Source organism: Megalobrama amblycephala, linkage group LG3 (assembly GCF_018812025.1).
Source record: "Megalobrama amblycephala isolate DHTTF-2021 linkage group LG3, ASM1881202v1, whole genome shotgun sequence".
Lineage (NCBI taxonomy): Eukaryota > Metazoa > Chordata > Actinopteri > Cypriniformes > Xenocyprididae > Megalobrama > Megalobrama amblycephala.
This window is the reverse complement of record NC_063046.1, coordinates 45,619,828-45,691,916: the sequence shown is the minus strand read 5'-3', so window position 1 is coordinate 45,691,916 and position 72,089 is coordinate 45,619,828. Positions and strand designations below refer to the sequence as shown.

The 72,089-nt window shown below is 38.0% G+C and overlaps 2 protein-coding genes and 1 pseudogene across 2 annotated transcripts; 2 read left to right on the top strand and 1 right to left on the bottom strand.

Moving 5' to 3' along the window:
- Window positions 1–19,429: 19,429 nt before the first annotated feature.
- Window positions 19,430–21,918, top strand: LOC125265429 (annotated as a pseudogene).
- A 19,531-nt stretch (window positions 21,919–41,449) lies between these two features.
- On the top strand, window positions 41,450–47,811 carry LOC125265425 (tryptase-like). Its single transcript, XM_048185643.1, has 6 exons — window positions 41,450–41,597; window positions 43,668–43,688; window positions 43,780–43,945; window positions 44,024–44,292; window positions 45,490–45,638; window positions 47,098–47,811. Exons 1-6 carry the CDS (start codon window positions 41,528–41,530, stop codon window positions 47,395–47,397), a joined length of 975 nt encoding a protein of 324 aa, XP_048041600.1. The 5' UTR covers window positions 41,450–41,527; the 3' UTR covers window positions 47,398–47,811.
- Window positions 47,812–65,304: 17,493 nt separating this feature from the next.
- On the bottom strand, window positions 65,305–71,054 carry LOC125265423. The gene is made up of 2 exons (XM_048185641.1): window positions 70,988–71,054; window positions 65,305–66,683 (listed from the first exon to the last, which is right to left on the bottom strand). Exon 2 carries the CDS (start codon window positions 66,676–66,678, stop codon window positions 65,359–65,361), a length of 1,320 nt encoding a protein of 439 aa, XP_048041598.1. The 5' UTR covers window positions 66,679–66,683; window positions 70,988–71,054; the 3' UTR covers window positions 65,305–65,358.
- Window positions 71,055–72,089: the final 1,035 nt, after the last annotated feature.

Here is a 72,089-nt window from a genome sequence, read left to right as displayed (position 1 = left end):
TAAATAAAATGCATGGTCAAATGGAGAACATAAATAACATGGGAGTCTAATTTTGCATAAAGGTTAGCATTCATAGTAAACTACAGTTTTAAATGGTTTGTGTGTTATTAAATTGTTACAAGATCTCCAAGTCTAGGGTTGGGAGACTGTAACGCGATTAAATTAAACCAAAAGGGAGAAACGTAAATTGAAAAACTTAGAGGATTCCCTTTAGTCCTCTGCACCAGGTGATTTGTTATTTGGTGGAGTGCTTTTGTGATTTCTTGGATGGATAAAGTTTTTTGTAATTGATGATTGTGTGGGTGATACCTGAGGCAACGAGACACCCCTCAGAAAAGATTCTATTTCTTTAAATGATGCATTTTTGTCCATAGAGTAGTGATTTGAGTAATATAACCTAAATAAATTATTTGTTAAATTATTTGTTTCAGATGGATTTTGAGTTATAATGCTGGAGTGATCATTTATAGATTTTTCAGTTTGCTGCTTTAGTTATTTGTTTTGGTTATATGTTTGAATGGGTAGGTCTCTATAGCTCAGCATTCATTTTCACTTTAGCAATGGGCAGAATCTCAGATTTTGAGCAGTTAATGGAACATCCTGATCCTTTACCAAAATAGTATTGTCTTTCAATAGAGCAGTTTTATAGTCTTTTCTTATATATCCTGACTCAAACAATCAGTTTCTAACAGCAAACACTCAGAATAAAGTGAGATGATCTGAATGTCTTGTTGAATGAGTGTTGATAGTCTGAGGATCATCAATATTAACAGAGAAACTGCTGAAAACACTCTTTATTTCATATCAATAGTTCCTGTTTTCACCTCATTTATTATGCTGATGTCTTCAGATCTGCTGTAAATTGACACTTAAAGCTCATTTCATTGCTGTCAACAGACTGAGGTGATTTGATGACTACAAATAAGTGTGTTTATTTCTGTTTTTCTTACAGTTATTTACTACTTTTCTAGAGATATGTAATTATTTTAATGAAGAAACTTAATAAAGTTAGATTTAGAAACAAAACAGTTCTGTATTAGCATCAGTTGCTTTACAAAATGATTAATGCAATTAGTTTAAGGGTCAAATATAAAAGGGGTTAATATAGCGAAAGAAAGAAAGAAAGAAACCATCTTGTCAGTATTTAGAACAAGAATCATTTTCTGACATTCAAACACTGTATTTAAGGATCACAGTGAAGCCCAAAATACTCTAATTATCATTTTAAATCTTTATACTTTACCACTTTCCTTCAAACCACTAGATTTCACTCTTTTGTCAGCAAGAATGTTTTAATCTTTTAAAATATAATGAAAGTATGATCTCTTATTATTTTATATACTTTATTAAGTACATTTCAAAATAACATTCATTTTTATATTAAATATATCTGTTACACTGAATGATGATGAACATTAAAACATTTTGTTTTCACTAAAGTAATTTGAAACATTAAAATAGACACTTGGATTTAATGGGTTTTCGATGTAAAATTGCTTTTGTACATTTAAACACAGTAACTGATATATTTTTGATTTTGGCAGATCAGCTCCTCCAACCAATCTTCAGTTCAGTAAATGAAGCCCCGCCCACTGCAATTCACCTGTGAAGCTCCTCCCACAGCAGTTCCCCAATAAATGTTGGAATATTCCCATCAGACGAGCATCAGAGCATCAGGAAGAGCTGAAATCTGCAAAGACTGAGTTTATTAAAGAGGACAGTGAGAACATGAGTGATCCAGAACCCTGCAGAATGAAACACACTGAAGATACTGAAGAACAAAGAGGTTGGTGTTTATTCTTCATTCATTCACGATGCCGAACAACATTCATGATAGAAAGATTCAAGCACTTCTGCACATTTAGAGAAACAGTTAAACTATGAAATGAGACATTGGGCCCTATTTTAACGATCTGAAACGCAAGTGTCAAAGCGCGAAGCGCAAGTAACTTTGTGGGCGGGTCTCGGCGCTGTTGCTATTTTCCCCGCGGGATAAATGGCTCTTGCGCCCGGCGCAAATCTAAAATGGGTTGGTCTGAAGTAGCTTCATTATTCATAGGTGTGGTTTGGGCGTAACGTGAAATAAACCAATCAGAGTGTCATCTCCCATTCCCTTTAAGAGCGAGATGCGCTCGCGCCATGGCGGATTGCTATTTACATGGCGTACACGCGATGAGTCAGTTAATATATATGTGTGTGTATTGGCACGATTGTTCAATTAATTAGCCAATTTCGTTCATCGTTATAAGTAGTAATAGGCTGAATTGAAAATAGGTAGCCTAATTCTAATACACGCAATGACTATTCATCATTACATTTTTATATTTATGTAGCCTACACAATAATATTCTTTTACACTGTAATCCTTTTGTTTTTAATATTTGGCATGTTTGTGTGATGTGCATTAGAGGATGACACGGGAGTGGATTTTCACTCCTGTCCCGTCCCACTCCCATAGAAAGAAATCTTGTCCCGTCCCACTCCCAGACCAAAGTTTAAAAAATAATCCCATCCCATCCCGCTCCTGGTAAATTGACTCCCACTCCCATCCCGCTCCTGTTTAAACTGACTCCCGCTCCTGTACCGCTCCCATATATTTTTTTCTTCAATTAGTGTTTAGTTAATACATAGAATTTGATTTAATCTGCTCTCCATCCTGTTTTAGACCAGCTGCTGAGCCCGTTTCTAGATTTTCTCCAGAAAATGGAAGACAGCAAATAAAAGAAAAACAGTACATAGTTCGTATGTACTAGTTTGTGTTCGTACGTATTAAAAGGAAACTACAAAATGGTGCATTTACTTTTTTCTTTTTTTGTCGTCTTTGCTATTGGTTGATTCCCGCTCCCGTCTGCTCCCGTTAACCATTTATCCTGTACCGTCCAAATCCCGTGATTAATAGCAAAGATGACTCCCATCCTGCAGGAATCCCACGGGAATCCCGTGACCCGTGGGATTCCCGAAAAAATGTCAGCCTCTAATGTGCATCCCTGTGTGTAATAAGCAAATTCAACGCGCACTGTGGACGTGCCCAGAGGCGCAGTTTCTACCAACGCGCTCTAACAAAAAAATATTGCGCCATTGACTTTAGACCAGGTTTGAGTTGGTCTATGGCGCAGTCTATTTTCAGCTCCTTAAAATAGCAATGCGCCTGAACACACCTCCTTTTTTGCGCTGAACCGCCCAGGGAGCGCAAGTTCATTCACTAGTTTAGCGACGTGCTTCTGTGGAGGGAAAAGCGCGCTTTGCGCGGGTGCAAAATAGGAATGACACATGCGTCGGTGTACAAAGTCAATTGCGCTGGGTGCAAGATAGGGCCCATAATGTTCTTTTCTAACAAAAGCTCAGTAAAGGGAAGTTTGAGAAACTTTACATTATTTCAATATCTGCTTCACAGTTTGCAGGAGTGTTTCCAGAATTTCAATATAGTTTACAACATTGTTATTTTTAGAAATAAACTGTGAACACCAAAATGTTTGAAGTAAATTAACTTTCCAGAATGGCTGACAGGGTTGTAAGTGTAACTTGAGGAAAATCTCTTCTTACAGTAACTTTGGTAACAGGGTTGATGAATGCAGTCATTTATTTGTGTAAAAACTGAGACAATGGATTGAGATTATTTTCTTGTCCTCCCATCATGCTGTAGAGAGAGTCTAGATGATGTCACTTCCTGGGTGTTTTTGAAAGCAGGAAAATCATGTCAGAAGTAACAGGGTTGAGTGAATCATGAAGGACACTGATAATAACACATTTAAAGATGTAGTCAGTCTAGACTTTGAGCATGTGAACTTTCTACAGACGCTGAAACGATCATGATATGATGTCACACTCTGTGAATCTCTTTTAAAATATAAATAACAAATAATAATCATTCCAAAATATTAAAATATACAATCTACTCCACTTTACTGCAAGCTTCACTTGATCTTGTGTTTCTGGTGTCCCACATTCACATGTGTATGAATGGAAGTCAGTGGAAGGAGAAGTCTAGTGTGACCGGCCCTTAATTGTCACAGATCCCTTGTCTCTAGAACTCCATTTCCCATGATCCTCCTGTTCTCCACACCTGCACTCACTTCCCTCGTCATCTCCCCATCATCACTCATCATCATCACCTGGACTTCCTCGTTTGCACTCCCTATATATATGGACTCACTCCCGGTCTGTTCTCAATGTTATATTAAATGTTATACCGTGTGTCTGATGTTGTTTCTCTCTGCTTTATCATTAAATACCCATTTGCTGTGGAAATCCGTGAATGCTTCATCCTTACAACACCAACCTGTAACATTAATAATTACAGTTTTAGGAAAATAAATTAAATATCAGTCTAAAAGTTGATGTCAAAATATGGCTGTTAATATCACATCAGATATTTTTGTCATTGATCAAATATATTTAATAGTTCTCACTACTATTGATACTATTGTTTTTGTTTTATTTTTTCCTACTTTGTCATTTCCTTATATCATGGTCATATTTGTCTATAAGCATATTTTGTAAAGTTTCTCTTAACACAAATAGTTTTTAAAACATTCTTAGAGGTTAAGTTCATTACAACAATGGTTTATAGATTTCAGTCTATATGCAGCCATTGAAGACTACAGCCATAGAGTGGATATTGATATTTTTATAACATCATATGTCACCAAAGTCACCACATTTTTAGGTTTTGGCTATCTGGTCTTACTGGAATCTATTGAAGATAGTGATATTTAAATTTAATAACCATTTGAAATTGGAGTCAGATTAAGCGTAGAGTTAAAGTAAAATTGAAACTAAATTAAAAAAACAAGTGAACTTCACAGGAGCGCTGAAAAGACATACACATATTACATCTTCACCCAGACCTCTGGATTGTGTTGTTGAGATGACCGGTGAGTCTGTACAATTGGAAGATTAATGTTAAAGTTAATCAGGGACATATGCAATTAATTTATGAAAAAACGATCAAAATGATCGGGATATTTTATAGCAAGTTTTATTTTATTTTAATGTACTGAAAATTAAATGACACTTTTTTTCTTTAATTTCAGACCTGATGGAAGAGAGCGAGGAGAGTGAAGAACTGAGTGAAGTGGAGGAGAAACATCATGACAAACCTGGAGAAAAACCTTTGAGTCGCTCAAAGACTAAAAAGACATTTTTAAAGAAAAGAAGAGCCAAGAAATCTACAACCTGCACTCAGTGTGGAAAGAGTTTCTCAACCAAACAACATCTTGATGTTCACATGAGAGTTCATACTGGAGAGAAGCCGTTCACATGTGATCAGTGCGGCAAAACATTTATTGGGTCATCAAATCTGAAGAGACACCTGTCTCTGTAGTGGTTAAACATGAGATATAATTCATCTTTTGTATATAACAGGCGATCTTTGGTCTCATGAATCTATAATTTGTTGAATTGAAAGTAAAGTTTCATAACTTTATATATTTAGGCTATTTAACTTACCGTTAAAAAGTAGCCTACTAGAGTGCTGACTTTGTATGTTTGACTGAATTGTTTGATTTATTTCTTATTGTAGTTTCTTATACCTTTTGCTTATACTTTTCTAATGGTTATTATTGATCATTAAAACTAACAAAATAAACAGTGTTGTGTTTTATGTTTGCAGACTATATGCACATATTACCTGAACCACATATGTTTAATATTTTTAAAAATGTAAACAAAAAGAGGAAGAGCTGTGTTTTATAGTTTGTTTGGTTATAAATATACATGCAGTGAAGATAATCGATGAACGTGTTGTCTAAACTACATGCATGGCTATTAATATGTTTAAAGGTGCCCTGGATTCAAAAATTGAATTTATCTTGGCATAGTTAAATAACAAGAGTTCAGTACATGGAGAAGACACACAGTGAGTCTCAAACCCCATTGTTTCCTCCTTCTTATATAAATCTCATTTGTTTAAACGACCTCCGAAGAACAGGCGAATCTCAACATAACACCGACTGTTACGTAACAGTCGGGGTGTACACCCCCAATATTTGCATAATGCCAGCCCATGTTCAAGGCATTACACGAGCCAGTATTAACATCTGGATCTGTGCACAGATGAAGCATCAGACTAGGTAAGCAAGCAAGAACAACAGCGAAAAATGGCAGATGGAGCAATAATAACTGACATAATCCATGATAGCATGATATTTTTACTGATATTTGTAAATTGTCTTTCTAAATGTTTCGCTAGCATGTTGCTAATGTACTGTTAAATGTGGTTAAAGTTACCATTGTTTCTTACTGTATTCACGGAGACAAGAGCCGTCGCTATTTTCATTTTTAAACACTTGCAGTCTGTATAATGCATAAACAACTTCATTCTTTATAAATCTCTCCAACAGTGTAGCATTAGCCGTTAGCCACGGAGCACAGCCTCAAATTGACTCAGAATAAAACATTAACATCCAAATAAATACTTTACTCACATAATTCGAAGCATGCATGCATCTTGTAAAGATCCATTTGAGGGTTATATTAGCTGTGTGAACTTTGTAAATGCGCTGTAATATAGTCAAGCGCTCGTGTGGCAGGGAGCACGCAATTTAAAGGGGCGGCGCCGAGTGTAAATCAGTGCATTGTTAATGATGCCCCAAAATAGGCAGTTAAAAAAATGTATTTTAAAAAAATCTATGGGGTATTTTGAGCTGAAACTTCACAGACACATTCAGGAGACACCTTAGACTTATATTACATCTTGTGAAAAAGCATTCTTGGGCACCTTTAAGATTTTTTAAATGAAAATGAAAAAGAAAAAGAGTGGTGTTTTATAGCATATTTCATATTATGGTTGCCTAAAATATACATACAGAGATAACTGGAGTAGCCAGAGTGAGCTGAGTGAGACATAATGTTACATAAAGCACCATCACTTCGAAGGAATTATATTTGAAAGACTTTTGACTAATACTGTAAATATTACTATAAATTACAGCAACACCTCCCCCTTTGCCTTTCTGACGAGGATTGTGTCAGTAATCGTAACCTTGAGGGCTAGACTCATTTGAAGTAATGTAATCGTCCGGTTTTAGCCAAGTTTCTGTCAAACACAGCACATCTATTGTCTATGATAATATCATTTACAATAAGTGCTTTTGCAGAAAGGGATCTAATATTCAACAACCCAAGCTTTATAATTTCTTAATCATTATTATCTCTATTTTTTATTTGTTGAACATCAAGGGTACAGACACAGTCTCTATGTGATAATATCTAGGTGTGAGAGTTTCTATGTGTTGGGAATTATCTGATTTCTGTAACGTGAGGCAGCTAGCAGACAGTCGGTACTTGAGTAAAAAAATACAAAAGTACTTGATCTTTAATGTACTTGAATAAAAAGTACTGATTGATAAATGTTTATCATGCAATTTTATATGGGCCACTTATATAATTTTATTTTATATATTTCATATAATCCCTTTGCTCAAAATAATTATGAATGATTATGAATTGTCAGATAGCCAGCACTAGTCATTATGGATGGAAGATTAGTAGATGCATACACATAATATGTAATGTGTGTTGACAAACAATATAAAAACTGATGAAACATACAGGGCTAAAAACATTTTAAGAAATTGCTGCAGCAGCAGGGAAGATGAACATGCATTTTTTAAAAAACATTTGTGTTATAGTTGCACGAATCTGGATAAAATGAGAATCAAGATTTTTTTTTTGTTTTTTTCTTACTTTCAAATAAAAATGATTCTCCCATGATTCTGAATAGACGATTAAACAAAATTACATCTGATTATTTACTAGAGAACAAAATATGAATTTCTGCAGTTAAAAATATTAAAGTAATTAATTGAATGAAATGGGTTTGAATGAATGATTTAATGACTCACTCATAACGACTTCACTTGTTTCATTACTGGATGAATCAATGTTTTTGAACAGATCTTTTGAATGAATCATGTCCAATACATTTTACGTCACTTTGGCACCTCCTAATAATGTAATCTTTCCAACCATTATTTGGAGCAGCAAGTTTTAAAATGTAATTTGATCTGATTGAATCAAGATCAGTAAAAGTATTTCAGTGGTGGGCTTAAACAGTTTGCTCTTTACAGCAGATTTAGTTAAAAAACAATGGACAGTTGTGACCTAAATATGATTTTTTACAATAATTAATACATTCAGAGGATCCCCCAGTTCTTGGCTAATTTTTTTTTTAATTCACTGGAGAGTCGGTCTGAACAGATAATTGAATCGCTGATTTGTTGACTCGAGAACAGATGCAATAAGATCAGTCCAATTCGCAAATTAATTGTTGATGTGATTTGTGAACTGATTTAACAGGATGATTGAAAAGAATCAGTTCGTGCATGATTCAGACAGATACCGCTTTTGCGTCTCTGAGCATGTGACCACTTCTTCATTTTAAAATAAGAAGTATCGATATTTTTTATTTAATTTAAGTAATAATGAACATTTTTTACAATGGAAATGATTCGATCAAAGACCAACTTTAGCTCGATAAGAAAATATGAAAAGAGCTGTTTAACCCTTAAATACCTAGAGCATTTTTGGGGCTCCTGACTCGCCTGCATTTTTCTCTGGTTTTCTAACCTATTCTAGCAGTCAGCATCAAGTACCATATATCATTTCAAACAGGACAACTTGAAGCCAATTTTACATTTATTTTGTCTGAGAATTGATAAAATCTCCAGAATAATAAAAAAAAAAAAACGCCAGCAAAAATCTAATGTTTTTCACTGTAAACTGACCCAAAACCTCCTGAAGTTTGATTTTTTTTTTCTGTTAAAAAGTTGTATGTGGATGTTTTAAACTTTCAGATGAAATTTTGTCTAAATGTAACAATCTCTAAGCAAGTTATAGCCATTTGTTACAATATTACTTTAGATAAAACTACAATATTACTCTTTAGGGATAGACAGGATTGATAATGTGTGTCCAAAAAAGACCAGGGGGTAAAATAAATACAAAAAAAATAAATAAATAAAATAAATAAATAAAAAAAATGTTATACAACAGAACACTAAAGCAAAAGTGACTTATTAGAGAAATATATATTCAATCTGAACATGAATAAAAACAATTATTGTTGCAAGTAATGAAAACAATAATGAAAATTGTCTTGTGCAACAAAGGTTTTTTTTCACAAAATACAAAAGTAGAGAGAAAAATAAGTAGTTCAACTGAACTACTAATGTTAATGATCTTCACAAACTATAAAACAAGTATTTAGATAATATAACAACCAAACAGAGCAGTCCTGTGGCTGTGCTCCTCACTGAACGCATCACATTTGATTGCAGCAGTTCACTGTGTAGAGATGTGTTTGAAAACATAAATTGCAATAACTTATCTGATGTGAAACTGTTTTATCCTCATTTTTGGTTCAGCCGTGAATCTCCTCTTTACAGTACATTTTAAAGCATACAGATTGGATTAGCGGTTCAAAATTTATTAAAAATTTTAGAACGATAATTATTTTTGGCCACCGGTGGCCGTCTAGGTTTTTGAGGGTTAACTGAAGATGACTTGACTTGAGATGACTTTTAAATCATATCATCAGCTGGATTAAAATACTCTATAATACACCAACAGCATTGGTCATAACTAATGGTATTATACCAAATCATTTTTACTTAAAAAGTGGTACCAGACAAGGTTGCCCATTATAAGCGCTACTCTTTGCTGTCAAGGTATGTCACAGCATTCTAACAGAGGAAGAGGATGGTAAAACAGGTGAGATCAGACCCAGGCAAAGCTAGGCTTGAGAACCAAGGAGATGGATGGGGTTGCAGCAGACAATGACAACAGGCAGTAGCTTGAGGCACCAGAGGCTTGAAACTTTGAGCTGCAACTGAAGCTGTATCAGTCTCACTGCACGGCCTTGAGGACAGCAGCTGGGGTGGGTCGGGATGCAGGACAGGAACGGGCACAAGCAGACACAACACAAGACAACAAGAGAGAACAACAAGTAAAGACAAAACAGAAATAAAAACAGACTTGGCACAGCGACTAAAGAAAAAAAAAAAAGGAACTAACTTAATATGAAATGCCTCACTGCTGGTAACTGCCTGTCTGTCTTTCAGTAACACACGATTCCTGCCAAAAACTGCCAAAAATATCTCACGAGCCACAAAAAAGGCGATTTTATAAGTTGAGTGCAACATAATAAAAGAACAACAAAGAAATAATCTTAGCTTAAACAGTTTCCTTCTTTAGATGCAGATAATTGGATCTTTAGATGCAGAAAAGGCCTTTGATAGGGTAGAATGGTCATTTCTCTTCACTGCACCCAGTCACTTTGGTTTTAAATCATATATCATCAGCTGCATTAAAACCCTCTATAATACACTAACAGCATTGGTCATAACTAATGGTATTATATAAAATCAATTTTACTTAAAAAGAGGTACCAGACGGCTGCCCTCTATCATCGCATCTCTATCTCTTTGCACTTTTTGTTCAATTCTTTGAAGCTGCAATACGACAATCACATAACATATATGGAATCCAATCAAAACATCACCATCATAATATACGTTTATATGTGGACAACATTCTTTTATATATCACAAACTCATCTTCATCACTTCTGTCAGTTCATAATTTATTAAGCATTTTTGGTAAAGGATCAGGATATTCAATTTACTGCTCAAAATATGAGATTCTGCCCATTACTGAATTGAACAGGAATGCTGAGCTAGAGGAAGGGCAATAGTAAGTAATCAATAGTAAGTTTGTTGTTTTGGCTAGTCCGTCTCCTGAAGATTGTTTGCTTCCATTTCCCTTTCAAGGGAACTTCCGCTCCGTCAAACGCTTTGGGAATGCCTCTGCATGATTGCATCGTGAAGCATGTATGAAATCAGTCCAATAGGGTGATGGAAAATCATAGGCGGTTGACGTCACTGACCAGGAACTATAAAGCCTACCCGAAAAACACTCATTCAGCTTCTGTGTCTTTATCAAGTGCTACATGTGAAATCGTTTGGCCCATTTACTGTTGTCTGTCTACCATCTATTTATTATGGTGAGCGAACAGCATTTCAGAAAGTGTGTTCATCCCTGAATAGCTACAGAGCTTCCTGTGGCCTTCAGATTATCTCAAGAACAGTGTGTATAGAGCTTCATGGAATGGGTTTCCATGGCCGAGCAGCTGATCCAAGCCTTACATCACCAAGTGCAATGCAAAGCGTTGGATGCAGTGGTGTAAAGCTCACCACCACTGGACTCTAGAGCAGTGGAGACATGTTCTCTGGAGTGACCAATCACACTTCTCTGTCTGGCAATCCGATGGACGAGTCTGGGTTTGGCGGTTGGCTGGAGAACGGTACTTGCCTGACTGCATTGTGCCAAGTGTAAAGTTTGGTGGAGGGGGATTATGGTGTGGGGTTGTTTTTCAGGGGTTGGTCTTGACCCTTAGTTCCAGTGAAAGGAATTCTTAATGCTTCAGCATACCAAGACATTTTGGACAATTTCATGATCCCAAATTTGTGGGAACAGTTTGGGGATGACCCTTCCTGTTCCAACATGACTGTGCTCCAGTGCACAAAGCACGGTCCATAAAGACATGGATGAGAGAGTTTGGTGTGGAGGAACTTGACTGGCCTGCACAGAGTCCTGACCTCAACCCGACAGAACACCTTTGGGATGAATTAGAGCGGAGACTGTGAGCCAGGACCTCTCGCCAACATCACTGCCTGACCTCACAAATGTGCTTCTAGAAGAATGGTCAAAAATTCCCATAAACACACTCCTAAACCTTGTGGAAAGCCTTCCCAGAAGAGTTGAAGCTGTTATAGCTGCAAAGGGTGGGCCAACTCCACATTACGGATTAAGAATGATGCCATTAAAGTTCATGTACACGTAAAGGCAGGCATCCCAAAACTTCTGGCAACATTGTGTATCTCATTATTATGAGAAAGTATCCAATTATCATGATAAAGTAACATTACGAGAAAGCATATCATCTCATTATTATGAAAATATCATTATTACAAGTGTCTCAATATTACAAAATATGTTATTATGACAAGAAAGTATCTCATGATGAGATATAATTTCTGAATATTATGACTATTATGATAAATTATCATTATTATGTGAAAATAAGTCATAATTATGAGAATGTTTCTCATTACTAATGACTTGAAAAACTGAAAAACTGACTGAATTTCCATGCCAAACATGTATGTGTGAAAATGTGCTGTTGCTCGTGGCTGTTAGGAAACTAACTCAGTACAAACAGATGAGCTTCTTACTGTGATTTCACACTGTGGTGATGTGGTTTCTCCTCTGCATAATTCTTCTTGTGTATCTTCAGGTGACTTTTAAAACAGAAACTCTTTCCACACTGATCACATGTGTGCGGCTCCTTCGTATGAACTCTCAGGTGTGACTTCAGGTATGATAACACATGAAATGTTTTGCCGCACTGATCACATGCGTACGGCTTCTCTCCAGTATGAACTCTCATGTGAACATCAAGACTTTGTTTATATGTGAATCTCTTTTCACACTGATCACACTTGAACGGCTTCTCTCCGGTGTGGATCCTCATGTGAAGCTGAACATTTTTTTTGTTTGGGAAACTCTTCCCGCATTGATGACATGTGAACGGCTTCTCTCCGGTGTGGATCCTCATGTGAATTTTAAGAGAGTTTCTGTTTGTGAATCTCTTTTCACACTGTTCACACATGTACTGCTTTTCTCCCGTGTGAACTCTCATGTGTTCTTTAAGGTGTGCTAATTGTGTAAAGCTCTTCTCACACTGATAACAAGTGAACGGCTTCTCTCCAGTGTGAAGTCTCATGTGAAGCCTAAGACTTTGTTTATATGTGAATCTCTTCCCACACTGATCACACTTGGACGGCTTTTCTCCGGTGTGGATCCTCATGTGAAGCTGAACATATTGTTTGTTTGGGAAACTTGTCCCACACTGATCACATGTGAACGGCTTCTCTCCAGTATGAACTCTCATGTGAATGTCCAGACTTTGTTTGATTGAGAATCTCTTTTCACACTGATCACACATATACGGCTTCTCTCCGGTGTGGATCTTCATGTGGTGATTAAGACTTGTTTTATGTGTAAATATCTTCCCACATTGATCACATGTGAACGGCTTCTCTCTAGTATATCTAGATTTTTCTCTCTGTGTCTCTTCTCAGCTGTGGTGATGTGGTTTCTCCACTGCATGGATCTTCATGTGTATCTTCAGGTGACTTTTAATAGAGAATCTCTTTCCACACTGATCACACGTGTGCGGCTTCTCTCCAGTATGAATCCTCTCATGTGTTTTCAGATATGATGACGTATTGAATCTCTTGTCACAGTGTGAACACTTGTATGGTTTTTCTCCAGTGTGAATTCTCTGGTGCTGTTTTAAACAGTGTGCTGTAGTAAACATTTTCTCACAATTAAAGCACATGTACTCTCTCACACCAGTGTGTTTTCTGATGTTCCTTTAAACTACACAGCAGTGAAAAACTCTTTCCACACACAGAACATGAATGTGGCTTCTCCTTCGTATGAACTCTCAGGTGTCTCTTCAGGTCTGATGACCGAATAAATGTTTTGTCGCACTGATCACATGTGAACGGCTTCTCTCCAGTGTGAACTATCATGTGACGAACAAGACTTTGTTTGCTTGAGAATCTCTTTTCACACTGATCACATGTGAACAGCTTCTCGCCAGTGTGAACTCTCATGTGACGCTCAAGATGTTGTTTGTTTGAGAAACTCTTTCCACACTAAGTGCAGGTTGTAGATTTCTCGGCTCTTCTTTTCTTTAAAAATGTATTTTCAGTCTTTGAGCGACTCAAAGGTTTTTCTTCAGATTTGACATGATGTTTCTCCTCCACTTCACTCAGTTCTTCACTCTCCTCCTTCACTTCCATCAGCTCTGAAAAAAAAAAGTTTAATTTTATTTTCAGCAAATCTTCCAATTATTATTTTTTAAACATTATAGGCACAAGTCCCATGTTTGTGTAGTGAGAAATGATGATTTGCTGCTCAAGAAACAATTTTGATCAGTATTGAAAACAAGTTGTTTTTAACACTTTGATGAACAGTAAATTCAAAAGAACAACATTTATCTCTAATGGAAAGCATTTGTAACATTATGTCTTTATGTAACACAATATAAGGCATCTTGCGTATCAAATCATCTTAGGTCCAGTGTGACTGGCCCTTAATAATTAAAAGCTTTTCAGTAAAATAAATTAAATACATTTTTTAAAGTTAATATTATGCTAGATAATGACATTGTTCATCAAATACATTTTTAGATTAGAATGATTTCTGAAGGATCATGTGACTCTGAAGACTGGAGTAATGATGCTGAAAATTCAGCTTTGATCACACAAATAAATTAAATTTTACTATATATTCAAACAGAATATGTATAGTTAGATTACTTGGTAACGCTTTAGATTACAGCCCGGAAAGTTCTGCGTAATTACAATGAATTTACAGCATAACTTTCAATAATTATAGTGTAACTATACAGTAAGTATGTGTAAGTATAGGGGAACAATATGTAAAGTATTGGGAATAAAGGGGTAACAACCAGGAAAATAAAAAATTATTTATACTGTAAATATTTTATATCTAAGGGGTACTTATGACATGTAACTAAGGGGTAAATATGACATTACGGGCCGTAAATTAAAGTGGTGCTTGTTACCCTCTTATTTCATGTAGTTACAGGGTAAGTAATTAATAAAATGCAAACAATCTGATATCACTGACTCTGAAACCTTTATTTGAAAAACAACTTTATTAAAAACAGGTCTACAACACTTATTATTCATTTTTTAAAATCAACTTTTAAGTTACTTTCTGTCAAGTCCTGACAGAAAGTAACAGGTTTTGTCCATTTTTTGGTTGTTGTTGTTTCTCGCTTGGCTTCCTCCTGCTCTTGTTTCTCAGCTGATGAATCTTAAGAAGGAATCCCGTTGCTATTCTGTATTATAAGAAAATACAGTACACCCAGAAATTCACTATGGAAATTCATGGTTTAGTCTATTCATCTTTTCGCTTCCGACCAGCTGTCACCAGCGCCTGCATGAGAGTCGACTTTGCGTTCGATGAAGCACATTGAAATGAGCAACGTGAAGCTTTCATGACGTTCTCGCGGGAGATTCATGTGAAACTCGCGCGAGAACTGCCGTCTCTGTTATTCTGTCTTGTTTGTTTCTCATTCTCATTATCTGTTATCCTGTGTATTTTGTTGTGAGCATTACTAAAAAAATAATAAAAAAAAAAAAAAACTGACAGCATCCAACATCTGCGTGAGTTTCTCGGCACGCCTACGTCACGCTTCAAGTTACATCAAGCATGAACTCTCAACCCTCGCATGCACGCGCAGAAGACAGCTGGTCGAAAGTTTTAAAAATATTAAAATATATGGTATTTTTCTTACAAATACGTATCGTTTCACTTCAGAAGACATCGATTCATCCATTGGGGTCGTATGGATTACTGTAGTTATTGCTGTTTGTGCTGTTTGATGCTTCGACTTTTAGGAACATGTGAGCTTGCATTATAAAGCGTTCCCAGATGATTTTTTTTTTTTTCCTAAAATCCTTTTTTTTGTTCATCTTAAGAAGGAAAGTCGTATACATCTCAGATGGCATGAGGGTAAATGATGAGTAAATGATGAGCACATTTCCGGGTGTACTGTATTTTTTAAATACAGAATAGCAAATGGGATTCCCTCTTAAGATTCATCAGTGGAATGAAAGAAAAGAGGAACAAGAGGAGGAGGAAGCCAAGCAAGAGAAACGAATAAGAAGTGTTGTAACTTTAAATCTGTTTTGAAATAAGTTGTTTTTCAGATAAAGTTTTCCAAGTGATATGACTGTTTGCGTATTTATTTATTTATTTATTTATTATTAATTACTTACCCTGTAACTACATGAAACAAGAGTGTAACAAGCTCCACTTTAATTTACGGCCCGTAATGTCATACTTACCCTGTAACTACATGAAATAAGAGGGTAACAAGCTCCACTTTAAATTTACGGCCCGTAATGTCATATTTACCCCTTAGTTACATGTCATAAGTACCCCTTAGTTATAAAATATTTACAGTATAAAATAATTTGTTATTTTCCTGGTTGTTACCCCTTTATTTCCAATACTTCACATATTGTTCCCCTATACTTACACATACTTACTGTATAGTTAGTTACACTATAATTATTGAAAATTACGCTGTAAATTTGTTGTAATTACGCAGTACTTTCCGGGCTGTAATCTAAAGTGTTACCGATTACTTCTTTTAAAGTAAACTTGATTTTGTGAATAATCTACAAACAACACATTAAATCATCAAGTCTCCTCACATTCATTCTCTAGTTCTTCACATTCGTCATTGACAGGCCCAGCGGAGGGTCTTTGTCTCCTCAGGTGTGAATCACAGCATTATTCATGATGCTTCACGCCCTCGACACATACAGCCATTCTGATACTAAGAGTGTCTTACAAAAGATAAATCACTATATTGTTTCGTATAGGGCTGACCCCTAATAGTCGACTAACCGTTAGTGAGTTAGAAGAGGCTTGATCGACCAAGATTTGATTAGTCGGTTAGTCACAAAAAACTTATCAGGAAACCCAAACATTCGCCCATCATTCATCGATCTCAAATATGGCTTATCACTTGAAACATGTAAGCAGTAGTGACTTTACAATCCTCTCGCTCTAATGTTAGTCTAGTTCACTCAATGTGTGCTGTTATGTGGCTCATGTCCATGTGTTTGTGTGTAGAGCGTGTTTACTGCATGACACGGAGGCGCCGGTGCGATCATCTATCATGTCTATCATTGTGCTGAATACAGTGAAATCAGACTTCAGCCATGAAAATGTTTTTAAGAAACTGATAAAAGCACAAATATCAGGGCATGTCAAAACTTCTGCCCCAAAACCCCCTCAGACCCCAGAGGATTCAGTTATATTGAGCTTTGTTGGTAAAATGTCTGCTGGGATGTTGAAAAATGTTCAGTGTTAAATAATATTTTTAAAATGTAGTATGTTAATTGATTTCTTCTTTGAAAAGCAAGACAAAATAATTAAAAGCAAATTTAATTTATACAAAAGTGAAAACATTTGCAAAATAAATCAGAAAAAAAATGTTAAAAACATGTTCGGTATTTAGCCAAGTGTTTCATTATATTTGGTTTCGGTGCATCTCTGACCATTATTATGATTTTTATACAAGCACATGGCATGGCTTAGGGTTGAGCTCTGAGTATGAATAACTTCTATAATTTATGATAATAAATAATATTGATGATCCTCAGACTATCAACACTCATTTAACAAGACATTCAAATCATCTCACTTTATTCTGAGTGTTTGCTGTTAGAAACTGATTATCAGAGTCAGGATATATGAGAAAAGACTATAAAACTGCTCTATTGAAAGATGTTTTGTCGTTTTGAACAGTATTTGGCGCGTCTACCGTTGGCGGCAGATGACATCACCGCTCGCGCGCGCCTTCCTCTCATTCAGTTTCAGCGTTGTTATTTGTAATGGTACCATTAGTGTTTGTTTTGTATTATTGGAGTTTTATCCATGTCATATTGTGAGAAATACAGCAAACACTCAGAATAAAGTGAGATGATCTGAATGTCTTGTTGAATGAGTGTTGATAGTCTGAGGATCATCAATATTAACAGAGAAACTGCTGAAAACACTCTTTATTTCATGACAATAGTTCCTGTTTTCACCTCATTTATTATGCTGATGTCTTCAGATCTGCTGTAAATTGACACTTAAAGCTCATTTCATTGCTGTCAACAGACTGAGAGGATTTGTTGACTACAAATATCTACATTTATTTCTGTCTTTATGCTGCATCTGTTTTTCTTATCATTATTTATATTTGGGAGAATTTACATTATTTATATTCTCTTATCAAGACATCAATATAAAACACACTTAGTAACTAGGGCTGGGCGATATGTAAAAAATATTTTATCGATAATCGCCTTAAAAAATGTCGCGATATCCGATAATACTTTAATAATATTTTTTTTTTCTCATGTTTTAGAGCTCCGATGTGTCCTTACAGGCCTCTTATAACGAAATAATAATAATAAAAAATCATTAATTATTTGGAAAATAAGTATTACAAATGTTGTTTGTAAATTTTATGTTTCATTTATTTTCATAATGAACAGGCTGCGATATCAAGCAGTGCCTTTGACGTGTGCGCGCGAGGCACTGGCGTTATCACTTGAACTGCTTCCTTACACCAGTGAAAACAACTTAAAATACTCATTTTTGGTCAAACATAAACTGTAAAGAGTTTAATCATATCTGTGTACACTCACAACAAAAACAAAACATTTTGTTTTTTGTAAAATAAAGAAAACAGGTACCACTTTCTTCCGTCTTAGTTTCCTTTTGAACTTGTTTGTGTGGAGAGCGTCGCAAAAAAAAAAAAAATCAATTAAAACAGCATAAGGCTTCAGTTTTTTTTCTTTCGTTTTGTTAATCTGTTAATTGTTTAAGTGAATATATTTTGTGTATTTGTTTTATTTAGGCTATATGAGTTTATTTTGCACTGCAGATGTGAATCCTCCTTTTTGTTGTTTGCGTGTGTAAAACGAAACCACTGGAAAACAAATGTGGTTATTTTTAACGAGTCATAGACCTTTAGGCTATCCATTCTAATTTAATTTAGCCTTTTAATTATAATTTAACAATCTAGTCCGTTTAAACAGAAATGTACATTATTAGCGCCGTGGGTAGGCTGTAGGGCTAGGCTGATGTCAATAAATCCAATATAGTCTGTTACACACACTGCGTGACAAAACTGTGTTTACGTGAATGCTTGAATGTTTTAAAAATAAAAATACATTGGTAATAAGCAAAATCAAAATGGTAATTTTATAAAGAGTAGCCTAGGCCTATTCGATTCCTGGCTTTAAGTAAATGTGATTCCAGAATAGATAATTCCTAACCCTATTAATTAACTACTAAGCTACAAAATATTTCATTTATGCTATGTGAATAAATATGTAAATGGTAACTACAGGACTATGCTAATTTTTAATCAATTTTTATTTTTTTTTAAAACTATGTTTTGTTTTTTTTCTCGATGTTGGCGATTATGGTCTGTAACAGACTTTTAATATCGACATCGTGATACTTGCAAGACATCGTCGATATACAATAATATCATCATATCGCCCAGCCCTATTAGTAACTGATGTTTTATTTTGGCAGATCAGCTTCTCCTAGTGCAGTTCATCATCCGTGAAGCTCCTCCCACATCACGCACATCATCAGTGAAGCTCCTCCCACATTATGCACATCATCAGTGGAGCTCCTCCCACAGCAGTTCATCAATAAATGTTGGAATATTCCCATCAGACGAGCATCAGAGCATCAGGAAGAGCTGAAATCTGCAAAGACTGAGTTTATTAAAGAGGACAGTGAGAACATGAGTGATCCAGAACCCTGCAGAATGAAACACACTGAAGATACTGAAGAACAAAGAGGTTGGTGTTTATTCTTCATTCATTCATGATGCTGAACAACATTCATGAAACAGAGGTTCAAACACTTCTGCACATTTAGAGAAACAGTTGAACTATGAAATGAGACATAATGTTCTTTTCTAATAAAAGCTCAATAAAGGGAAGTTTGAGAAACTTTTATATTGATTGTCAACATCAGATCAAACTAAATATTTATTTCACATTTATTTTATATCTGCTTCACAATTTACCAGAGTGTTTCCAGAATTTAGGCATTTTAATATAGTTTACAACATTGTTATTTTTAGGAATAAACTGTAAACACCAAAATGTTTGAAGTAAATGAACTTTCCAGAATGGCTGACAGGGTTGTAAGTGTAACTTGAGCAAAATCTCTTCTTAGAGTAACTTTGGTAACAGGGTTGATGAATGCAGTCATTCATTTGTGTAAAAACTGAGACAATGGATTGAGATTATTTTCTTGTCCTCCCATCATGCTGTAGAGAGAGCCCAGATGATGTCACTTCCTGGGTGTTTTTGAAAGCAGGAAAATCATGTCAGAAGTAACAGGGTTGAGTGAATCATGAAGGACACTGATAATAACACATTTAAAGATGCAGTCAGTCTAGACTTTGAGCATGTGAACTTTCTACAGACGCTGAAACTGTCATGATATGATGTCACACTCTGTGAATCTCTTTTAAAACATAAATAACAAACAATAATCATTTCAAAATGTAAAAATATACAATCTACTCCACTTTACTGCAAACTTCACTTGATCTTGTGTTTCTGGTGTCCCACATTCACATGTGTATGAATGGAAGTCAGTGGAAGGAGAAGTCTAGTGTGACCGGCCCTTTATAATTACACAGTTACAGGAAAATAAATGAAATATCAGTCTAAAAGTTGATGTCAAAATAATGCTGTTAATATCACATTAGATATTTTTGAGTAGTTCTCACTACTATTGATATTTTTTTTAGAAATAAATAATTTCTCGGTTTCCTACTTTGTCTTTTACTGGCTATTGATATTTTTAATATTTTTATACCATCATATGTCACCAAAGTCACCAGAGTTTAGGTTTTGGCTGTCTGGTCTTACTGGAATGATTTTTTTTTGTAATGTAAAATAAATATTAAATATAACATAAATAAGCTTATTTTACATAAAAATATTGTACTTTTAGAGACAAATGAATAAAAAAACAAATCATAAAAAAAGTACATAAATTGATCATTTTTATTTTATCGAAGATAGTGATATTTAATTTTAATAACCATTTGGAATTGGAGTCAGATTAAGCGTTGAGCTAAAGTAAAACTGAAACTAAATTTAAAAATAATTAAGTGAACTTCTCAGGAGCGCTGAAAAGACATACACACATTATATCTTCACCCAGACCTCTGGATTGTGTTGTTGAGATGACCGGTGTGTCTGTACAGCTGGAAGATTAATGTTAAAGTTAATCAGGGACATATGCAATTAATTTATGAAAATGTAAATGCATCAAAATGATTGGGATATTTTATAGCAGTTGTCTATCACAGCAAGTCTCAGTTTTATTACCTTTTTATTTTGATTTTTATTAAATTAAATTACACTTTTTTTTTCTTTGATTTCAGAGCTGATGGAAGTGAAGGAGGAGAGTGAAGAACTGAGTGAAGTGGAGGAGGAACATCATGACAAACCTGGAGAAAAACCTTTGAGTCGCTCAAAGACTAAAAAGACATTTTTAAAGAAAAGAAGAGCCAAGAAATCTACAACCTGCACTCAGTGTGGAAAGAGTTTCCCAAAGAAATCTGGTCTAGAGCTTCACATGAGGATCCACACCGGAGAGAAGCCGTTCACATGTGATCAGTGTGGAAAGAGTTTCTCACTAAAACAAAGTCTTGAGCGTCACATGACAGTTCACACAGGAGAGAAGCCGTTCACATGTGACCAGTGTGGGAAGAGTTTCAGTCAATCATCAAGCCTCAAAGATCACATGAGGATCCACACTGGAGAGAAGCCGTTCACATGTGATCAATGTGGGATGAGCTACAGACGATCATCACGCCTTAAAGAACACATGAGGATCCATACTGGAGAGAGACCGTTCACATGCAATCAATGTGGGAAGAGCTTCATTCACTCATCAACCCTTAAAGCACACATGATGATCCACACCAGAGTGAGACTGTTCACATGTCATCAATGCAGCAAAACATTTGTCTTGGAATCAGCTCTGAAGAAACACCTGGGAGTTCATACGAAGGAGAAGCCACATTCATGTTCTGTGTGTGGAAAGAGATTTTCACTGCTGCAATATTTACATGCGCATCAGAAAACACACACTGCTGTGAGAGAGTATGTGTGCTTTGAGTGTGAGAAGATGTTTACTACAGCAAACAGTTTAAAACTGCACCAGAGGATTCACACTGGAGAAAAACCTTACAAGTGTTCACACTGTGACAAGAGATTCAGTCGGTTAGCACATCTGAAAAGACATGAGATGATCCACACTGGAGATAAACCTTACAAGTGTTCACACTGTGACAAGAGATTCAATCAGTCATCATCTCTGAAAACTCATGAGATGATCCACACTGGAGAAAAACCTTACAAGTGTTCACACTGTGACAAGAGATTCAGTTGTTTATCAAATCTGAAAACACATGAGAAGATCCACACTGGAGAGAAGCCGCACACGTGTGATCAGTGTGGAAAGAGTTTCTCTATTAAAAGTCACCTGAAGCAACACAAGAAGATCCATGCAGTGGAGAAACCACATCAACACAGTCTGGGATCATGATAAGTAGTTCATCTTTATGTGCTGAGAAGAGACACAGAAGAGACTCAGCCAAATCTCTCCTCTCCACCTATAGTTGGCGCTGTTGCTCTGTGTCTGCTGTTGAATTATCCAGGTTGTGGATGAGGAGCGACCCCTGATGTGATTGTGTACATACAGTAGTACATAGTTCAGTGTTATATAAATGCTTCATTCATTCATTTATTCATAGTTAGCCGTTTCTCAATATGCGTTCTTGTCTGTTCTTGTGAAATTCATCAGTTGCTGCCCAAGTTCTGATCTAATTCAAAGTTCACATCTAGCCAAAGAAATTTCCATATCCCCGTATGTGTTCTTGATCCACCCCTTTTATCGAGTCTTACAGTCTTACCTCGGCTAGTACTCTGTACTCTCTGTAGTGGTTAAACATGAGATATAATTCATCTTTTGTATATATAACAGGTGATCTTTGGTCATGAATCTATAATTTGTAGGTAAACTTTACCGTTGTAGCCTACTAGAGCACTGACTTTGTACATTTGACTGAATTGTTTGCTTTATTTCTTATTGTAGCTTCTTGTGCCTTACTTATACTTTTCTAATGTTTATTATTGATCATTAAAACTAAGAAAAAGAAACAGTGTTGTGTTTTATGTTTGCAGACTATATGCACATATTACCTGAACCACATGTTTAATCTTTTTTAAAATGTAAACAAAAAGAGGAAGAGCTGTGTTTTATAGTTTGTTTGGTTATAAATATACATGCAGTGAAGATAATCGATGAACGTGTTGCCTAAACTACATGCATGGCTATTAATATGTTTAAGATTTTTTAAATGAAAACTAAATATAGTGGTGTTTTATAGCATATGTGTCCTGTGAAGATGGCACAGATTAGAGGTATTAGACACAACAGTCTTCAATCAGCATAATGACGATTCCCTCGCATCTGATTCAGAGCATTAGCATACTGTAATGATGATGAAGGCCATTGTCCCACATTTAATTCACATGAATACTTTTAAAGTGATAACAGCTGTGCCAGGACAGTCAAGAGCTCAACCCATATTTCATGTCAATAGTTCCTGTTTTCACCTCATTTATTATGCTGATGTCTTCAGATCTGCTGTAAATTGACACTTAAAGCTCATTTCATTGCTGTCAACAGCCTGAGAAGATTTGATGACTACAGATATGTAGGTTTATTTCTGTGTTTATGTTAATGTTTTAAGTGAAGCTCCTCCCACAGCAGTCACATCATCAGTGAAGCTTCTCCCACAACAGTTCCCCCATAAATGGAAAGAGCTGAAATCTGTTTTATTAAAGTTCATTCAAGAGGACAGTGAGAACATGAGTGATCCAGAACCCTGCAGAATGAAACACACTGAAGATACTGAAGAACAAAGAGGTTGGTGTTTATTCTTCATTCATTCATGATAGTACTTCAGGTACTTTAACTTCAGCAATAATATGGAAGAAAAAGTCCAGTGTGACCGGTCCTTAATAATTACTAAGTTTGGTATCAGCACTGTGGCACTGTTGTATATATTTTTTAATGTTTTTACATGAGATAAGTGTGTCGGGCCAGTGTGTGTGAGGGCTTCCAGCGGGCCGAACCTGATAAAAGCAGCTGTTTACCTTTTTTATTGTTTTATTTTAAATATTTAAAACCCAAGCATTGGCCACATTTAACAATAAAAAGTGATAGATTGATCATCATTAATTCATTTGTGTGGATTGCACATTAATCATACAGAAATAAAGTTGTATTTACTGTTATTTCACAAAAGAAAGAATCACGTAGGTCTACTTATTCAGTCGTGTCTGTTTATTTGTAGGCTAATACAGGACAGCACAAAACAACACAGGTTTTATTACGGAAGCATTTAAGGATATATATGTAGCCTATATATAGATTCTCATAAGTTTAAATCACATTTCCTGAGAAAGAATAATCATTGCTATATTTTTCCACCAAATTATCCGATTTGAGGAGCTTTGAGCACTCCAGTCCCAATTAATGTAGTGTTAAAATTTCAGCCAGAGCAACAGGAGCTCCCAAAAACCAGAGCTAGCGTATTTGTGGAGATATGGATATCAAGCCGTATAAAGACACAAGATATATTGGCAGATAAATATGCAAACAAATAAATACATGATGGTTATATATGATTTGACTCTCTCCAAACTCTGATAAAAGCCTTTGTTCATAAACACTTCTTAAGCCCGAGTTGGCCCACTTTGACTCAAGGTATTCTGCGGGCTGAAAAACTCGAATGACGGTCGATCAAACCCTGGAAGTGACAATGGAAACTTGTGCTTCTAGCCCGACAGTGTAAACACTGCTATTTTTAATAGTTCTCTTGACAGAAACATGAGATTTGGGCCTATAATGATTACAAGTAATAATTGGAAGATCAGTGTACCTAAGTTGTGGAGATTTTCAGGGACGTGCATAATTAATTTAGAAATTTAGAAATTTATCAAAATTCTGTGAATAATTTGGGCCTCACTTTGTCCTTTCACTTCATATTTCTCTATTTGAGTTTTGATGTTCTGAAAATGAAATTAAACTTTTTCTCTTTCATTTCAGAGCTGATGGAAGTGAAGGAGGAGAGTGAAGAACTGAGTGAAGTGGAGGAGAAACATTATGACAAACCTGGAGAAAAACCTTTGAGTCGCTCAAAGACTAAAAAGAAATTTTTAAAGAAAATAAGAGCCAAGAAATCTACAACCTGCACTCAGTGTGGAAAGAAATTCTCAACAAAACAAAGTCTTGATGTTCACATGAGAGTTCATACTGGAGAGAAGCCGTTCACATGTGATGAATGTGGAAAGAGCTTCACACACAAACATCATCTTGAGATTCACATAAGAATCCACACTAGGGAGAAGCCATTCACATGTGATCAGTGTGAGAAGAGATTCTCAAACAAACAAAGTCTTGATCGTCACATCAGAGTTCACACTGGAGAGAAGCCGTTCACATGTGATCAGTGCGGCAAAACATTTATTCGGTCATCAGACCTGAAAGTTCATACGAAGGAGAAGCCACATTCATGTTCTGTGTGTGGAAAGAGTTTTTCACTGCTGAAATATTTACATACACATCAGAAAATACACACTGGTGTGAGAGAGTTCATGTGCTTTGAGTGTGAGAAGACTTTTACTACAGCAAACTATTTAAACGTGCACAAGAGGATCCACACTGGAGAAAAACCTTACAAGTGTTCACACTGTGACAAGAGATTCAATACGTCATCATATCTGAAAACACATGAGAGGATCCACACTGGAGAGAAGCCGCACACGTGTGATCAGTGTGGAAAGAGTTTCTCCATTAAAAGTCACCTGAAGATACACATGAAGATCCATGCAGTGGAGAAACCACATCACCACAGGTAAGTAGTTCATCTTTATGTGTTGTAAGTTAGTCACACCCAAGACTGTTTACCATCCTTCTGATCAGATGTTTAGCCAAGATGTTTACTTAACATTGATTATTCGTGTTACATCGTGTTTGTTGTAAATGAAATGTTTTTGTCAGAACGACCAGAAAGCATCTGAAAGGAGAGGGCAGAGAGATCCAGTGATCCAGAACCTGCAGAATGAAACTTCATGATACTGAAGAACAAAGAGGTGTTTATTCATTCATTCATTCATTCATCATGATATTGAAGAACATGTTGATGCTCATGTAACCGGTCCTCTGCTGACCGCCGTTACCGCTATCTGCGTTGTGTGTAAGAAGACTCAGGACACTTCTGATGTCGTTCACCAAGAAGGGATTTAATGTCAGCCAGAGCCAGCATTAACTTCACTCCATCTGTTGATTAATATGAATAAAGTTCATATCTCTCTCTCTTGTGGGTGTTTCATAAGACAAACCTCTCCCCAGCATAACCAATGTGAACTCATTTTGTGTTACAATAGAAAAAATAAACATTAACACTGAAACATTACAGTATTAACACAGTACAAAAGAATAAAAGGACATCAAAAGACAATAAAGAGTGAAATACCTGTTGATTAATATGAATAAAGTTCATATCTCTCTCTCTTGTGGGTGTTTCATAAGACAAACCTGTATAATATAACATTTGTTAGCTGATTGATAACTCTAAACCATGCAAATAGATATTATACGGCCCACACGATATAACTTTATATTCTCAATTCACTCAGGTATAAAACATACAACAGAACGCTGCAAATAGTCTCAGTACTATTTACAATAAGATATTTAGTCGATTTATAAACTTTGTCAACATATTTCACTCGTAAAATGCAGAGCTCAGAAAAACGCTTACCTCTCCCCAGCATAACCAATGTGAACTGGCGAGAGGCGCGGAGTCACTCGAAAATGGCGTCAGCAAAGCGCCAGAAGACAATATCAAAATAAAAGTCTCAAAATAGTGAACAGTAGAATCAACATATTACTCAAAGAAAACGGGAATAAATAAATATAAAATACATTTGAAGGATTTTAGTGAAAAGCAATGTGTAACATTCAAATTGTATTTACTTTAACTCGTTACATACACCCCTTCCGGATTTCACTAAAATCCGTATAGGATCCAAACCAAATAACTGGTACAGGTCTACAATGAAACTTTCATTAGTTCAACTTGTAAGTTACCCACTAATAGGTCAAGAAAAACCTCAGGGTGATCAAGCCTAAGATCATCTTGGAACATTACGATGCCTTGTACACCATAATATGACCTGACCCTTATATATTTCGTATTTGGAATCAAAATGTCTCTTCACATCATACAAAAACAGAATACATAAGAAAACTCTTTAGAACAGAGAAAGAAATGACCCAGTTCTCTTTTTCAGATTACTTCCTACACCTTGGATGTAAAAGGGTTTCTGAACCATCGACTCAATTAATCTGTTCACTTTCTTAACAACTCTACCTGCTCGTGTTCTAACACCCTGAATATCAGGAACTGGAACTTGGGTGTCAGTATGAGTGACTGTATGACTGTCAGTCAGAACTGGTGTATGTGTATCTGTGTCACAGTCAAAGTTTACGTCAAGAGATGTTGGACTGGCTTCAATTTCACTCTGAGGAAGTTCTCTGCTACTGATCTCTTGAGTCTGCAACTCATCACTGGACTCTTTTCCATCTGAACTGAGGTGGTCTGTTCCCAAAGCTTCCTCAACAGCAGAGTCTTGAACTCCAGGGCTTTCAGACTCTTGAGCTACCAAGCTTTCAGTGTCTTCATTAACCCATCTCATGGTTCTTTCCTCCACATCCATCGGATCGAAGTCTTCCTCGCAGAACTCACTCCTGATGCTATGTGTCTCACACTCTGCAGAAGGTAGTATGCTTCTCTCATCCTCAGATGACTCAACAGGTAAGAAACTAATATCCAACAGCAGGTTTCTGTGCACTATCCTCACACTTCCTTTTTCATTTTTCAGCTTGTAAGTGTGCGTCTGCAGGTTTCTGTCCACTACAGTGTACACTACAGGGTCCCACTTATCTGCTAGCTTCCTCTTTCCTCTTTCTCCTTTATTCGCCACCAGCACACGGTCCCCAATATTTAGACATGTACCTCTGGCTTTCTTGTTGTAACCTTTTGCCTGTTTCCTCTGCTCTTTTTCAGAGTGTCGCTGCGCGATCTCAACTGCTTCATGGAGGTATGACATCAACGACTTCAGGTAAGTACCATGATCTACAACTGCGGGGTCATGTAGCACCTGTCTGAACATAACGTCCACCGGCAATCTCGGTACACGTCCAAACATAAGCTGAAATGGCGCATACCCTGTCGTCTCATGGACCGTAGCGTTGTAGGCGAAGGTCAGTGTTTGTATTTGCTCTGGCCATTTGTGCTTTTCTTTCAGAGGCAGGGTTCGGAGCATACTCCCCAAAGTACGATTAAACCTCTCTACGCCTCCATTTCCCATTGGGTGGTAGGCGGTGGTGTGAGACTTGGCGACCCCTGATAGTTTTAACAACTCCGCTAGAAGGGCACTTTCGAAGTTGGCTCCCTGGTCCGTGTGAATGCGACTCGGGAATCCGTACACACAGAATACACGGTCCCAAAGCTTCCTTGCGACTTGTTTTGCGGACTGATTCGCACAAGGGAAGGCATGAGCCAACTTCGTGAAATGGTCTGTCATAACAAGCACATCAACTGAGCGTTTCTTCGCATCCTCCGCAGTCCAGAAATCCAGACATACCAACTCCATAGGCATAGAGGTCTTAATACTTTCAAGCGGGGCTCGTGCAGATGGTTCGGGAGCCTTGGCCAGGATGCATCTTTGACAGCACTTGATGTATTCACAAACATCCTTCCCCATTCCCGGCCAGAAGAAGCGTTGGCGGGCTAGATGAATGGTTCTCGCTTGGCCTTGATGACCCGCCAAATCGTGCACACCCTTCAAAGCTTGGTCTTTGAGGCTAGAGGGTAAGATCAGTTGAGACCGCTTTTGTTTACTGTGTGGATCTTGTGTGACTCGGTAGAGTATTCCATCCTTAATCTTTAATTTGTCCCATTGTCTGAGGAGAGTTATGGCTCTGGAACTCATGTTGGCCTTTTCTCGCCTCGATGGTTGACGCTTTAGGTTCAAAAAGAATGTCACTCTTGAAATGACTGAATCGGCTTCTTGCAATTCACGAATTTTATCTGCAGGGATCGTTGGAAGGGTATCAGCACCAGCTGGAACTAGATCTTGGTAAGACTGAATTAATTGCACTGCTCTAGCTTGAAATGTTTCTTCCCACTGATCATGTAAACTTAAACAGGCTTTGACAGTGGTGCTGTCAGAAGGAAAGGAAAGACAGGACTGAGAGCAAATCTGTAAGTTCTGAGCTCCTTGACGAAAAGCATCTCGAACTCCATCTCCATCAACCTCTTCAGCCTCCACAAGTAAATCACGATATGGCTCCTTCATTAGCCTGCTGCTCACAGTTTTAACAAAAGGGTCCCTACTCAGAGCATCCGCCACTATGTTTTTGGTCCCTGCTATATGCTTCAGCTCAAAGGTGTAAGCTGCCAGTTTGGACACCCAACGTTGTTCACAAGCGCTGAGTTTCGCCTTGGACATAACATACGTGAGCGGACTGTTGTCTGTCCAGACTGTGAATGTTTGACCTTTTAACCAATGGCTAAATTTCTCGCATACGCTCCATTTGAGTGCCAGAAACTCGAGCTTATGAACTGGGTAGTTCCTCTGTGATTTACTCAGAGTCCTGCTAGCGAATGCGATTGGGCGAGCTCGGTCTTCGCCTGCAGGCACTTGGGATAATACGGCTCCCAAACCGTCCAGTGAAGCGTCAATTGCAAGAATTAGAGGTCGAGTGAAGTCGGGGTGTGCTAAAACCACACTCTTAAGCAGGCTCTCCTTGAGGTTACATAGTGCGTGATCACATTCCTCAGTCCAATCTGTGGGCTTGAGCTTCCTGTAAGTTCCTGCTTTAGTTTCTCCCTTGCTTCCTCTCTTCCTTCTCTGACCAGCTGTAAGAGCAAAAAGTGGCTTCGCCAAAGCAGAACATCCAGGAATGAAATGTTGGTAATATAAGATCATACCAAGGACTGATTTAATTCTCTGCACTGACGGAGTACATCTGTCATCTTCCATCAAATCAAACTTGGACAGTTTCGAGATAACTTCAACTTTAGCAGGATCTACAGAAACTCCATCTCTATCAATAATGTGACCCAGAAACTTTACAGAGGTTCTCAGTAGGTGGCATTTCTTAGGGCTCAGCTTAAGATTGTACTGCCTCAAACGACTGAACACGACCTCTAACCTTTCTAAGGCTTCCTGCTCATTTGGAGCGAACACCAACAGATCGTCAAGATAACATAATAAGCTGCTGAAGTTTAAGTCTCCAAAGATGCTTACCATCATCCGCATAAAGGAGGCTGGGCTGTTGCATAGCCCTTGCGGCATCCTATTATACTCGTGCAGCCCTACAGGAGTTGTGAACGCAGTGTATTTCTTGTCCTCTTCGGCCATAGGTATGTTATAGAATCCTGAAGTCAGGTCCATGGTGCTGAAGAGTGTGTTCCCGCCCAGAGCAGCTAAGCAGTCAGACTGGTGTGGAAGTGGGTGTGCATCCTTTATCGTTCGAGCATTTAACCATCTGAAGTCTGTGCATATCCTCAGACTGCCATCCTTTTTCCACACTAGGACTAACGGGGAAGCATACTCGCTTACGGACTTCCTTATTATCCCTTGTTCTTCCATCTGGGACAAAACTTGCCGCAACTTTTGGTAGTGCGCTGGCGGCACTCTACGATAAGGGAGTCTGAATGGACGCTCATCCATTAGTCGAATGCGGTGAACAAACCCTTTTACTTCGCCACAGTCCAACGCATGCTTAGAAAACACATCGTTGTATCTCTCCAGTAACTGCACTAACTTCTCTTTTGACTCATGGCTGATAGAGCAAGACTGGATGTCAAGATCAGCGAGACCAACAGTTTCCAATCTACGTCTGAAATCAGATGATGAATTAGGTGAACGCTGATTCTCCTCTGTAAACACTTCAGCTCGACTCAGCCCTTGGAAAAGTTCGAAATCTTCCACTGCAACACAGGGAAACACATCTGCTATTTTGCGGTTTCTCTTTAGAGTGATTGGCTTGTCAGAGAAGTTGGTGACTTTTACAGGGACCCAGCGATCACCCCATAATGGCGTGACAACCCGCCCGACCATGATGTCTCGTGTCACAGACCTCGAAGTTGTCGGTTCCACCACAACTGTGCTCCCTGGGGACATGGGAACATTTTTCGGCAACTTTCCCCAGACAAGATGTTCCTGCTTTGCTAAGAGGGTGACACTCTGCTGTAGCTTGACGGTTCCCACCTTGTCTGGCAGCTCTGAACCCTTCCACCGACACGTGTTGGCCATAACATCTAGGAACTGCTCACATCCTGCCATTGGTTCCACACTGTGATTAGAAACAAGTCTCCAGTAATCACTGCTACCTTTCATGCGATGAGCAAGGAATTTGATCACATTTGTGCCAATGATCAGATCATCCCGCTGGCCGGGTACAACAAGAATGGGCACTAGGCAGCTCTCTCCATAAACTTTCAACTCAACCTCATACATACATTTTGGTCTTGTAACCTTGCCACCACATCCTACTAAGATGACTTCTTCTCGAAGTGGTGTGGGTGAGGGCAGTACATTCTCACTTAACATCCTCTTCTCTGCTTTATCACTAAAAGTGCAGGCCATGGAACCTGTATCAAGCATTCCCTTCATTGAAAACACATTATTTACACTGACTGGTGCATAGAACAAATCGTCGAATGCCTCAATTGCTTGGACATTTTGCGCTATCACTTTGGTCCCAGTGGGAGCCTGCGCACATGCGTTCTCGTAAAGCTGGTGAAGATCATTATTCTCTAGGGGTTCTTCACTTATGCTCACGCCTCCCCCTTCCAAACGTGAGCCATCTAGTTTAAATTTGGTGGGCCCCGGAATGGTGCTGGGCCAGGCCTGGACCTGTCACTTGTACATTCCCTCTTGCTATGCCCAGGCTGAAGGCATGCAAAACACAGACGTTCTCGACGACAGTGTGCCACAGTAGAGTGATCGTGGGATCTGCATACTCTACAGAACTTGCTTTGAGGCTGGCGAGATGGCATTTGGACATTTTGAGACAGTGCACGATCGAGAAGGCTAATTAAAGTTCTCATGCAATTGTCATCACTACTCTGTGTGGTGTGTGCAGTGCTGATTCTGCTACACTCACCTGGCTCTATTGGAGAGCCAACATCCACTTCATCCTCTTCGTGGGATGTCTGAACATGAGCGGTGACATGTCTTGTAGCAGTATGACGTTTTGGCTTGGTTGACATATGCTCCTTTAACTCTGTCTGGAAACGATCAAGCTGCTCTTGGATCTCCTGTGCGGTCCATTTTTCTGGAGCTTTGAAGCGGAATACTGCAGCAAGAGTGGAGTCGGGACAGTACTTCACGAACATCATGGCCGCTTCTTGACATGGATCCTCCATTCGTCGTCCGAGCCTCTTTAAAGCTTCCTCTGCGAGATCCACTGCCTTATTCAGCCGCACCCAGTATTCAACGGGATCTTCTCCTGCTAATGGAACAGTGCCATAGAAGTCAGCCAAGGGCATACAAGAATAATTAACATCACCAAAATGCTGCTTCAGAATGTCCATGATCACTTTTGGGTTCTCAACTGGATTTAGAGCTGAATTACAACGGAGAGTGACTCTGACGACATCTTTAGCTTTACCCATCAGTCTGCTTAAGATCTCTTGATGCTGTTCTGCTAATGGTATTCCTCTTTTTCTGAGATACGTGTCCATCAGCTCCTCCCATTCACGCACACTAAGTTTGTCTGATGTATCACCGCGATACACTGGGGGCTCTTTTGCTTCACTCTGCATGACCAACCTCACTCCAGTCAAGTTAAGTGATGGTATTTCTGAGAATGTCTTGCTGGTACTTAACCTTGATGTTTGTGCACCTCTATTCTCTTCTTTACTATAACTAGCTTCCTTTTGAGATGCTAACATGGTCTGCCCCACTTGTTCAGCAATGTGTGCTATCAAACCTTGCCACTTTGGATCTGTTATGTCTGGAACAGCTAATGGCACAGTGTCAGCTACTGGATTGGGATCATGATCGATTACACGTGTGGAGCATAATACAGGGGATGTTCTTTTCACTTTACTTTCGCTCACAATGGGAGTAACTGGAGTTTCACCAAAAAACTTTCCCCTCCCAAGACCTAATCCTGTCATTGTCTCATCAAATTCATCTACTTTTAAACTGAATGCCATGTTCAATTTCACAATAAAAATAGTACAATTGAATATAAATTTATAAACAGAATAAACTCTTGAAAAATTTCAGAAAATGTGAGAAAAATAGTCACTTGTATGAATGAATGCAAAAATCAGTACTAGAAATACCAAATGTCCGTTTGTTTTCTCAGTTCTTTGCTAGAAAAACAGTAAACCTCAATGCAGCGTCCCTCGGTGACCCAACTGACGTGGATCTGGAAGCAAATCTTCAAATCCGGGTCACGGCACCAATGTAACCGGTCCTCTGCTGACCGCCGTTACCGCTATCTGCGTTGTGTGTAAGAAGACTCAGGACACTTCTGATGTCGTTCACCAAAAAAAGGGATTTAATGTCAGCCAGAGCCAGCATTAACTTCACTCCATCTGTTGATTAATATGAATAAAGTTCATATCTCTCTCTCTTGTGGGTGTTTCATAAGACAAACCTCTCCCCAGCATAACCAATGTGAACTCATTTTGTGTTACAATAGAAAAAATAAACATTAACACTGAAACATTACAGTATTAACACAGTACAAAAGAATAAAAGGACATCAAAAGACAATAAAGAGTGAAATACCTGTTGATTAATATGAATAAAGTTCATATCTCTCTCTTGTGGGTGTTTCATAAGACAAACCTGTATAATATAACATTTGTTAGCTGATTGATAACTCTAAACCATGCAAATAGATATTATACGGCCCACACGATATAACTTTATATTCTCAATTCACTCACATATAAAACATACATCAGAACACTGCAAATAGTCTCAATACTATTTACAATAAGATATTTGGTGGATTTATAAACTTAGTCAACTTATTTCACTCGTAAAATGCAGAGCTCAGAAAAACGCTTACCTCTCCCCAGCATAACCAATGTGAACTGGCGAGAGGCGCGGAGTCACTCGAAAATGGCGTCAGCAAAGCGCCAGAAGACAATATCAAAATAAAAGTCTCAAAATAGTGAACAGTAGAATCAACATATTACTCAAAGAAAACGGGAATAAATAAATATAAAATACATTAGAAGGATTTTAGTGAAAAGCAATGTGTAACATTCAAATTGTATTTTCTTTAACTCGTTACACTCACTAGAGTTACATTGTCAATCTTGACAGTGAACATACATTAGCCCAACACATATTTGTTTGTCGTTTGGAGTGAAAGGACTGTCTGTCAACAAATTCACACATTTTTGCATAATTTAGAGGCCAATCAGGTTGTGCCATGTAGGAAATGATGAGATTGTTTACAGGTTACATGTCAAGTCTGCTCCATCTATTAGTTTCGTGACCAAACTAGTGATTTCTAACACAAATCATCTTCATGACATTAAAATAAATCATAATCGTGACACAGCAGTTGTCGACCAGATCTGATGGGATTAAAATGACTATTGAACTCATCATGATCTTTGAGCTTCACTTTTCATTTCACATTTGTCTCTGAAATCTCACATGATTTAATGTTTCTCTTAGATCTGATGGACATGAACAAGAAAAGAAAAACAAGTCAAAAAAACGCATACGCCCTCAGTGTAAAAACACTTCATATGTAAATCAAGGCTGAAGATTCACATGAGAGTTCACACTGGGAAGAAGCGGATCAGTGAAATCACATCTGCCTTCTCGTTCTGAAGAAACACCATTTAACTGTGATCAGTGTGGTGAACATTGAGCATCAGTCCTGAAGAAACACCTGAAGATTCACACAAAGGAGAAGATTCATTCGTAATATTACAGCAGAAAAGACATGGCACTTTATGTTGAAACCTTGGAAACACTTACATTTGCAATATTCTCTGTCTGTTTAACCACTTCCCAGAGTACATCCATTCTCTGTCCCAGCATTACTTATTTACTCTAAATAAACAATGACACTTTAATGCTTTCTTATGTCACATTTTATGACTGTTTCCGAACATTTCACCTCAATTGAGTTGTTGGTAACCCTAAACCACAGCGGCAGACAATAAGATGGCGGACACCAGCGAACTCCACGTGCGCCACTTAACTCACGTTACAATTCTCTCAAGGAATTTTGAGTCTTTGGCTGCAGGAGGCTGGTTTTCATGGGTAGTCGTGTCTTAGTACGACGGCTAGTTGATAATCAATGTGTTGGTGTGTTTCTGTGATCCAGAATTGCTAAATATGGATTCTATATTTGGGCTCTACATTCAACAGCAAAGTGATTTGCCTTTCCACACCTTTTGCATTTCTTACCAAAAGCTGGGCATTTCTGTTTATTCATTTCATGTTCTTTACCACAGAATTTGCATGCGATTATACTGCCATGTTGATGTCGATCTTGCCTGACAGCATGCACCTTATCTACTGCTTCTCCCGCAATGGCTTTGAAAGTGACATGTGAAAGTGACATGTGAAGGTCAAGTATGGTAACCCATACTCAGAACCTGTCCTCTGCTTTTAACCCATCCAAGATAGTGCACACACACACACACATAAGGAGCAGAGTCATTATTAGTGAACACACACTGCAAACCGTGATACACAGCCGGAGCATTGGACAGCTGTTACGCTCTGACCATGTTTCACATGTCTCTTCTATTCAATAAAGTCAAACATCTGGAACTACTTGGCTCTTCTTTAATGAACTTGTGAGCCTCTACACACATCTCACATGTGGTTTTGACACCTTTGTGCCCAAATTTGTCCATGAAACACCAAGGACGAGGACGCTTGAGGGTTAAATGTCTCTGTGCAATTGGTAAAATGGTCTCAATTCCACAGCAGTGCACTTGCAATATGAGAAAGATTAAAAACTTATGAGAATTTTGGTCTATTCAAGATATCTGATAATTCTGGTCTGGGTATTTAAGGGAAGGTGGTAAAGCAGAACGTTCCCTAATGGTTATTTTTAGATTATTATTTTTATAACCACGTAAACTAACTTTCAATTAAAACTTTGAAGATGTTTTTGTATAATGACCTATACACAGCATTTAATAAAATGTAGTAATCTTGAAAGATTTCAAAGCACAGTGATTAATTTGATTTAGTTCACATTGTTCTTTTCAGCTTCCTTTGCTGTTCGTCCAGAAATCCAAGAAATCCAAGAAATACAAGATGTGATAAAAGGCATTGGGTCAAAACTTTCCAATGGGAGTCCATTAATGTCCAGAAAAAGGAGCGATGAGAGGCTGTTTTCACACAATTGTGGGTCTTGCTGTCAGTATCATTGATGGAAGAAAATCAACTCTCACACTGAAGTAGGAAGGTATCTTCTACTCACAGGTACAAATCTTTTCCAGCTTTCTGTCTGGTTCTCTGTCTTGTACATTCCAGTTGGGAAACTCTTCGACCACTTCTCTGGCTGGTTCTCCAAGCATTTTAGCAAGTGCACGTACTTTTCTTTCTCCATACAGGATCAAAGCATTCCGATCCTGTGGCCAAAAGCGCTTGTCCAGGGATTTTAGCATTTGTAGGAGGTCAGATTTTGTGAGATTGTCGATCACAGATTGATAAAGCTGATTTCTATTAATCTTGCCTGTGCCTTAAACTAGTTGAACATCTTCAAACAGCCCCAGGGACGTGTGCTGTTCGGCCTTCTGTGTGGATTTCCCTCCACTCGCTTTCATTGCTTTCAGTATATCATATAGCGGCAGGAATTTCTTCCTCTCTGTGTCATTGTAAGATGTATCCTCACTTGCAATACTGAAGTGGTGCGCTAAAGCAGGGTAGTAATTCCAGACCGCCTTTACAGTATTAAAACTACTCGCCACTCATCTGATGGTGAATATCTGTCCAATTCTCAAAATCTGCATATTTAGATCTGCAGCTGCTTTCCTCAAGCAATCTCACATTCTTAGCAGACTGGTGGTACAGAGAACACAGATTGGCAATGGAAAACTCGAAATGACTACATCCAGCAACCACTTTTCATTTAATCACAGGACAGCCAATTCAAGGCAATGAGCCAAGCAATGTATGGACTGGATGTTTGGAAAGTCACGCATTAAGCCTTGCAATGACTCCAGTGGTTTTGCCAGAGAGAACTGCAGTCCCATCTGTGGCCATGCTGATCCCACTGTACGAAGGCACTGTCTTAACCTGTAGTGAATGGACTCTGCATCTGTGCCCTGCGTCAGCTCTACAATATCTAAAAAAACATTTTATCAGACAAGTGAGTTTAACGGGAGAGAGGAGCAAGAGGGGTCTTTTTGCCATGGTGGCTATATGATGCTATATCATGCTTACTGCAGGATTTCAAGGATTCGCGTGCAGATCAGCGGCCTCCAACATTTATCTTTTTTTCTATGAATATTTGTGTTAACGTGTACTAAACATGAGTGGAATTTGCACCACAGCGCCCCCACACCTTGATGCTCATGGCAAGAATAGCATGTATAGTTTTCTTTATTGAAGTGAATTAGGTTTAAATCGCCGTCATGCATGAATGAATGATATTTTTGCAATTTTACACATAATAATCCACGATCACATTACACAAAACTGAAATTGCATGTCAAAATAACACATTGTCAATATTTTTTGAGACCCCACAAAATTTCACAAATCATGTTTTCAGGGGAGCCCATGTCTTATTAAGGGGAGCCGAGCTCCCCCGAGCTCCCTAGTTCGCACCCTGCGTGTAACATTTTTATTAAACTTTATTTTAGGCGGGACGTGGTTGGAACTGAGGTGACTGGTTGCTGAAACTACGCCTGCCTAGCGCAACGTGATCATGTTAGCAGACTAAGGAGCTATCTATCTATCTTAGATAAAATATTAATAAAGATAACAAGTTGAAAGTTATAAATGTCTACTGTCAATATATACAGTGTCTGTAATTTGTGTCGGGTGTGCAAATAACAACATGAAAAATCAAACGGGATTTCATAACTTTATAACGAAATAGCGATCATGAGATGAATCCAATCCATTGCGCTTGAGTAAAATGAGTGTCCATGGAAAAACAAAAAACAGTAGTTTTTGTGCACAAAAGCATTAAATCCATGAAATATTGACATATTATCCATTGTTTGCATCACTTTTCTTCCGAATGATCTGCTGTCGATCATCGTTCTTCAAGAAATTGTGCAACCTGTTTATGTTGTAAAACTGTATAGGCTATGATCGTATATCCCAGATGTGTCCACAACATCGAATCTTTAAAACACCCTTTAAAACAAGTTTGGACACCCCGTCATAAACCATGTCTAAGGTCTGAAGAGACTCATGTGAAATTATACAGGAGAGAAGCAGGCAGTTGAGTTTGTGGCAAAACCTTTTACAGTACTTGAGTATTGTTGTCCTTTTACTGCATATGATAATTCATACTCAGGAAGTAGAACTGAAATGACATTCATTACAAGATGATTAGTTAAAACATTTCAAATGCACCTGCAGAGTATTTTTCCAGACATGAATTTTGTCATTGAGGATTTTTTAAAAATACTATGCAAAAATCTTGTCTCGTTTCTGTTACGTCTAGGATGTGAGAATGTGATTGCTGACACTTTGTCACGTGCTCCAAGTAAGCCTGAGAGTTAAGAATTTTCTGGTTTTGTATTACAAATATTTATTTATTTGTAATTTTTAAGGGTGGGGGTGTTACGTCTATGACGTATTGTATGCTGTGTACGCTGCGTATGTGTATCTCTCCTTTGACAGGATTGGCCTATGGCTTAATGAGAGACTGCTGGTTGATTGGACCTGAGAGGAGACCGGGACTATAAATTCTTCTGGATCTCGCTGGAGGGCGCTCTCACTTTTGCCCTTGCTTCCTCTGTACTCTTTGTTTGCAATGATCTCTTCTGTGTGTCTCTCTCCCTGATTACTGTTGTTCATGTGTCAATTCTGGTGTGAAGCTCTTAGTGAAATGCTGTTAAATCAAGTTATAATCTAGGAGTATTGTGAACCAGTGCGAGAGCCTTGTGTCCTGAACTTCATTGTCTGACATGTTTGTAAACCATGTGCGAAGCTGTAGGGGGTGAGTGCCTTATTTTTGTAGGCCACTTGGCCACCACCTTTTCTCCTGTTTTGTGGTTTAGTTAAGGAGTGAGGTTATGTTGTTGTATTTTGTTTTCTTTATTTTCGATGCACAGGGAAGTTAGAGTGTTGTTTGTTTGTTATTTTGGCATTTGCTCACCCCTGATTATTTGCTTCAGTTCTTTTGTTTATTTATTTCATGATTTTGTTACTATTTTCAATGGCTGCCGCACGAAAAGATCGTTTAAGAAACTAAGAAAATAAAAATGAGTACTTTAAAAGCCATTTTGTGTTGTGCCATTTATGTTGCGGTGCTGTCCTAGACCGGGGCCGTAACATTTCGTTCTCATGAATCCAGTCTAGTGCCTCATCCTGTCTCGTGAGCTAACCGTTTCGTCACATTCCACATACTTAAAGAACAATCAATCATTTTTAAAGATTCGTGTGTTAACAGGTTTCAGGTTAACAGGCCGTGGGTGTGCAGAGCTGTCTTAACAGTGTGTAGTCATGTGAACGTGTAGTTATGATCCTTTGATTACAATTTAAAGAATGTAATAGGAATTAGGAAGTGATGCTCACTGACGGTCACACAATGGGTAAAAACAGTTTCCAGTAAGTCACACTATATCGAGGTGAATTATACCGTGTAGGTTATAAATGTATAATCTGCTCTTCATAAAAGCACACTAAAATAAAAATGCTGAAGATGTCTGATGTACTCACATTATTTGTCATCTACTCAACAAAACTCTTTCTCTCCTTGATTTCTTTTCTTTTAATGACTGTACATCTAAAATGTGCAGTGTACAAGATTAAATAATATAGGGCGAATATGAAGTTGTAGCTCATTGTGCTTTGCATGGGACCTAATGGGGAGAGTATATTGAAATGGAGTATTATTTTACAGGTGTGGGTTTTTGGGCAAGATGAGAAAAGGGAGAGACTTGAGCGCATTTAATGTTAAATTATTTTGGGATTTAGAACCATTTCAATGACACTGGGTTAGCGCTGTGGGAAGAGTGGAGCTTTTATAGACTCGAAGATCCTCAGTGTTTTCATCTCGATATAACAAGAGGGATAATTCCCATGTGACTTACTGGAAACTGCTGGTTTTACCTGTCGTGTGACTGTGGAGAAATCAGTGATCATCTACTTGTAAAATTTCCAGTTTCATACTTCTAATTTTTTTTTTATAGGGTCATAATGTAGTCTTATTTTAGTTTCACTTATGGCTCTGCATACCTCCAGCCCTGAAATCCTGATGACAAAAGAATCTTTAAAGATGATTGACTGTTCAGCTATTATAAGTGTGAATAATGTTGACTGTACATACTGAGTTTCTCACATTGTGGCCCACTGTAAAAAATGACCGTGATTTTAACAGTAAAAGACTGTAAAAATGCTACAGTAAAAGACTGTAAAAATGCTGCGGTGAAAAACTGTCAATTGGTTTACAGAAAGTTTCCGTACTATATACGGTGAATAGCTGTAATAGATCTAATGGTACATTTAATGTAATTTTACGGTAAAATACCGTTAAATTCACAGTTTTTGGAAGTAAAAAATAATTCATTGTAAAATTTACAGTGAAAAACCGTAAATTGACATTCCCACAATTCCCTGCGTGACACTTCACATTTGATATATTTTCGTTGAAATAACTCTGTTTCTTCTTAGTTTTTCTCATTTTTTTCTAATCAGTTATGTACATTAGGGTTTTATGTTACATCTAATGTTGTTAAATTAATGTTTATTGCATTTTTAAAATGTCATGTGTGTTACCATGATGGTGTTTAGTGTGTGTGTGAATGACACTGTGTGCTCCCTTCTATATATTAGTGTTGTCCTTCTCAGCTTGTGGAAAATCTGCTTGTGATGAACTTTGATTCATCATGTGACTCTTATCACCACTGTGTTTGGTGACTGTCAGTGTATTATAAAGATACAAAACAGATATTAGTACTTCATTAGGTTGGTAAATTAACATCATATCAGTTAATGAAATACGTTATTTTACCGTAAATTTAACAGATTTTTTTTTTTTACGTTGCTATACTGTATTTTTTACGGTAAAGTTCTGGCAACCACAGCTGCCGGTTTTTTACCGTAAATTTTACTGGGATTTTTTTTTACAGTGTACTGTGGGTTCCCATGAAAGTAGGTTAGAATTATGAAAGTACATACAGGTCTTTTCTTTGCCAAGGTAAACCAGCAACTCTCATTAACAGGGAAATACAATCTCTGTGTATGGGGTCTTTTTTAGTGATTCGGGACGAACACATGTACTGTTACACCCCTAGTAGATGTCATATTAGTCAGTGTTCTTTTACCACAGTGTCCCAATGAAATGAACACAGGTGTATTTTAGTCTTACTACTTCAAGCATTAAGATTTTTTGTTTGTTTTTCTTGGAAAAGATATGAGTCAGAGATGAACGTAGCGGTGGGGTGGGGCAGGGAACTCTTGATAAATGCAGCGGTACTCACTTTCCTTTCCATTAGAAAGCTGACAGTCGAGGAAACAGCAGTCAGATCACGATGAGAATAATAAGTATGAAGTTTAACACCGCTTTGAGTGTTGCTGGAATCATACTTCTCTACATAGCAGGTAAGATCTTACAAAACTATATAACATGACAAAGATGTACATTTAATAATATTTGTTTCAATTTTTTAATAACTGACAAAACACTGAATTCCTAAACTCACTTGACAATTTATGTTTCTTATGATTATAAAAACCTTTGGACCTGAAGACTTTGTTTACATGCTTGAAATTAGTTCTAGATGAACACAAGTTCTGCATTTGTTTGAATTTCTTTACAAATGTATAATTTATGTATTTTAATGGATGGGTTTAATTCATGTAAGGATCTCAAGATTCAGATGCAGTTGAGTGACTTTGAAGAAGCTAAAAGATGGTTTTGTTTTGTTTTTAATATTATGGTCACTACATAAACCCCATATTATTATTTTAGATATAGATTTGATGACTTTAATATTATTCTAAAATGTGGAAAATAACGATAATAATAAAAAAGAATGAATAGTATCTAAACTTTTATGAAGCAAAATACTTATAATAAACTGTAAAATACTGAAATATACTGTAAAAAACACTGCACATATACTGTAATACAACTTCCTAATTTTGGTCTAGGGTTAAAAGAGGTAACATTGAGATTGTGACCATGTAATGATGCTGGCAAGAGACAATGTGCTGTATAAAAGTGTCAGTATTTTACAATTAATGAAAACAAGATATAACAGTATTTTACAATTAATGAAAATAACAATACTAATAATAAAAGGAAAAATATAGGCTATTCAAATTTATGTGTGCAATACAACAAAATAGTAAGCCCACAGGAGGAAAAAGGATGCAAGTGGCACTGAAGAAAAGAAAAGAACAAAAACAAACCCAAACTAACTCAAGTTCAACATTTAACCCTGGATCTGTGAGGGAGGACTCAGAATGCAGAATGAGTGTTCACTTGGGTTTATTAACAAAACAGCAGACAACTCAAGATATGGTGAGGAGGTGAAGCCCACTCAAACAGCAGGCAGGGATGAGGCACAATGACAGCAGGTAGCAGTAATAGACTGGAGGAGAACAGAGAGGAAGATCAAGAGAGGAGGCAAGAATACTCAGGAACAAGGCAGATCGAGATACAACTATAATTAAAGGAAGAACTCTAAGTAGCTTCTACAAATGACACACCACAGACTTTAGCAACAAAAAAAGTACTAGGTAGTAGTGATGTTCGATTCTTAAACGTTTGAGCTGGTTCTCAGGAAGTAACCGGTTGAGTCGGTTCACTAATCGAACTGAATCGAACTTTAGTTGATGACACAAGACGCACATCCGAAGTAGCATTGGAGCCGGTCCAACTGAATGTCAAAGTTTGCTGAGGATCCGGGCATGCTTTATAGTTTCCTGGTCCGTGACGTCACCCGCCTCTGAGTCTGTTACACGATGGTTGGATACAGGAGTGCTTCAATGTGATATCACACAGAAGTTGAGTTGACGATACTATGAGGCACGTACTGGGAATGTGCTTATTATGACTACTGTTATTAAATATTATTATATTAGCTGCAAAAACATTCCTATGAAAATTGACAGAGTGAGAGAGAGAAAGAAAACACAGAGGCACACAACTACCGGGACGCAACACTTGTAATATGTTATAAAATACTTGATCAAACTACTCACACATTGTTTGAAAAACGCACACAAAGACATGCACACTGTTTTACTGTATATTCAGTAACTCTCAATAAATACAGATTATGCAAGTTGTTTAAATATAGCTACATTTCGGGGTTTGGGTCCTCATCCATCCATCCAAATCACTTTTACCTAATAATTCAGCCATTTTAAAAACTCAAAAATAGCCCTATAGAAATTCAGAAGTATCTAACTCGCATACTTGTGAAACTGACCTAATTTAGATTCGTTACTTAAATGATTTCAAAGTCATATGAAATGAATAAAGGTATTTTTTGGTAAGAACAATAAACACCATTGTTCAGGTGAAAGACTTTATCTTTCTTTCATATCAGTATGTGCCAATGCTCATGCAAAGGTGAAATAGTGATTGTGGGCGACACAAACCAGTTCATCAGCCCTGTCTGCATGATTGTCTACTTACTTTGTCTTTGTCTGAACACACAGGTTCCCTCGGCCAGTTAGATGGTAAGTTGTCGTATCTTGTTTCACACAGAAAGTGTCTTCTGTCGGTGAGGCATGTCAGCTGGGAAACCTCATATCTTCTTTCTCTCATCAGTGTGTGGTCGAGCCCCTCTCAGCAACAGGATTGTTGGAGGAGAGAATGCGACAGCAGGGTCTTGGCCGTGGCAAGTCAGCATTCATGTCATCGGCGTTGGCCATAACTGTGGCGGGACTCTGATCACCAAAGACTGGGTTTTATCTGCAGCTCACTGCTTTGAGGAGTATGAAGTTAATTAAAGCTCAAGATACATTTGTAGATTGATAATAGTGAGATTAAAACAGAATTTCTCTGTTAACAGTTTTGGTGTGTCTGACACACTGATGTACTTCGGGCGTCTGAACCAGTCCGGCTTAAACCCTTATGAGACGTCCAGGAGAGCGAGTCGAATCATCAATCATCCTAACTATAATGGTTCTACTTTTGACAATGACATAGCCCTGATCCAGCTCAACTCTTCTGTGAATTTCTCTGATTACATTAAGCCGGTCTGTCTGGCAGCAGCTGGTAGTGTATTTTCTGCAGGTACAGATAGCTGGGTCACTGGATGGGGCAGGCTGCAATTTGGAGGTGAGTGAACATTTGCTTGGCAATCAACCAAATACAAACAATTATTTAATCTTTGCTTTGTACCAATGTTAGTTTTTGCTTAGTCTTAGATACCTTTATTACCTTGAGTTTGATTAACTCAAACCATTTAAGGCAACTGGTTTCCTCAAACCTTTGAAATAACTATATAGTTGTTAAGATTTAATTAGATTTGTTACCTGAACTCAAACTGAATCTTTGAGTTTACTCTTGTCACAGAGATGAACTCTGTGGTACCCTCCTCTGGCCATCAGAGGGAGCCGTCTCCCGAATACTGATACACACACACACACACGTTTGTTTTTGTGAAATGTGGGGACATTCCATAGGCATAATGGTTTTTATACTGTACAAACCGTATATTTTCTGTCCCCCTACACTACCTCTACCCCTAAACCTACCCATCACAGGAAACTGTGCACACTTTTACTTTCTCACAAAAACTCATTCTGTGTGATTTATAAGCCTTTTGAAAAGTGGGGACATGGGGAATGTCCTCATAAGTCACCCTCTTCTTGTAATACCTATGTCATACCCATGTCATTATACACATTTGTGTCCTGATATTTCACAAAAACATGCCCACCCACACACACGCACTACATTTCCCACAAGCCTGTGCCTTGGATTGATTACCGCTCCAGCTGATACCCATTACCCGGACTATAAAAGACTCACACACACACCAGTACATTGCGAAGTCTTGTTTTGCCTTGGTGAACATTTCTGAGCGATATTATCCTGTCTGACTACCTGTTGCTGAACCTGTTGTTAACCGCAACTGATCCTCCGCTGCCTGCCTTTAACCCTTGCCTGGTACACTGTTCTGTGAGTGATATCTGCCTGTCCTGACCTATTGCCTGTTTTCTGACCACGATTCTGCCTGTCTGCTCCTGTCTTGACCCTGCCTGTACGACTACTCTCTCTCAACAAAGCATGCAAATGGATCCCAGCCTTTGTGATGATTTGTTACAACTCTAATGATTGACTAACCAACACAAAAATATAAGTGACTTTAACTCATATTTATTATTTTTAAAACTTAAATGGTTTAAGGCAGTCTGTCTCCTCAGATGGTTTGAGTTACTGTAACTAATCGGTTTTCGGTGTGTAAACCTCAATAATTTACCTAGAAATCTTTTCTGAAAGCCATAAAATGTGTCCTCTGATCTGTCACAGGCAAGCGTCCTGATACACTGCAGGAGGTGATGATACCCATTGTGAACAACACTGACTGTGATAATGCTTATAAAGGGATCAGTATGAGCATCACAAGCAATATGATTTGTGCTGGATTGTTAAATCAGGGAGGAAAAGATTCATGTCAGGTAAGATACCAGTTCTTCATTTTAACACTTTTTAATCCAAATTAATTTACAAAACACTACCAATGTTGGTCACCTGCAAACTTTACACTGCCAACCTAGTTGTTATGTAAGCCCAGTGTTTAATCCACTGATCATGAACTCGTGCACTACGACTGCTTTTGATAATACACCTGAGGCCGGTTGCATAAACTATCATCTAATATTTTTCTGCAAGACTGTTCCTAACTTTTCTGTTAAGTCAGTTACTTAAAAACATAGGTCTAATTAGAATACAAAAAGTAAAACTGATTACCACTTGCTAGATATAGGGCAAGCTCACACTACAGGACTACAAGACGACTATACACTCGCCAAGGTGCTCACACAACACAACGTTTTCTCGTCTTGCCTTAGCAGCACTCATACTACACAACACCGATAAGATGCACAAACTACAAGATCTACTAGATTAAGAATGAAAAAAAGTTTTCTCAAATTAATTCATGTGAGACTTTAGAGAGATGCTCATGCTCGTTGTTCAAGTCATATGTGCAGGAAAAAAGACAAAAAAAGGAAAATGGGAAGAATTTTTGTTGAACAGACATGTCTGTACATGTCTGTTCAACAAAGAACTGACAGTAAATAAAATATATAATAATGTTAAGTATAGTGTAAAGGCCATTTATAAAAAAAAAAAAAAAATTCATTCATTAGAAATGTATGCAAAATAGAAATATATTTCATTAGTAAAGCAATTATGATCAAACTGTCTCGTTGCATTCATGTACATTAAGGTTTCTGATATCATTAGAGTAGATCACCATTGTTGTAGCATCGCTCACACTACAAGAACATGTCAGGATAATATCAAGTGAAAGTGACGTGATGTGTAGCCAAGTATAGTGTCCCATACACAGAATTTGTGCTCTGCATTTCACCCATCGAAGTGCACACTGACAGCAGTGAGTATTGAACACACACTGTTACGAACCCCACTTTCAAAGAGCTCGCTAGGGAAAGGGGTAAGCAACATAAAAGGACATGCGAGACAAAGAAACAATTTAACTGTTTATTGATGCCGCAGCACACGCGTATCACACCTGCATTTCCTACGACCTTGGATTACAAGTCCGACTCTTAAACCATTAGGCCACAACTGCCCCCATATCAAACAGGTTTGACTGCTGGACATAGGCTCAGATCACATCACTGACCTGCTCATACTGAACAAGCATTGCCTAACGCAATGACCACCAATTTGTCGATCCGGGATTTTTGTAGAAATAATTTTTTTTCAGAACTTGGAAATCTGTCTGCGACAGCAAAATAGAGCTAAAAGTTGTGTAGTGTGAGTTTGCGTTAAGGCAAACTAGTTCATAAGACAGTCTTAAAATGTTATCAACATGTCTCAACTATTACATGCTTAACAGTGTCTCTGTATATCATCAGAGATATAAATGCTGAATGTTTGTGAATACAGGGAGACTCTGGAGGTCCAATGGTCAGTAAGAAAGACTCTCTGTGGATTCAGTCCGGCGTTGTGAGTTTTGGTGAAGGATGTGCTCTCCCCGAATATCCCAGTGTGTTAGCCAGAGTCTCTCAGTACCAGAACTGGATTAAGTCTTACATGAGCAGCAACCCACCTGGATTTGTTGAATTCAACACTGAAAAGCCTACATCCAACTCCAACTTCAGAAGTGTGCCCAACCTCCTTTTATTTTCCCTTTCTCTGACATTTTCCATCATTCCTTTAACCCTCTCCCTCTATCCCTCTTCCTAAAGATTGATTGAACTGAAACTCTCAGGGTTTTTTGATGAAATGATGAAGTATACTGTGCATGCCCTCATAATATGAGAAATGTGAGAAATTAGCACTTTATTTTTTATTGTTTTTACTGTCTGAGATTGTCAGGATGTTTGCATAAATAGTAAAGATAGACAGCTATTGATGCAGATTATATTTCAGTTTATATGTCTGACAACCAATATGCATAACTCATATAGGGTCTGGAGCTCTGCGGTGTGATCATGGATACTGGCTGTTGTAAGTATAATTATCTTAAATGTATTAACATGTTGTAGTCACACTGTCTAAACAGAATAAACACAAAAGGAACTGACCTAGGAAATGTATCATACTGTCTTAATATTTTTGTGTAACCCCTGATACAGTTTTTCAAGATTCTTTGATTAGTACAAAGTTCCAAAATATTTAAAAGTTTAAAAATATTTTGTCTTTACTGTCAGTTTTGATCGATTTAATGCATCCTCGCTGAATAAAAAAATGTATTAATGTCCTCAAAATAAATGCATACAAAAATCTTGCTGAAATGTTTTAATCAGTAGCGTACACAAATATATGAAGCTGCACAACTGTGTTCTACACTGATAATCATCATACATGTTTATTGAGCATCAAATCATCATATTAGAATGATTTCTGAAGGATCATGTGACACTGAAGACTGGAGTAATGATTGAACCTGCTTGTGCTGTGTGACACTAATGGTGAAGTTTCGATTAGAGCAACAATAAACAATGCAAAACATGGGAATTTCTTAGTGCTTCCCTATATAGAAAATCACTTCCTGCCCTCCATCTGGATTTCACAGCACCCCGTGACGTCATGTGCAAACAACCTATTGCCTTACTTTTTGCCCAATTTACTTTAGCAGATTAAATCAAACTAGAATCTTTAAAAATGGACTGTAAAACTTCTAAATCTTTTTTACCCTTTTTTGTAAATAACTATATCATCTGCATAAGCAGACAATTTAAATGACATTTCAGAAAAAGACAATTCCCACCCTCAATTAAATTTCTCAAATAAGAATCTCTAAATAAGATTCTAAGATTAGATCAGTGTAACAAAGACAGTGGTGTGCCAACTGCAACAAGGGCCCCAAAGATGTTTTGAACAGCAGCAGCACCACTGCTCTGAATGTCCTGGCAGATGGAGGCGTAAAAATGACGTGGTGATAAAGCCAAATGTTCAGTGTTTATTCCAAGTGGAGCAAAAATAAAGGTTTTCCAGTGGTGTGTCAATGGTATTTACAGTGAAAGTCCAAAAATATCCAAAAATAGAAAATAATAATAAAAAAAAACTGTTCAAAAGTTATACAAACTTTTGGCTATGCCAATAAATTGACCCAAAAGACCGCAGTTTCACTCAAACTCACTCTACGAGCTTCTGGGCAACTCTGAGAGGCCATCTTAAAAAGACCAAGCCCCTAATTGGCCTAAAGAATCTGAAAAAAAATATATATAAATGTGATTTAACAGTAACAAAGAGGTAAACTGTTATAATTATACAAAAATACATAAACATTTAGAACAAAACAAACTCAATTAACAATGCTCAACCAAGAATTATCAGATCAGCAATCTCCCCCTCACACATGAGAATAATGAACTGTGCCTTCTATTGGTGGAAATATGGTCTTCAAAATGGTGGCATTTACTGTGACTGGGTTTTGTTCTATTTTGGGATGGGAAAATGTTCCAGTACGTAAGTATGGCTATTTATGATATGTAATATGGTAATATAAAAACAATAAACATTTAACATGATTACCGGTCTTGTTTTACTTTTTAACATAACACAACACAAATCAACATTGAAAAATGTATAAATCATTTAAACATTCAACAGATAAAGAAATGGCATGATGAGGACATGAACAACACATGATCAGTAATACAAACATATCTGTGTTAACTGATGTTCAATATGCGCAAAACAGATAAGTGTGTATGATGTTACAAAAGGAAGTGTATGCATGCATGTGTTTTCACAGTCCCTTGTCAAAATAAGAGTTGTTTTTATAATCCAAGTCTCTAGTCACAGGGCCTCACTGTGACATTTCCCCCTCCCTCTCCAGACACCACCTGTGGTGTCCTCGAGAGAAAGTCTGCAGTGCAAGTTTGTGACCCTGACCTATCCAGCACCTCAAAGTCAAATGGCTGCATAGCCAGAAACCACCTAGTAATGTGAAGCATTTGTGTCTCTCATACGACCTAACCAGGCCAATGCTCTGTGGTCAGTTTCCAACCGTAATTTTCGTCCAAGCAAATAGTACCTTAAAGAGTCCAGGGCCCACTTAACAGCAAGGCACTCCTTTTCAACAGTGGAATAGTTGACCTCTCTGGGCAGGAGTTTCCTACTGATGTATACAACTGGCTTGAGTTGACCTTGGTCCTCCTGAAGGAGTACAGCCCCAAAGCCTTGTTGTGAAGGCATCAGTCTGCACTGTAAACAGCTTTCCAAAATCAGGACTCTGTAGAACTATTTCCTGACATAGAGAATCCTTTAAGTCTTTAAATGCTTTTTCACAGTCCTCAGTCCATACTACCTTGTTGGGCTGATTCTTTTGTGTCACGTTTGTTAGGGTTATTGCCCTGGCTGAGAAATTTGGAATAAATTTCTTATACCAGCCAACAAGTCCAAGAAAAGCTCTAACCTGTTTCTTTGTCACAGACCGTTCCGCTCCTTTAACTGCCTCCACCTTCTCCACCTGAGGTCGGATCACACCGTGACCCAGTACAAAACCAAGGTATTGGGTTTCTGGTTTGGCAAGGGCACATTTATCTGGGCAGATGGTTAATCCTGCAGCCTTGATCCGAGTCAACACCTCCTTAAGGTGCTGCAGATGCTCTTCCCAGCTTTGGCTGAAGATTACAATGTCGCCCAGGTAAGCTGCAGCATAGTCATCTGTACCACAAAGGATTTGACCCATCATCCTTTGAAACGTGGCCGGTGCCCCATGGAGGCCAAAAGGAAGGATTCGGAACTGGTAGTGACCGAATGGGGTTCTGAAGGCAGTAAACTCCTTACATGCTGGCTTCAGCTGTACCTGCCAGTATCTCTTGCAGAGATCCAGTGTGCTCAGGTACTTTGCCCTTCCCAGTCTCTCCACCCGAGGCATTGGATAAGGATCAAAATTTACTAACGCTGTTCAACTTTCTGAAGTCTAAGCAGAACCGCAGTGTACCAAATTTTTTTGGTACGAGAGCTATGGGACTGCTCCATTCACTTGATGAACGCCACCCTTGCACACTCGGTTGAGAAAAGATGAGCCTGAGCTTCCAGACAGAGCAAGCATTGTAGAAGGAACCTACTGCAATCCTCCGCCACACCGGAGAATGTCGCTGGCTGGGCCATGGGACTTACAGAGGCAGAGGTGGGTGCTGGGTGAAGAAGAGCTTGGTGGATGGCATGCACGAAGTTATCTGGGACAGGCGGGTGCAGTGCTTGCAGATGGAGGTGGTAGTGAGGATCGTACGGCGTCAACCAAGGTGGTTAACGGATCCAGTGCACAATCCTCGCCTGTGTTTGTGGAGCTCTGCATTGGGTCTGGTCTTCTGTCAGACTCAGACGGAAACGGAGAGGTAAGTTAACATGTGTTTATTAAACAGTGGCACGAACACAGGAGACAACGGTCAATGAGCTGAGTAGATATGCAAGCTCGCTGACACAGTCACTTAGCTGAAGAGTAATCAAGGGTTTCTTTTAACAGGATCGGCTGGAGAACATGGAGAACAGGACACAAGAGATGGAGAGAAGACAGCAGGATAACACAGGTAAGTAGCGGGTAAGGAGTCCAGGTTTGTATTGACGAGACCAGACAATGACGAGTGGGGAACCAGAGTGTCACGGTTGAAGATCCGCAGTTTCTGTCTGTGGTCTGTGTTTATGTTGTACTGTCACGTTAATTGTTTCATGTGGGCGTCGCCGCTGATGGTTTGATCAGCGGCAGCTGTTTTCAATCCAGGATTGCCTATTTATTGCCTTGTCTTTCGTCTCGTGTTTGTCAGATCGTTGTTGGAGTACCCTGTTCTGTTCCCGTTTCCTCGTGTGTGTTGCCGTTTGGAGTTGGTTCTTCGTGTCTTCGTTCTGGATTATTGTTTTATCGTTGGATTCTTCACTTCTGCTCTCACTCCCACGGACTTCACCACGATCATCTCACTACGGCCCACCGAAGTCCCTGTGTCGCCGCTCTCCTGCTGTTTTGTGTGTTTGTTCCTGATTTTCTGGCGTGAAGCTCAATAAATGAGATATTTTGACTTGCATTTGCATCTATCTTTATTTCCCGTGACACAGAGTCTTTATAGTGTCTGTGATGATGAGGTGCAGGTGTTCGTGATCAGTACTCAGGGGAGAGTGAACGAGTGGGTGGAGTGTGGAGATCTGGTGACGATGCGTTGGTGTAGGTGGGTGTTGGCTGACTAACCTATATATTATAAAATGATAATATATATTTGATCATTATTAGCAGTTATATATTTAGCAGTAAAATATCAATTTAGGTATTACAGTATAGTAAAATACAGTACAATCAATTTACAAAATACTGTAAAAATACAGTAAAATTCTGTTATGTAGTTATACAGTACTGTTCTTTATGCTGTAAAATTGCATTACAGTACATTGCAGTACATTGCAGTAAAAGCAAAATACAGTACATTGCTGGCAACCGTGCTGCCAGTAATCTACTGTAAAAATACATTGGAATTGTTAACAGTGTGGTCTCACTCCAGTGTATGGAAAAGTAGTCAGTCACTCCTCGTGTTTGATGAATAACCGGTGAGCCGAGGGATAGCACAAAATTACATAAATCTCTAAAATTACTATGCAATAGGCTTGTGTGTGTGAAGTGAATGAGTGTAAACTGAGCACAGCGCAAATCAGATAGCCGCACTGTTTGTGTCTCAGAAATCAGAGCTTTGTCAAGAGTAGGCTAATACATCAATAAAATACTGCATCATAACATTTTCTAGCCTACTATTTGATGTGTATTTAAATGTTTAAAACCTTGCGAGATGATATGGTAGACGGTATTATACACAAACGGGTGAAAACTCTATGAAATGAGCAGCGCGTTCGTAAATCAAATAACCGTGTTTCTCTTGCATCTCAGAAATCTTTGTCAATAAACACCACATCATACACACTTTCTACTATTCGATGTCTATTTAAATGCTTAAAACATTGTACAACATGATAAATGAATGAGTGCAAACTGTATGAATGAAATGGAGCATGATTAGCAAGTTAAGACAAATGTAGGACTACATTTTTCCCGCAGCCAAATGCCGCACGCCGGAGATACAGCACGGTGCTGGAAAACTTTAAGCCCCGTGGAGATGATGAAAGGGCAGCTGGTCAGCAAATGTGGGAAATGCAGCAGAGATTCTGGATTTCTTTAAGTGTTTATTTGCTCCTGAAGTTCAGAATTACATCATGATTTTGTTCAGACAGTCAGGTACAAGAACTACTGCAGAAGATCAAAGGAATGATGATGGAAAATGGTGGGAGATTTATCATGGAATGAATGAAGAATGTTGTAAATAACATTAATAACAGAAACATATGGCAGTTTGGTAGTTTTTCACACTGATCTTAATGGAAGAATCCATACAGTCTGTTTAACAGTGATTTGATCGTTCTGTTGTAGTTTCTGGAGAGTCTCCAGATGAAGATCCAGATTCATCAGGTTCCTGAGAGGAAAGATCAGATCTGATTAGATCAGAAAACAGGATCTGTGAAAGGGCCACTGGAAACACCATCATCGGAAGAAATGTGTTCGAATCTTCAGTCGGTTCAATCTCTGCAGAAATTACAGCTAAATGTTACAAACAAAATCCAAATGAAACGCTTCAAATACTGGTTTATGACCATCTCATAATATCATAATGAGATGCTTTCTCATAATAAACTCTTTCTAATAATAAAGAGAAAATTTTCCAAGCAGATACTAAGCAACCACCAAACTGTCCTGTCGCTTATTGTGGCTTTAAGGAAACTACTTTGTTGTTCAGCACATAAAGATGAACTGCTTATCATGATTTCAGACTGTGGTGATGTGGTTTCTCCACTGCATGGATCTTCATGTGTATCTTCAGGTGATTTTTAAAAGAGAAACTCTTTCCACACTGATCACACGTGAGCGGCTTCTCTTTGCTGTGGATCATCTCATGTGTTTTCAGATTTATTGTCTGATTGAATCTCTTGTCACAGTGTGAACACTTGTAAGGTTTTTCTCCAGTGTGAATTCTCTGGTGCAGTTTGCTGTAGTAAAAGTCTTCCAACACTCAAAGCACATGTACTCTCTCACACCAGTGTGTGTTTTCTGATGTCTATGAAAATTTTGCAGCAGTGAAAAACTCTTTCCACACACAGAACATGAATGTGGCTTCTCCTTTGTATGAACTTTCAGGTGTCTCTTCAGGTTTGATGCCCAGAGAAACGTTTTGTTGCATTCATCACATGTGAACGGCTTCTCTCTAGTATGAACTCCACTGTGAATCTCATGACTTTGTTTAGTTGTGAAACTCTTTCCACACTGAGTGCAGGTTGTAGATTTCTTGGCTCTTCTTTTCTTTAAAAATCTCTTTTTAGTCTTTGAGCAACTCAAAGGTTTATCTCCAGGTTTGACATGATGTTTCTCCTCCACTTCACTCAGTTCTTCACTTTCCTCCTTCACTTCCATCAGCTCTGAAATGAAAGAAGAAACTTCATTTTCAGTACACCAAAATTGTTCAAAAATAAAGAATATGAAGTAACAACTAGTGATTTATAACACAAATCATCCTCATGACATTAAAATAGATCATAATCGTGACACAGCAGTTGTCAAGCAGATCTGACGGGATTAAAATGACTATTGAACTCATCATGATCTTTGAGCTTCACTTTTCATTTCATGTTTGTCTCTCATTTGAAATCTCACATGATTTAATGTTTCTTCTATGCCTGATGGACATGAACAAGAAAAGAAAAACAAGCCAAAAAAAAAAAAAAAAAAACGCATATGCATGTAAATAAAGGATGAATATTCACATGAGAGTTCACACTGGGAAGAAGCGGATCAGCGAAATCACATCTGCCTTCTCGTTCTGAAGAAACACCATTTAACTGTGATCAGTGCGGTGAACATTGACCATCAGTCCTGAAGAAACACCTGAAGATTCACACAAAGGAGAAGATTCATTCGTAATATTACAGCAGAAACGACACAGTGCTATATGTTGAAACCTTGGAAACACATGAAAGGATTCACACTGGAGAGAAACACATCAGAGTGTAATGTCTGTACAAGAATCAGTCTTAGCCAGCCAACTTTGCAATTTTCAGAATGCTTTTAGCCTGCTGAACTGTGCATGTAAATCACGTATCGGCTCCGGCCGGTCTAAGAAAGACGGGCACTTTGGCACGTTTGTGGACCCGCTGAGGTTAAACAGAGAAATGGGAGCGTTTAGCGGAAGTTCTACCCGGAAGACTCTAATGCACGTCATTGCTCATTATCTAACCAATCATTACACGTCACCTGAGTATATAAGTTCTGTTCCCACCCACTATTGTGTTCGCAGATACCATCGCCGGCGTTCCTCATGATGCGTGTACAGGCCTATTGTGATTATCTAAATATTCACACAGACAATGTTAACGGTAGTCCGATGTACTACAATGTGAAATTGTTTATTTTAGATGGGATATAATGCTGCAGTCATTTAAGTTCATGTTAGCCTATCATTTTGAACGTTCATTGAAGCGGTCGCGCTATGAGAGTGATCGTATTCGCCGTCTCTAAATTTAAGTGTGCAGGTCCACCCGCGGATTCCATTTTCGAATTTCGTTTCAGCAGTATCATCAAAGGGCCTAGCTATCATCAAAGCAATCTTCAATATTCTCTCGTCATCACTACAACAGCCACCTCATCTCAGTGATAAGTATTTTCATCGTTTTATGCATTTTGATGTCGTTGGGTGTATAATCATACTTTTTTTTGCTCTTTACATACATCAGCACAGCCGTACAGTGCAGTCGCACGCATTTATTTGAGACGGAACGGTGCTCGTTCGCATTGTTACATTCATAGCATGTCGTAATGATCCGCATGAAAGCGGAGTTGGACTCGTTGTCTAACAGCAGAAAGAACGACACGCTTTGTAACTTGGGCATGGCGCATAGTGTCGAGTGACTTCCCTTGTAACGTTAGAGGCAGAAACATGATTTATGTCCTGCGTGGTAATAAGGCTATGTCGTTTGCATACTGCTTATAAACGTGTTTATTCTGAAAAAAAAAAAAAAAAAAAAAAAAAAAAAAAAAGCCTACCGGTACGTGTTACATTTCTGCAGTTAAAGTCTCCGTAGATGTCCTATGTGCTCAGCTTCATGCACGTGCACCAGATTTTCTTTGTGCAAAAAAGGGACAGTCGATTTCATTCCATAGATACTGCCTTATCTTTCTGCGACTAACGTCATATATTGTGATATGACAAATTTCACAGATTATTTGAATAACCCTTTTCGGAAAGTAGCCTAATTCTAGAATATCTAGGGTGATTTAAATGAAATAAATGGCGTTTTACATATTTCAGGTAAGTATTCAGATCCAGGAAACGATTAATATAAAATGACACTGCATAGTCTATACTGTATTAAATGAATTTAATTTACCTGTGCTAAAGGCACAATCTGGGCGTGGAATCGCGGGCGCGATTGCCAACGAGAGACTGATTTCAGTGCCACACGCGAGTCCCAGCCTGCACTTCCAGGAATAGGAATGAGTCAATTCATTCTACTTAAGTACTTGCAAGTGCTTAAATACTACTCATACAGGTAAGTTTATTTTATGAATTAAACTGAGGTAACGCATCGCTGTTTCACTTGGTCTAACGTTACACTATCATATTAAACTGCATTTGAGTGTTAAAGTTGTAAACTGCTATCTATTAGTCTGTTGACCGTAAGCAAGATCAACAGCACGATTGAGCCATCTATGGTGTTGAGCTACATAACATTAATTCGTTCGTGTACTTTTGCTCACCTGTCCATTAATGTGCTAGAGCGGTATCTGTTAAGTTGAGTTAGTCGCAAAGCTGTTGCATTTCGTAAACACCATACTGATGTTGATCCTCGCTCCAATTCTTATTCCAGTTTGCTTGCCATGTTCCATAGTGTTGGATGAAACCGTGTGCCATCACGCAACTGTCCATGCCTGTTTCCACGGTTACTATCAAAGACTAGAATAACACACGACGTGTCACTCGTTTTTGAATGGGAGAGAGTGTATTGTGCAGTATGGCGGAATATGTCCCGCCTTCTAAATAAGAGCCAATCGCCGACTGATAAAGTCATCACGTCACAGCAGCGGCTCTTAGAAGCACCGGTTTCTATAGAAATGGTCAGACACGCGCCTCAGAAAGGTCTGCGGGCGGTCGACATACGGAAGCTGTAAGCTTTAAAGTTCTCGTTCTCACTTATGAGATTCCCGCTACAAGCTCGCAAATACGTGACGGCTCGTGAAAGTAAACCGTTCGTTTCGCTTAACTTTAATAAAGTGATAACCTGAAGAAAGCCTGCAGTATATTTATTGGAATATAAAAAATCCTAACATTGACATAGCATGTAACACTAAGGCTACTCATTTTCATAAATACACGCGGTGAAATAAAAATATATAAAATGATATGAAAATAATGCCTAATAATTTGAAAAATCTTTTAATAGGTTATGACATTTGTTCGTGATGTTATGTTGTATTTATCGTGCATTAGCCTTATAATATGCTGGGGCAGTCAGTTGAGCTACAAGTTTGCAGCACATCTCAATTCTTAAACAATACGTCTGTGTCCTTGCGTCCTTCCGAGTTCGTTCTTTCAGGTCGCTGGCAAGTCCGCAACTTTGCGTTCTTGGAATTGAGAAACGGCCTGAGAGGCATTTCAAAGATGGCCGCCGAGTGAAATGACTGTCTTAAAGGGACTTGTTACTTTGCAGTACAAAAAGAATCCAGGGATAATGCAGAATTGCAGTTATTACGCCATTGACGGGCGTTATTTTAAATTTGTGACTTTCTCTGAATTTACAAATCTTGGTAACATTAGGATATGTACGCGCACAATTTACATAGTGTTCTATATATTATATAAAAAATAAAAATAAAATCAGAGCAAGTGGTTTTATCTTTCATATCTCTAAAGCTGCAAAGTTATTTCTCTGTACTTTGTTGGTTAGCATGAATGACACAGACAGCAGCGAGCCTGCTGTAAGTTAAGATCGAATGCGTGGAAACCCTATAATGATACACATCAGTTCTTCACGTTACCCAAGCCATATGCACTGTGTGTATAAGGACATTTTGACATAAATCTGCATGTACGTGTCTATCCAGGCAAAAATGGATGCATAGGTAAAGCAATTCATCTTTAACGTGTACACAGAATAGCGCATAAACTGACAGGACCTAAACGTGCTCCTATGCTATCCTTGCGTCATGACTTGTGGATGCGCACATTGAATCATATCTAAAGTGATATATTGTGCTGCCTACTACACATCGAACATCAGAGTTACTGTGCTCCGTAGGCTACTCCGCACCCACCTGGTCATAAGCATTTCACTTGTGCTCATTGTGCCCCTTCTGGCAGGGTACTCCCGAATACCTCTTTTCTCTTTACTAGGTATTGAACAATGATGCTCATGGTGTTATATTTTTGCAAAGGTTTGCTAGCTTCAGCCAGGTTCAGCATTGTCAAGTAAAGTGCTTCCCTTTTGCAAGGGCACCGTACGACTAGGTTTCTCAATCTCTATCTGCCCCATGCATTATGTAATCTTGTACTTGTGTCATTCTGAACTGGTTAATTTCTTTGGGGGTTCTTTTAGCAGGTTCTGACAGTTAGACAAAGTTCTCTCTGCTTAGTTCTGTCTAGCCGTGAGTGGGAGTCACGGCCAAGTATATTGGATAAGTCTTTCCTATAGAAAACATATATACCTTTTCATTATTTACTTAAAATGACTCATGATCATTCACTCATAGTATCACATTACGTCGACTATTGCTCGCTAGCTACTAGCAGTGGTGTCATTGTTTTCTACTTTATCTTCAGCTTCGTTCTTCACAATTGCATACCTTTATATCATTGGCTTATCGTGACCTTTAATCTGTATTCATAATGGGCCTTTCGTGGCCTTTACTTATAACGGCCTAATCATGGTTTTCGTGTAACATAGCATATTGTTGCTCTGCCCAGAATGGCCCCTTGACTTCTGCGTTGCATAGAATATATCATACTATCACACTAAATTGCCTATTATTGCCTTTGACTTATTATTATAGGTATGTCGTTATGTTGACATCTCATAAAATCACCTATTATTGCTTTGCATTAAATGGCCTCTCGTTGCATTCACATTCGATGGCCATCATAACTTTTAGCTTTACATGGAATATTGTTGCCATAACATTAATGGTTTATATTTGTCATCACATTATCATGGCTATAATGACTTTCAGCTTCACAGGGCATGTCGTCGCCATCAGGCATATTGTTGCCATCGGGCAAATCGTTTGCATCGGGCATATCGTTGCCATCGGCCATCGGGCATATTGTTGCCATCGGGCAAATCGTTTGCATCGGGCATATCGTTGCCATCGGCCATCGGGCATATTGTTGCATCGGGCAAATCGTTTGCATCGGGCTTATCGTTGCCATCGGCCATCGGCCATCGGGCAAATCGTTTGCATCGGGCATATCGTTGCCATCGGCTATCGGCATATTGTTGGCATCACATAAAATGGCTTATTACCTCACATTAAATGGTTTTCATTTTTGCATCAAGTGGCATATCATGGTTCTACACAAAGGCCTGTCTTAGCGCTTCATATAATTAAAACCTTTCACGGCCACAAGGTAAGTCTGTTTTATGTAACTCCAAGGTCTTCTCAAATTGGCCTATATTGACTTTTCAAGGTACAGGACCTTTGTGGTCTTTCCATGTTAATCAGATTAATGTAGCCTCACTCCATATCTTTATCAGTCAATGTTATGTATGCAATTTATTTGTCAATTTAATACTAGTACGTTACTAATGCAAACTACTGGTGGTGGTGTTTTCATATGATTTAATATCACTCGTTACGATTTCCCTATACTCACTCAAGGTCAAGTGAACCGCTAACTCTATGGACCATGGTCCTCATATGCAGTCTTCTAGTATCACAGACTAATGTGTTTTCTGACCATTAGTATCAAATCACTATTCACATCACTGGTATTCTTTGGTGTTTAATCTAGGATTACCAAGGCTATGTTTATAACAAGCTTTAGGTAAGGTTATAGCTTATCATAAAATCCTATATTTAAATCTTCTGTGGTAAGTATACTATTGAGACAAACTACCTGTAATGGCGTCAGTTTATATTTTATATTTTATTTTCTTCACATTCTCAGTTCTTTTGGGGGTAGGCTCCGCCCCTGCCTTCATCTTAAGGCAGGATCTGCAAACGTCTGCTACCCTCCGGACAGGGATGGGCAGTATTTCAGATACATGTATTTAAAATACGTATTTGAAATACAAAATACTATTTTGTATTTTGTATTTTAAAGCCTTTGGAAAAATCAAATGTAATTTGTATTTAAATACATTTAAGATGAGTATTTTTGTATTTTCAAAATACTCAAAATACTTTGAGACAGTCAACCTCTTTATCAGGGTGTTGTTTTCATGCATCAACTAGTTCAGACCAGGTTCAGACCAGACACGCCCCCCATTTTTTACCTCTAATACACGACTATGTCCAACTCCGTTCAGCATCGGTTAGTGATGTCTGATCGCGCTCTGACAACGAAGTGATGTCTCGCGCATATACTTTAATGAGTGTCAGACATCACTGCCGCTGTCAGAGCGCGATCAGACATCACAAACTGATCGTTTCGTGTCTTAGGACATCAATGTGTCGTCACGAGCCGCAGGGTTTAATTTGGATTTGTCTAAGCAAGCTTTTTTTACTCTTTTAGCCGAAGTCCCCATCTACTCCCATTATTTGGCTGACAGACAGCAGCGGTTGGAGTTAAAAATCCTCATTTGTGTTTTACTGAAGAAAAAAGTCACCTACATCTTGGATGCGCTGGGGGCAAGCAGATAAACATCAAAATTTCATTTTTGGGTGAACTATCCCTTTAACGTTACTGCATGTTAAGCCGAGTTCAGACTGCACGATTTTAGCCCCGATTTTGGCTCGCCGACAGGTTTTGAGAAATCGCAGACAAATGCCTGAAATCACAGGCAAATCGCTGCTCGTTCACGTGAGTTCGGGGAGGAGTTATAGACCACAATATCAGCAAGCATGGCTTCGTACACATAAACATTACAATGTTTAGATAGGACTTTCCGCTTTCTCTTTAGCTTTGTGCAGTTGAAGCCTTGTTTATACTTTCGCAATTCGCATGGCTCTACGCCATGAACCTGTTACCTGCTTACTGCGCGCGCTCCTCAGTAAACCTATTACCGTGCGTTCACACCGCCGCCGGCGAGAGCGTCAACAATCGCCTTGGCCGCCCTGCCAACAACGCTGTACTGTTCGTTCAAACCGCCGCCGACGGGAGGGTAATGACAAGTCGCGTCAACCAATCGGAAGCCTCTCAAGCGAGGACCTCTACATTCCAATTGGTTGCTCCGAACAGCGTCATAGCTCATTACCATAAAGTTAACCTGATTTCAACTCTCCTCGCCGCTCTCACCGTCCAAGACGCGCCGCGCCGCTCTCGCCGGAGCTCGCCGCCGGCTCTCATTGAAAATGAATGACTAGCGTCACTTTGACGCTCTCGCCGCCGGCAGTGTGAACACACAGTTAGGCTTTTATGCTTGATGTGCTCTCCATTGTATAATTCTGTGAAAAACGACAGAGGGCGACTCTGAGTAATTGTTCTCCAAACCACCAAAAAGCAGCAATGAGAGGAAGTAGTTTGCCGAATAATTTGTCAAACACCTCTTATACTATGTCAAACACTCGTCTCGTGAGAAGTTTGTGAATAAATTGATTTCTTCACATGTAAACTGATTAGGTTGTAGGTCATTTTGACGACACATGTGAAAAAGTTTTTTAGTACACTTCTTAAACCCTACCCAAATAATCAAGTTAAACCCAGTAAACTTGAAATTGTGACTTGAGACATTAGAACAAAACATATTAATATGATAACATATGTATAACACTAAATTGAACAATACTGTGTTATATATGTTTTTTAATTCATTAATTATTTTTATTTCAATTAACGATTGTATTAAACACCGACCATTACTTTATTCATTATTTCTGCTATGCAGGCTCATTTTGTAAATGTAATCATTTTAAATTTTACAAACATGGTGCTTTATGAAAATGTAACTGGACACATTTCCAAATTGTGATTGTTTACCCATCTATGCAAATGTTTGTTTATGTAGAGACGAAATAATTAGGTTAATCATTGTCTGTCTCCATCAGTTTAGTGTAGTGATTGTGTGCATTTGTGATGACAATGATGAAAGATACACTACACTTTTTAGTTTTATTGTTCACCAAAAAAAGTGCCAAATGATTTCTAATTAAAAAATTTTTTATTTTAGATAAACTTTATATTTTCTAATTATGTATATAGAAACAAATAAACTTTACATTAAATAAATATAAAGGTTACTATACTACTTGCGTAAAAAAAGCATCAAAAGAGTTTGAAATTCAGTTTTTGCTGTGGTATCAAAACTGATATTGATAATTGTGAAACCATGCCATATATTGTCATATCACCCATCCCTATTCTTTGCTATATAGCAGAAAAGTTTCCCACAGTTTTTTTTAATAGTGTTCACCATAAGTAATAGACTACATTGTAACCTTGTCAGAAGTAAGTATATAAATGGCTGCTATTTTGCACTACATAAGTTTATTTGTAATTACCAGCAAGGAAGCAAGCACTTAGGAAAGAGAGAGAGAGAGAGAATGACAGAGAGAGAATGACAGAGAGAGAATGACAGAGATAGCAGAAATGAGGTAAGGAATTAAAAGTCAGTAGGCCAATGTAGTTTCTTAATTCACTGTGACTATTTATAATTAGCTTAACAAATTACACATTGTGACATTGGCTTTTAATGATGGTGATAAAACATAATAAAAGTTAAAAATTAGTTTTTTGGGGGGGGGGTTGTAGTTTTTTATTTCCTACAGGGCAGGGGAAGGGAAGATGTATATAAAATTAAAACGAAAGTTTCTAAGTAGTTGCACACATCTAAATGCTTTTTGGCATTCAGAATAGGCCCAGATAGATTTCAGCCTAATAGGGATACCTGCACTGAATCTTCAATTTCACATGTATTTTGTGTATTTTCAAAATACAAAATACTGTATTTGTATTTAAATACATTTTCCCACACAGTATTTTGTATTTGTATTTAAATACATTTTTCCACACAGTATTTTGTATTTGTATTTTAAATACATTTCCATGTATTTATGCCCATCTCTGCCTGTACTTCTGGATCACTCATGTTCTCACTGTCCTCTTTAATAAACTCAGTCTTTGCAGATTTCAGCTCTTCCTGATGCTCGTCTGATGGGAATATTCCAACATTTATTGATGAACTGCTGTGGGAGGAGCTTCACTGATGATGTGAGTGATGTGGGAGGAGCTTCACATTGGTGTGTTCATTTAATTTAGACAGAGATGTAACAAATCATACTTACAGAATGTGATTCAGAGGAGCAAGAAGCTGGTCCACATAAACTGGGTACTGACCCATCCTTAAATAAAAACCGGCTTGAAAATCCCTTGCTGAATGCATTTAGGTTGAAGAAGCAGACGTCAGTATAATGGCGGGAACCCAGCACAAGATTGGGGTTTCAAGTTTTCTCTGGCGTCTGCGCACGCAGTAAGTGGGCGGGCAATATTCTAATGTTTCATTTTGACCTCATAATGAAACGGCTTGGGATTCATTTTAAAAATTACTCATTTAATTGACCCTGAGTGGACTCTTACTTTTGAGAGACAATAACTTTATATACGGTGGACTTTCGGATTTAAAACTTTGCAAGATGTTTTCATTCACTTAGAGCTGTTAAACCCATCATTTAACAAAAATCCATCATAGGAGCAATTTAATATAATTTCTTAATGCATTAAGCCACATTAAACATTTTCCTTAAGAGTTTTCTAAATGCTTAACGCAAAAGTCTAATTAAATGTGTTTCATTCATATTATGCGTTCATCTGCTTGTCTATACATTGTATGCTTTATTAATATTAACAAAGTTTCACATTAAGCATTTTTCTCCCATAGATAACCATTATAAAGAAACTGCATAGCGTGCAGTGTAACGTGTTGCATTCCTCAGCGAGTTTGGTCTTTTTATAGCCTATATGAATTATGTTTTTTAAACAGTGAATTTAATGATTTTCAATGGCAATGCATTTTCAGAACTGCTTGTTTGTTGTGTGGGCTATATAGTGTTGTGATTGTATATCAATTTAGTGTATCTTATACTTAGTTTGATCTTTTATTATTGTATTAGTATACCATGTTAAGTGTTTTCTTTTTAAAATGTTTTTATAGGAAACTTTGCATATTAAGCTCATATTCTTACTGTATCTGCTTACCTGGATATAATTGTAAGTATAGTAGTAAGTGGATATAATGTAAGCTAAGAAATCTAAACAGCCAAGATGTAATTCCTCAGCATTCCTCAAATGTAATGTATGATCTAATCTATCAGCATCGGGTGGGAAAAGCATTATAATCTCTATCGCATTAGAAAAGGCTATTTACATGTACACAGGGAAACCATGAAGACATAGAATTAAACGTAAACACAGTTTTTAAATATTCGTCAAATATACTTGCTCCATTTCTGTAAACCAGATTTTGTGAATGAATGACTTGCTCTAACTGTTGCTCTGGTCTTCATCAACACACAGTTGCACCACCTGCTGGTCCTCATGACCAACAGCAGATGGAGATCATGCTCGGCACTCTACTGCTATTCCTGCAGTTCCTGGATGTACTTTGTTGAATATTCTGTCACATTTGAGCCACTGAATTTATGGAATTGAATTTATAAAACAAAATAAAATCGACCGAAAATTGCCTGTCGTATATTATAGGTTGTATTTTTAAACAGAATGAATATGTTGGAAGTGAAATCTGAAAGGTGAATATGGACCATTGGATTTTTAATAATGAAAATGTATGTGAACTGTTTTGAATTGAAATATTCACAGCTTAAATATACGACCATGCTGCATTTCATCATATAAAAATGCAAGCCCTAAAAATACAATGCATTTAAATGCAAGCATGGTTAATGCAATGCACATTTCTTTCAATTATTACAATTCAACAAACTTTTTCTTTCAAAAATATTTGGCATTATTGTTCTTCCATAATTTTGAATGTTTTCCTTCCACTAATCTGAGAAAAACAAAACAAAACAAAAAACACTTTATCAAAAGCTAAAATTGACAGACGCATGAAAAAAACTGTGTTTTTGCCTGTAGTGTCTTGACTAAACAGTCTGATGAATAATTTAGCACATTATTAATAAAGCAATAGGCTGATTAATTGAACAATATTTGTAAACTTTTAAATATAAAGAACAAGAACAAATTGTTAGATTTCCAAAATGTAACAACAGGTATGTAAAAAAAAAAGGTAAACTTATGTTTTAATTGTTGTTATTGTTGTCATCATCCTTTTTTTAACTTTAAGAAATTTAAGCAAAAATGTTATATCTGTATTTATAATAATCAACCATTCTACTCTCTAGATTTCATAATCAATATCCGCCAAAAAAAACCCCATATCCGATAACACTAGTTACAAATAAACTTTATATAGTTCTACATATCAAGAGATTTCTCATGGAAAAAATTGCTTGTTTAGGCTTGTTTATTTTGCTCAATATTTGTGTTGTACAGCAAAAATCTAAAAGCATAACAACTGTATTTCAACTGCCATACTTTGCACATTTCCACCCCTTGGCTCTAACACTGATTTATACTTGAAATATTCAATAAAAACCCGAGCTCGGCGCTCAAAGCTCTCCACAAAGGCTCTGCGGATGTAGCGGTCTGGGATTCCCTGAGGCACAATGATCTGAGACACGGTGGTGCTTTGACCAGACCTCCGATTCTCATTCACCTGGATCTGCAGGTTGTAGTAGCGCTGATTGTTGCGATTGATGGTGCCCTGCATGTCGATACGGAGATTATCAGATCGGATCAGATTTGAGCGGGATTGGTCCACCAGGTACTGATTGTTCCAGCGGCTGATTAAGTTTTCAGCCTCATTTCTCCATCGACTTCCATCAGCGATGCTCTGAAGAGTTGGCACAGCAGTGAAGGTGGTTCTTGTGTTGGTGCCTTTGTCGTCCTTTTTGCATATCAATATTTTGTTATTGTTAGGGGCTCTCCTTTTGCGATGTTGAGAACTGATGTAAGAACACTCTCCAGTGGATTCAATGGGCCCGCAGTAATCATATTTTGAATCTGGGGTCCAGCACCAGTTGTAACTAGAGCCATGTAAGCCACAGGTGTGGTCTGAGCGACATGGTTTGCCTTTATAGGTTACATCTATATTTGGAGAGCAGTAGTCCCAGCCTTTGGCAGTGTGGCACCAGTAGTAATCTTTACTCTCATAATACTGGCACTCGTCAATGCAGATATAATGATACATAGACCGGTGGATCAACATCTTTGGTTCCACGAGTCCACAGTAACCCCAGCTTCCCTCCTTCAGCCAGCACCAGTAGTAGTTCTCACGCTGCTTCTCACATGAACTGTCTTCTTTACACTGCTTGTTCTTGTAATCTGTGTTTTCGGATGGCGAGCAGTAATCCCATCCCTGTGCAGTATTGCACCAATAGTAGTCTTGTTCTCTTCGGTCACAGTGATCATAACACAGTGCACCTGTCGTAGATCCATAGTAGTTCTTGACGTCCATGATGAGCCCACAGTATCCCCAGTCCAGGGTACTAATTCTGCACCAATAGTAGTCTCCTCCATGCTTCCCACACATACTATCAGCTCTGCACTGCTTGCCCCTGTAGTCCATGTTTTCCTGAGGTGAACAGTACATTTCTTGGCATTTTCCATCATCAATAGTCTTGCACTTGTACTCGCCCCAGTTGAACTTGCAGTCTTCTATACACTGTGTCCCAAGATAAGTCAAGAAAGTCTTCCCGTCACTCACCCATGGTGAACAGAAGAGAAGGAACAAAACAAGAGAGGTGTGTAGTTGTTCCATTCTTTCTGTGAAGAGAAGAATTGAGAAGTGAAGAGTAATAGCATCTTCAGCTGTGATCATTCAACCACATTTAACCAATAAGTGTATGGCATAAGTTTATATAACCTTAAATGTTTGGCCTGATCATATCCATTTAAGTTTGCACACTGGTTGAAATGGTTATGATGGGTATGAATCCACTACACACTTGTGCACATCTTGTTTCTGTGTGTTTAAAGGCAGGAACACACCAAGCCGACACCGACGAACTAGTGGCGCTGAAAGCAGACTGCGGGGTTGGTTCACGTTGGCAGCGTCTGTGTCCAAAGTTGCCCTGACACACCAAACCGATGCTCAACAGCCGACGGCCATGTAGCATGTCCGTTTTGCGCCTGCGTAGGATGAAATGCCTTTCCGTACCAGCAGGTGGCAGAAGTTGAACAGCCAATCAGAATGATCAGATGGCCCGACAGACCGACGAGCTCCAACGCCAATTCAACAGGTCAAATCAGCCGAAAAATAGCAGACGAGGACCAACTTCAGCCGGCAGTGTGAAACACACTGAGAAAAGTTAGTCGGTTGATGAAGAACAACTGCCTGACGGCCGACTGTCAACTTGGTGTGTTCCTGCCTTAAGTAGTGAACAGTGAGTTTTCAGTGCTTCCCACAGGTTTAAAATATACTTGCGGTGATAGCTGGATGAAAAATCCTTGTTACCCATGGCACAAAAATGGTCTACTACATGTATCATATATTGAAATTCAGATTATGCTGTGTTTTGGGGGATATGAAGTACTTTTGACCTATTTACTGTCAAATTCCTCAACTACACCATTAGCATGCATATGAAATAATACATTTTTATGGAAAAAAAAAACTGTCATGATGATCAAAAATAAATATGAGTTGTTTGAATATTAATCTAGGTGTTCTCTGCAGTTTTAGAAACAAGTGTAATTACCATATACATCCAGCAGAGGCGCATAGAGACCTATTAATTTATCTGGATTAGGGGTGTGCCATATCATACCGTCCATGATAATAATGGTATAAATTTTTACATGATAAAAAAGTGTCATATTGCGATGTCAATGATATATCGAAGCAATGACGTATGGCCCATTTACGTTCCCTGGCACGCAGAACAACAACAGCCTGTCTGATACCCCCTTTCCACCAGCATGAACCGGGTGCTAGTTCAGAGCTAGTGCTAGTGCCAGTTCAGAGTTGGTTCAACTGAGGAGTCTTCTAAGAACTGGTTTGCCTTTCCACAGGCTAGAGAGCAGCACAGAGCCAGGTCTTGCGTCACTGTATACGTCTCATATTTCACAGCAAAGCTAGCGCTGCAGCGCCAAACACAAATACACCAGACTTATTTGAGATGCATCAGCTTCTCGCAGAGCGATGACATTAAAGCACCGCGAGAACAATCCAAAGCACAAGGAGTCGTATGCTTTACAAACACACCCGTGGACCCGCGGCACTCCGATGTCACCCGCCGAATCGGTCCGCGCTGCTCCGGTACATCTCGAACAAGCCTTCCATCAACAATTGCGGATGTTTCACTACTATTGATGTTCATGGCTTTGCGAACCTACATCGGCATCCAAACACGGCTCGCCGTAATTTGTATATAGACGGAGATTTCAATCCAGCTGCATTAGCTTGATTAGCTGCTATTTTAAAAATGGCGGTCACAGGTGTCTTGTTGGTCACGGTAACCCCGCCCCCAGCCCCTGACGCAAGTGGTTCTTACTTCTAGCCCAGCAATGTTTTGGTGCTACTTACGAACCACTTTTCCTGGTTCGGAGCTGGTGCTTTGTGTGTCGAAAGACAAAGAACTGATTTGAAACTAGGCTCTGGCTCCGAACCAGCACTCAAACTGCTTTGGTGGAAAAGGGGTATGAGAGTAAGAGCAGCATGTCAGCCTCCGATGGCAATTTAGTAACTGAAAAGGGAGCTACTTCAATAGTATGGAAGTGGTTTGGTTACAAGTGGTCAGACCTCCAACAATTAAGCACAATATTTTGCAAAATTTGCAAGAAAACTTGTTTCACCACTTGGCCGAAATGCAATTGCACTCGGGAATAACGTAAGCTGAGCGTTCTCACTCTCTTCTCTCCGACTACGAAGTGACACACAGCCGCCTCCTCGCTCTCATTCGTTTAATTTACTCTGGTTGAATATTGCTTGTTCTGAGCATAGTGGATCGAACAAGCCACGCTCAGTCTCAAACAGCTTGCGAGTCACAAGTACCAAAATGAGTGGCTTACTGCACTAAAACGGTCAAATACATACAAAATTATGTCAAAAAGGCTGTCATGGTGAGTATTCAGTTAAACACGATCAGTTTTGGATCATTAAACAGTGGAGAAAGAGAACGCATTTGTGTAATATTGTGTCCGTTCTTAAACTCTTAAAGGGACAGCAGTCCAATATTCATACTGCTGTCTGTCATGTTATTTAAAGAACAAAAGACAAATAAAATCACTTTCTGCTCTTGACAGAATATGTTTTATAACTTTAATGGTAAGCATTAATCCGTATTAATTAATGCTTCAGTAGTTACTAGAGAGTTATCATGTTTCTCACTTTAGAATACTGATCCAAATAATTAGTAATTCCTTCTTAAGTATTTAGTAATACTTCAGTCATTACTAGTGGGTTACCAAGGCCTTTACTCTAGAATTAATTATACATTATGCATTATTCATGTTAATTATGAACATGTATATAGTATTTCTTAGTAGTTCTCTGGGAGGAATGAAAAACAGTAGTTACTGAGTAGTTAATAGTGAACTATCACCTACAATTGAGCACTATTACTTACTAATTCATTCATCAGAGTTTATTGTTAGTTAATAGTAGTTACTAGAGTGTTAATACTGCATTATTCATTTGTTCCTGTGGAGTTATTCATTAATGAAGGATCAGTATTCTAAAGTGTTACCTATAAATGCTGTGGCAAATTCGCATTCTTTATCCAGTGTGTCTCCTCGTGTTTTGTCAGTTTACAGTGCAAACAGTATTGTTTATAGTCTTAAGGTTGGGTCGAGGTTCGGTATTCTGTTTTATCAAAAGCTGCCAACCTTTAGTTTGTTTTCTGCTGTTTTTGAAACGATCTACTTTTTAGCTGTTACTAATTTATTTAAGAAATATGTTCATTATTCAAACTATGAAACAGGATGTACTCGTTTACATTTAGGCATGTATGTAACACTTTATAATAACATTCATTAATAAATCATAAACAAACATTATATAACACTTAACAGATCATTAGTTAATATATATTCACATACCTAGAAATAGATAATATGCTTGTTAATGTTTACTAAAGAACTTACTAAACATTACCTAAAGATTAACAGATCGTTATTTAATGTAAATTGAAATGCCTACAAATGTCAGTAAATTCTCAGTTCATATGATCATGCATTTTTTTTAATCTACAAATGATTTCAATAGAAATTATGCAAACATTAAAAACTTATTTGTTAATGTACTTTTGAATGCTAACACATTTTAATACACTTCAGTTCATATATTTACCTAATGCTTTTTTTTTTTTTTACATTTACAAATGTGAAAAAAAAAAATATATATCTTAAGTAATTTTAAGCACTTCACAATATTTTCATATTAACATTCATAACCACAGTCTGTAAAGGTGACATATTTGGTCTTTGTTTGTTTTGTAGACTTCTACTATTTACACATTAACAAATCATTAATTAATGATTTGTTATAACCAACCCTAAACTTACCCATACCAAACCTGTCCCTAACCTTAATCGCATCATACCTCAATGCAAGCAAATGTGCTGTGCATTAACAAAAGCTATTAATCATTGTATAACATCTGTTAAAATCATTTGTAGATTTTCTGACATTTGTAAGCATTTTTATTTACATGAAATAATGATCTGTTAAACATTAGTTAATAAGTTAATTACTAAACATTAACAAGCACATTATCTCATGTTTCTAGTTATATGAACCTATATATTAACTAATGATCTGTTAAGCATTACATAATAATTTTTTAATGATTTATTATTGAAAATTATTATAAAGTGTTACCCCTAATTCTGGCACATATAAATTGTCAATACGTTTGTTTTATCTTATTTTTATTTTTTCATGCACATGGTTTATTTCAAACAAGGTTGTAAAGCAGCAAACTACAAAACATCCCCCCAAATATATTTTCTTGGATTAAAAACGTAAGTCTGCATTAATTTGTCAAGACATTTTATGATTATAAATACAAACCACCATCTTATATTCTTATCTAAATAAGTTTATCCAAACATGTGATTGTACTCACCATGAAAAGTTTGGTCTTATTGTGACTCACTTTTGGTTGCACTGTGCTTTTTGTGTAGTGTTTGTCTTTCTTACAAGACTTTGTACTGTATGACTGTAAACATTAAGCTTGTTACGAGTGCCACCCATGTAGTTCTCTCCATCGGCCACCGCAGGTCACCCTACACTGAGTTTTGAATCCCGGACTCCATTTTTCACAATCTTCATACCTGGCTTGATTGCACATCACCAGGAGCCTGTACCATGATGGTAGTTGAACAAACTCAGGGTTATAGGATTAGTTTTGATTTGACAAAACCAAACCACTCCAATCCGGCTTTGCTGGTACCATGACGCTGATCATCAACTTTCTCTGTCAACTCAGGCTTTGATCCTGAGTTTGTGAAGTGAGTGCACATGAATGCGTGACATCAGTGGCAAACAGCCAATCACATGCCTTACAACAGAGAGTAACTCTGATTCACTTCTCGCGAGAGAGCCAGCGCGATTCAAAACTCTTTTACTGAAGATTAAGAGATTGAAGAAAATGAAGAATTTAAACTCATTTACACTGAATAAAATAAAATAAATGATCTTGCTCTATCAGTGCAAGTGAAACTTGTGAAGTTAGTTTATTTAGTTGATAATATAGCGTAATTATCCAAGTAATTGTCATTAAAGCCAGACAATTTCATTAAGTTTTTTTTTTTTTTTACTATATAGTGACCTTTAATTTGGAGAAAGAGAAACTGGGGGAGTGACTTCATTGCGTTGGATGATCTCTAATCCAGAACATAACCTGCCCTGGAGCAGGTTAGCTGTAGAGCGCAAGTTACTATGGTGATGAACACCGCTAAAAGCCAAGTCACTTTCATGGTACCTAAAACCCAGGATTGGAGCAAACTAATCTGAAACTTACCTGGCTAGCCAGCTAATCCACTTAATAGTATAGGCCCCTGGTAGCCATCTCACAGACTATTTATAGTCCCACGAGTGAACAGTTCAGTGCGAAGCATTGTAGTGCCACGGCCTGCAATTCTGAGCATTTTCCCCCTTGTTTGTCTGATCTGTTACTGACTTCGTTTGGATTGCCATCTGCCCTTGACCCTGTGCTTTGTATTAGA

Excerpts from the sequence above, each read along its gene's own strand:
- LOC125265425 (XM_048185643.1), top strand. The coding sequence starts at position 41,528 with ATGAGAATAATAAGTATGAAGTTTAACACCGCTTTGAGTGTTGCTGGA. Across the intron at positions 41,598-43,667 it reads CATACTTCTCTACATAGCAG|GTTCCCTCGGCCAGTTAGAT; the intron begins GTAAGATCTTAC and ends CTGAACACACAG. Across the intron at positions 43,946-44,023 it reads GCAGCTCACTGCTTTGAGGA|TTTTGGTGTGTCTGACACAC; the intron begins GTATGAAGTTAA and ends CTCTGTTAACAG.
- LOC125265423 (XM_048185641.1), bottom strand. The coding sequence starts at position 66,678 with ATGGAACAACTACACACCTCTCTTGTTTTGTTCCTTCTCTTCTGTTCA.